The sequence below is a fragment of the Dermacentor andersoni genome, chromosome 4 (genome assembly GCF_023375885.2).
Source record: "Dermacentor andersoni chromosome 4, qqDerAnde1_hic_scaffold, whole genome shotgun sequence".
Taxonomy (NCBI): Eukaryota; Metazoa; Arthropoda; class Arachnida; order Ixodida; family Ixodidae; genus Dermacentor; species Dermacentor andersoni.
The window spans coordinates 60,094,903-60,159,012 of NC_092817.1; the positions used below are offsets into that span (position 1 = coordinate 60,094,903).

Here is a 64,110-nt window from a genome sequence, read left to right on the forward strand (position 1 = left end):
TGTGAATATGGTCTATTGTTGAGTAGCCTTTACGGAATCCTGCCTGGTCCTTTGGTTGACAGAAGTCTAAGGTGTTCCTGATTCTATTTGCGATTACCTTAGTAAATACTTTGTAGGCAACGGACAGTAAGCTGATCGGTCTATAATTTTTCAAGTCTTTGGCGTCCCCTTTCTTATGGATTAGGATTATGTTAGCGTTCTTCCAAGATTCCGGTACGCTCGAGGTTATGAGGCATTGCGTATACAGGGTGGCCAGTTTCTCTAGCACAATCTGACCACCATCCTTCAACAAATCTGCTGTTACCTGATCCTCCCCAGCTGCCTTCCCCCTTTGCATAGCTCCTAAGGCTTTCTTTACTTCTTCTGGCGTTACCTGTGGGATTTCGAATTCCTCTAGGCTATTCTCTCTTCCACTATCGTCGTGGGTGCCACTGGTACTGTATAAATCTCTATAGAACTCCTCAGCCACTTGAACTATCTCGTCCATATTAGTAACGATATTGCCGGCTTTGTCTCTTAACGCACACATCTGATTCTTGCCTATTCCTAGTTTCTTCTTCACTGTTTTTAGGCTTCCTCCTTTCCTGAGAGCCTGTTCAATTCTATCCATATTATAGTTCCTGATGTCCGCTGTCTTACGCTTGTTGATTAACTTAGAAAGTTCTGCCAGTTCTATTCTAGCTGTAGGATTAGAGGCTTTCATACATTGGCGTTTCTTGATCAGATCTTTCGTCTCCTGCGATAGCTTACTGGTTTCCTGTCTAACGGCGTTACCACCGACTTCTATTGCGCACTCCTTGATGATGCCCATGAGATTGTCGTTCATTGCTTCAACACTAAGGTCCTCTTCCTGAGTTAAAGCCGAATACCTGTTCTGTAGTTCGATCCGGAATTCCTCTAGTTTCCCTCTTACCGCTAACTCATTGATTGGCTTCTTGTGTACCAGTTTCTTTCGTTCCCTCCTCAAGTCTAGGCTAATTCGAGTTCTTACCATCCTGTGGTCACTGCAGCGTACCTTGCCGAGCACGTCTACATCTTGAATGATGCCAGGGTTCGCGCAGAGTATGAAGTCGATTTCATTTCTAGTCTCACCATTCGGGCTCCTCCACGTCCACTTTCGGCTAACCCGCTTGCGGAAAAAGGTATTCATTATACGCATATTGTTCTGTTCTGCAAACTCTACTAATAATTCTCCTCTGCTATTCCTAGAGCCTATGCCATATTCCCCCACTGACTTGTCTCCAGCCTGCTTCTTGCCTACCCTGGCATTGAAGTCGCCCATCAGTATAGTGTATTTTGTTTTGACTTTACCCATCGCCGATTCTACGTCTTCATAAAAGCTTTCGACTTCCTGGTCATCATGACTAGATGTAGGAGCGTAGACCTGTACAACCTTCATTTTGCACCTCTTATTAAGTTTCACAACAAGACATGCCACCCTCTCGTTAATGCTATAGAATTCCTGTATGTTACCAGCTATTTCCTTATTAATCAGGAATCCGACTCCTAGTTCTCGTCTCTCCGCTAAGCCCCGGTAACACAGTACATGCCCGCTTTTTAGCACTGTATATGCTTCTTTTGTCCTCCTAACCTCACTGAGTCCTATTATATCCCATTTACTACCCTCTAATTCCTCCAATAACACTGCTAGACTCGCCTCACTAGATAGCGTTCTAACGTTAAACGTTGCCAGGTTCAGATTCCAATGGCGGCCTGTCCGGAGCCAGGTATTCTTAGCACCCTCTGCAGCGTCACAGATCTGACCGCCGCCGTGGTCAGTTGCTTCGCGGCTGCTGGGGACTGAGGGCCGGGGTTCGATTGTTGTATTCATATAGGAGGTTGTGGCCAAGTACTGCACCAGGGTGGCCAATCCTGCTCTGGTGAGAGAGTGCGTTACCGGTTCTGGTCACCGGGATCAGGCCGCACTCCAGGCCTGTTTGTGCAATTTTCTCAACACACGGTTTTTTTTTTTTTGTATTTTCCGGTGGAGAATAGCGCGGCACCGGGATTTGAATCACGGTCCTCTTGCACTGGAGACGGATACTCTACCGTCCCCGTAGGAGTTAAATTAAAAATTAATTTATGGGGTTTTACGTGACAAAACCACTTTCTGATTATGCACGCCGTAGTGGAGGACTCCGAAAATTTCGACCACCTGGGGTTCTTTAACGTGCACTTAATTCTAAGTACACGGGTGTTTTCGCATTTCGCCCCCATCGAAATGCGGCCGCCGTGGTCGGGGTCCGATCCCGCGACCTCGTGCTCAGCAGTCTAACACCATAACCACTGAGCAACCACGGTGGGTCCCGCAGGAGTTGTACGCCTCATTTAACCTACAGTGGTGCCCTACTTGGTCAGTCAAGGTGGACCAATCTGAGCTCGGTTATACCGCATGGATGGCACTCGGCTAGAGAACCTCGTATTTATGACCTGCACATGTGAGGCCTTACATATTTGAAGATATATATCTATTTTTTTTTTTAGGAGGGTTCCCGTACAGTGATAAAATAAAGGAAAAGACATTAAAAGAAAGAAAAAAAAAAAAGAAAAAGGGGCGGAAAAAAAAAAAAAAAACGGAACATAACAGGTGATTTGAACTCGTGACCCTTCGATGTTGCCCGGAAAGATAGCTCAGTCGGTTGGTTCGTCAGGCCCCAGGCTACTTTCAAGCGCCACAGCTCCTCCTCCGAGCCTCACACTTACGTGGAAAGAGACTCATGTTGTCCGCGATAGTCGGTTTTTCGACTATCGACTAGTCGATAGTCGATAGTTGAGAGAGCCAGTTTAAGGGCGGAGAAGAAGAAAGAAAAGAAAAGCAAAAACTGCAGCGCCGTGGTTTTAAAGCGCAGCCGTGGTAGAGAAACGGAATGCGATATAAGCGTGCGTAGCCACGATACGCACACGACAAACTGCCTTAAAATATTTAGACTTGAGGGAAAGCTTCATTAGCAAACGATAGCACGGCAATCAGCACTCGAATATAATTTTAACCCTAATACTAATTGTAAATATTCATCTCATCGATGGGATCTAATGCGCGCGCTGTTGCTTTGTCTCTGCGTGTAGTAGTTGAGAGAGCCAGTTTAAGGGCAGAGTAGTTGGAAGGCATACTTTCTAGGAAAAATGGCCGCTCAAGGAGAAGAGCGAACTCGAGCGGCTTTAGAGGCTAGGAAAACTGCCTTAAAATATTTAGACTTGAGGGAAAGCTTCGTTAACAAACTATAACACGGCAATCAGCACTCGAATACGACGAGAGAAATTACTGAGACGTGGAAAATTCCCTTGAAAAAAATCTGGTTTGCTAGAATTGTACCATCATCTCTCCTCGAGTGTTTCTAGAATCCACGCCGTAGTTGCCAGTTGCTTGTTCACCAGCCTGCTTTTTCCCCACTTTTGCACTGAAGTCGCCTGTGACTACAGTATACAGAGTTTGCACTTTTCGCGCCGCTAAATCAACATCTTCATAAAACTGTTCTATTTCTTCATCGTTGTGACTAGAGGTTGGAACGTAGGTTTGTACTACCTTTAATCTATACCACTTATTAAGCTTGATTACGTCTACGGCTACCCCCTCATTAATGCTGTAGAATTCGTCAATGTTGCCCGCTAAGTCGTTATGGATTAGGAATCCTACCCCGTATTGCTTTTATCTAGGAGACCTCTATAGCAGAGAACATGTCCGTTATTCAGCAATGTATAAGCCTCATCAGTTCTTCTAATCTCTGATGATATCAAAAACAATGTCTGATAATTCCTCAAAGAGTCGTGCTAAGCTAGCCTCACTCGAGAGGGTTCGGGTGTTAAAAGTTTCAAGGGTCAGTTTCCATTGGCGGCCTGTCCGGACCCAGAGATTCTTAGCACCCTCTGCTGCGTTACAGGTCTGGCCGCCGCCTTGGTCAGGTGCTCCGCAGCTTCTGGGGACTTCGGGCCATTGGGTAATTGAGTGATTAATTTGGGAAGAAGTGGTCGAATACTGCACCAGGGAGGCCAATTCCTGTTCTCGTGAGGGAGTGTCTTGTTGAAGCTTAGTGGGCCTTCCTAATTTGGTTGTAGCTGTATTAGTATAGCCCCATTCGCTCTCGGCATCTTCTGCCGGTGAAAGGCGTCACTGAGCTTAGAATGGCGTAATGATCTCGGAAGTATGGATATGCAACACTTACATGTCTTCTGATGCTTTTCCAAAGTTTCGTGCCATTCACGCAATCACTGTCGGCGACAAACGCAGAAACAGCAGATTGCTGAGCCGCCCCGGGGCCGTGTGCTACCGTTGGAAACAGAGGCAGCAAAGGCAGCAGAGGCCAACTGAGGCGAGTAATGGACGCACCATCACGTGATCCAACATGGCAGCGCCCACGGGCGTGCTGTGATAAGGGTCTATACAGACTCTTCCGGTTTTCCGTGCGCTCCTACGCACAGAAACTCGCCCGCAATGCTGCAGCCACAGCTGCTCAGGGCTCTTGATTTTGTAATCTTTCATAATGTAATGGCGCGTAGCGCTTACCTGTGGTTTAACGGCTTTCAGTGCTTTCTGAAACGACCATTTTTGTAGGAATCGATATGGTTTACAAGGTTTAGCAGACATGGGGAAAAACTGAACCCAAACCTAATGTTAGATAGCAGTGTCAGAAACACTAATTACGTAATTTATGTGCACTTGGTGCCTTTAATTATTGGTCCCGCTAGAAAATTCGCACGTCCCCACACGTTACAGCGCAGTGAGATTAAGCCTCTGTACGGCATCTTGTGAGCTCTTCTCCTGTAGCAGCATGCAACATTTATTCTTCGAATAATTGTGGGCCATTTGTAGCGCAATTTTGATCAAGAGTTACCGTGTCATGAGCTCATTGCAGTCTATGAAATTTGGGGCAGAAGGCTTCGACATGCCAAGGAAAGTTTCCGCTATAATCTTTTTCCCCTCCCTACTTTTTCCTGTCTTAACCGGACAATTTCCTGGTTAACCTGCCTTACTATTTCCTACGTTTTCGATCTTGTTTAGACACAGAAAACACGCTTTTATTAGCCGTACAAAGCTCGGACCAGAGAAGTTTGATAATGTGTAGTCATATATATTTGCTCACAAACAGGAATTATGCAAGAGCATGTGGTCCGCGTTGATAAAAGCAGTTAAACGTGTTTCCGTATAGAACAATAAAGGAATGCTATAGCGCAACGTTTCTTAGAACGAAAGTATGTCGTGCGCTTTATTCTATTCACAACGCCTGAAGAAAGAAGCAGCGCAGATGCGTGCAATATATTATGCGTTTAGCAAATAATGTACCGCTCGGAATCGCTCGTAAAATCCTGCGAAATAGGATGTATAAAAAGTCAAGATAAACGGCAATAATAGGCACACATTACGCCATTATGGGTCAAAACCAACAAAAAGACTGGCGCTGAATCCAGGGCCGCACACTGACCGTCCTTTGCAAGATAACAAATTATGGCCGCAGAAAGATAAGTTACGTCACCTGATGAACGTTATCTCCACTGCTCACCCTTGGACGGTCCTCGCTCCGGTGCGCATGGCACAGTGCTCACTACAGCGCTGGGTTTACAGATTGCTCATACGTCAGCTCTGGACCGATTACGCTTAGATGGCTCAGCTAAATTCAGTCCCCGGATGAGCATGCCGTGCACGGTGGAAGTGAAAAAACACTAGGAGGCACGATGACATGAGGCAGCTACCCTCAGCAAAGCAGCCTCTTCTGACCTCGCCCTTCTTTTACTTTGGGGCGTGTTGACGTTGGGAACTAGGTCCTACGTGGTCTTTAAAGACATTGCCTGGTTTGTGGTAGCTCTCAGGGTGCCCTATCATGATCGGCCCTCAACACGCGCCCTCGCTTGTACTTTCCCCGTAATCACCTCGCGCTCGGCGGCTATAGAACATGTGTACCGCTTGGCTATCACGTAGCCAAGCCTATTTCCCATGAGCCTTTCCTGAATGTCTTGTGCAACTAAAGACTTCGCCGCTCGGACGTGTTTTTCCGTAGCTCCGGATTTTCGCCCCGTTTGCTGGTTTCTTTTCCCCGCTACTGGGACTCTGTTGTTTATGGACCGCTTTGGCGGTTCGTAATTACTACTGGCGCCTATCTACAAGGTACGTCGTCATCTACACCCTCCTGCTGCGCCGTCGAGCTCGAGTTCTTGTGCGGCTTCGCGAGTGCGAGTGCCCCCGCGGCACTCGCCGCGCCGGCGCGGAGCATCCAAGCTGCTGTCCGCTGCGTCGAGGGAGCGGAACATTACCGATGCAACTGCCATCCAAGCCAGGAACGTCTCCTCCGTGGGGACAAGTGCAACGGGTGAAGGCGGTACCCTGAGCATGGATACCACCAACATGGACCAGAACAGCCCTGCTGTCGTGGCGCACACCTCAGCCAAGAGGACGAAGGAAGCTACTGGCCTTCCATCGGATGAAAATGTAGCTCCAGCAGCCCCGAAAAGACCTCGCTCATCACAAGGCCTGCCTGCACGACCGACACGCACGTCTCCGGAGTCGCCAACGACATCGTGGTACAAAGTGGTTATCAAGCCTCGTGCTAGATATGACATGTCCACTCTGCCCAACCGTATCATTCAAGCGGCCCTGGATGCCTGCCTCGAGACTTCCCGATTTCAAGGTTTTGCTCTACACAAACCAACTAATACGGTCTCAGTATGGGTGTCTGCTATGGCACTAGTTTATAAACTCGAAGAACTGCAACAAATACAAGTCTCGGAAGAGTGTGTCCTTCCAGTCCAGGCATACCTCGCCAGTGGTACAGATTTAAGACGCTACGTGGTTAATGGCGTTGACCTTGACGAAGAACCCGAGAGGCTCCTGCAGGAACTATCGTGTCCCACACACAAGGTCGTGGCTGCTCGCTACCTAGGCAGCGGTCGTACGTGCCTAATCACGCTTCAAGGTCCTAATTCCCCACCTGAACGTATCCTGTATTACGGCTGCGTACTGCGCCCGCGTCCGTTCAAGCCTTCCGTTGTGTACTGCTACTCTTGCTTTAGACAGGGACACATGAAATCATCCTGCCCCTACCCACCTAAAGACGACACCATGGAGCCTGAACCGTCAGCATCGTTTAGATGCGGCCTATGCCAAACAAACGATCATGACATCACTTCCACGACCTGTCCTACGAAGTTGAAGGCCACTAAGAAGGTTCGACAACGCCATTATCGACAGCCAGCACGGACCCCTCGAGATTCATCAATGAAACAAGTCCCTGTGTACAACCGTTACGCAGTACTGGCCTCGCTGGAAGAGGACGCTAGCCAGGTGACAAAAGCAAGTACAGAGACAAGTGATGCTGCCACTCGTACCTATAGCGCGGCTGTTAGGTCGTCCACTTCACGACCGCAACGGGCATCACAATCGATAGAAGACACGCCGCTTCCTTTGGCAGACGAAGAGTTCGAGATCGACGCTCGCCTCTCCAACCTTGAAAGGGAGATCCAACGTCTCAAGGAACGCCGTACAGTGCTCCGGCGTCGTCATGACGGAGCGCGGCCGTCGCATTCACCGTCGTCGTCTAGTCCTGCTCATATGGCTAACCCGGCATCTGTGTCGAAGCCTCTTTCACCCCAAGAACTCCTGCGCTTCGTTGCGCAACAGCTCCAGCATCTCACCTCGGTCCTACTGGCCAATCTTAATCTATGATGGCTGCTACGTCTTCAAGTGTGCCAGAAGGCATCTTACAGTGGAACTGTCGCGGCATCGCGGGGAAGGTCGGAGAGCTGCGTCAGCGTCTCAGATATGGGAAGCTGCATGCTTGGGCTCTACTGCTTCAAGAATCCAACGGCCTGCCACCCATTCCAGGATTTGTGGCATACTCATCGCCTTCAATGTTGGATCGTAGGAGTGCTACGCCCGATGTCCCTCCAGGAAAGGTTGCAGCGTATGTAAGATGCACTCTTCATCAGACTCGTGTTGATCTTTCACGGTGGTGTACTCTATGGCAAGAAGTCGTGGCCGTATTGGTTCGTCTCCAACGCACGGACGTTATCATCGTTTCATACTATGCCCGCCCTTACAGCGGTCGTGCGGCTCGGTTGTGTCTCGGCTGGCTTGCGCACCTACGACAGAAACATCCTGGTTGCCCCATTATGGTCGCAGGAGATTTTAACGCGCCCCACACCACATGGGGATACGCTATTTCCAGTGCGCGTGGTACATGTGTGCTGGACACATTTATGGACGCCCAATTCACTCTGCTTAATAATGTGTCTGCCTACTCGTCGGCGAGACCACCCTTGCGCGCCGCCACACTCACCGGACTTATCTTGGTGGCTAGGAAGGACGACCGTCTCGTGGTCATGTGAACCCGACTGCTGGGGTAGCGACCATCATCCGATTCACCTTGGCTTATCTTCGGGCGGAACAGGCCGCCTCCGCCGACTATGTCGAGTGGTGGACTGGGATCGATACAGGGCGGTATCAGAAAGCAATGTATCCAACTTCATGGTGGACCCGTCCCATTGTCTTAAGGCGGCATTAGTTGAGGCGACACGTACGTCGTGGGTTGATGAATCGCGAACCGCTCCTGATTTGCAACTTCTGCGTCTCTGGGCGTCGCGCCGCCAAGCAGAACTTGCATCAGAACGTGACCCTGCATCAAATACCCTTCGCTTAGAGGCCCAACGCCTTACTGCAGTAGCTCGGCGCCATGAACACCGCTTAGAACGTGGCCGCTGGATGGACTGGTGCTCTTCTCTCGGACCTTCGTCGTCCAATGCCTCCATTTGGCGCACCTTCCGAGTAATGGAACGTGGTCGGCGCCCTCCAGAGCCCGCAGCCTGCGCCCTGTTAGCATCGGGCCAGACACCAGCAGTATTCGCAGAAACTGTCGCCCACACCTTTTTTCCGGCTTTGGACACAGCACCGCCTCCCTTCGTTGTTCAAAACTGCCTTCCCGCGGACGCAGGCACGCCGCCTACGCTCTCTGACATCGAGGGTATACAAGCTGCCTTCACTATGGCGGAATTTTTAGCGGCAATCGACCTGTCGAAGCCATGCAAGGCACCAGGACCGGATGGCATACCGTATGAACTTTATAAAAACACGGAAGGCAAGGTTCTCGAAGTGCTGTTGGGGGCCATAAACGAAGCTTGGGCTACAGGAGTCATTCCCGATTCTTGGCGGCATGCAGAAATGGTCCCTATTCCCAAACCCGGAAAACCCCAAGATAATATCGCTCATATGCGCCCAATAGCACTAACCTCAACGTTAGGCAAGCTGATGGAGCGTATGCTCGCGACACGTATTACATGGTGGCTCGAGCGGTACTCATGGTATCATCCTGGCCAAATCGGGTTCCGTGCTCATCTAGGCGCAGAGGATGGCCTTGCGTACCTATCTTCTATGGTTCTCATCGGAGGCCACTCCCGAAGAATTCGCACGATTCTGGCAATGGATATTCGTAAAGCATACGACCATGTGAGTCACGAAGCAATTGTCGGAATTCTCCATTGGCTTCAATTCCCTAGCCGTGTCTGCACATTCGTCGAAGCCTTCCTGTGCGCTCGCACCTTCTCCATTCGCCTGGCTGGCCAAGCAGTAGGTCAGTTCGTCGCACATCGGGGTGTCCCACAAGGATCTGTGCTCGCACCAGTCCTTTTCAATATTGCTCTCCTTCCACTAGCCTGGAAGCTAGCCACGATACATAACGCACAGTACATAATGTACGCAGACGACATCACTGTCTGGTCAGTTCATCCTGAAATCTGCCACCAAGAACAAGCGCTCCAAGAGGCCCTAAACATGACGCACAACTGGTGTGCTCAGATAGGCCTTGATATTTCCAAGGACAAGACGACGTACATGTCAGTAGCGAACAAGTATGGGCGCCGTCTACTGGCACTCCGGCCTCTTCAGTTAACTCTGGATCAGCAACCATTACATGAGGCTTCAACTGTCCGTGTACTCGGCCTTGAAATGGATTCCTCCGGATCTGCGGGACCATGGGTCAAGAATGCGAAGCAACAGACCGCAGAAACGATACAGTTGATACGTCGGATTGCGAAGAAATCTGGCGGAGCGAGCACCAACATGGCTCGCCTTCTGGTCCGTTCTGTATTGCAACCACGACTCGTCTACAGAGCCCAGTTTCATCATCTCACGAAGGCACAATGGGCTCGCCTTGAGGCCATTAATAATGAAGCTATGCGGGCCATAACGGGACTACCACGTCTCACTCCGTTGCCAACCCTACAGGCTGAGTCCCAACTCAACACTATTGACGAACTCGTACACCAACGTCGATGCACGCGCGCCCTAAAGCCATCATATTTCGGCTCGGCTGCTTCACTGGCCTGGTACATGGGACACGAAATAGACAATCCAGCATCTACGAGACCCGATGTAGCTCCGTGGAAAAGGGTACAATTAAGTGACAATAAGCCTCTTGGTCGTCTGTATAGCCCGGTTCCTCGTCAGGCGAATGCCCATGTTTCCCGCCTTCATCGTGCCGATGACAATCAAGACGATACGACTCTTGTAGCATACACTGATGCCAGTGTTAATGGCACCATGATTCACACAGCTCTCGTGTGTCCATTGATACCAGAGGCAGGCCAAACGTGCTCGTATGTTGCCGATCCTGCACCACCGGCCTACCTTGCCGAGCTTGCTGCCATACGAGACGGCTTGGCCGCGTTGCTACCTACTGTTCAAGATGCTCGCTACTCTCAACTCATCATTCGCACAGACTCGACTCAAGCCATCCACGACATACGTAGGGTGTCTCGGTCCACTCTATTCTCAGATAGCATTCACCGTCTTGCTGCCACTGCGAATATCCTCATACGCGTCCAGTGGGTGCCTCGAGCAGCCCTGCCGGGTCTCCTTGAAGCAGATATGGCAACCCACCCACAGATTACAACATACCCACTTCCACATTTTCCTGAAGACGCCTGTGGACGACTGATCCGGGAAAAGGAAAACCTCCGACGTACCACACGAGCTCTCATACCTCCGTGTGGGTCAGACCTCCCTGGCGGGTTAACCCGCCGAGAGGAGGTTACGTTAAGGAGGCTACGTGTCGGGGTCGCACTCACCCCGTCTGTGACCGCTCTCTGGCCACAACAATACCATGGTCCTTACGGCTCATCGTGCCCATTTTGCAACACAGGAATCCAAAATGTGACAGTGACACACCTATTATGGACGTGCCCAGGGCTTCATCTAAGCCGTCTCCGCCATCTCCGGGCAACAGGCCTTCGGCCTGGCCGCCCACCCGACCTTGAACGTTGGATTCATGGACCCCATCATCGTTCACTCCTAGATTTCGTGCACGAGTCGAATCTGTTCGTGTATTTCTAACATCTTTTGTATTATGCCTAAGGGCATGCTTTCGAATTAAAAAAAAAAAAAACAAGACTTCAAAATGGTCGCGTGGCTCTCCCTTCTAGTTTTTTTTTCCTTGCTACATAATGACGTCGCTAAGCATTCCACACTTTAAGAAAAGTTTACACCCTTTGAGTCGTATCTTGCCACACAACGATAAACGTCATCTGTCTTGTCCGCATTTCCTTTCTTGAACTCTGCGACCCCGGTACTTCCCTGTAACGAACGGCATGCGCGTTATCAGCATGACACCGACAGCATTACCGACAGGAAAGTAGAGGGCGCGGCGTTTTTGAAGAAAGGAAACGCAAGCAAGGCAGATGACGATTATTGTTGTGTGGCAGATATACACCCCAAAAAGGGGGGGGGGGTGGGGGGGGCTGTAAACTTTCTTTAGAGCGTAGAACGTCCCTCCACTCAATACTCCACCTGGGCTCAAAGGATGTATGGATGGATGGACCGACTCTGTGGACGTCCCCTTTGAAACGGGTGGTGGCTTGCGCCACCAAGCCCTATAAGAAAGTGCAGGCCAGTGCCGCCCCTTGGCTGAAGTGGCCACTGTACTTCACTGACACTCCGCCGCAATTCTTGAGAATAATAGCGTCTTCTTCAGTCGAGGGGCGACGCTATGCTCAGCATAAAGAGACACAATCCAGCTAAGAGAGATATTAGAGGTAAACACTAGATCACTTAAGGACGTCTATAGATTACACTGTGAATGTCTTCTTAGCACAAAAATAAAAAAAAAAGTTTTGGCTACTACAGCGGGAAAGCTGAAGGTCGAAATTCCATTTTTTGAGTTTTGCGCTCGAATCACGGCGCTGATTACGTCTTTCTGACGTCACCAATATCACGCTACTTTCGAGTATATACACGCTTTTTCCTCTATGGAAGAACTGGGAGAAGTTGCGAAGTTGAATCATCACTTCCTTTCCAATTCAGTGAATAATGCTTCCTTTATTCGTCAATAATTAACTAGCGCCGAGCAGGCAATGCCGAATCTGTGATGCCATGGAGACCTGGTGCGAGAAGTACAAGGTAACTGTGACGCCTGTCCTATATACTTAAGCTAATTATTAAAGGGAAAATGAGACATCCACCCGAACGTAGCTAAGTGCTACAAAGGAAATCCAAACGGTTTCCTCGAAGAAAAGCTTCGCAGTTGAAGAAAAATTCGTCCTGGTCCGGGACTCGAACCCGGGACCTTCTGCTAGCCACCTGGTTAGCTCAGATGGTAGAGCGGCTGCACCGAAAGGCGTTGGTCCCGGGTTCGAGTCCCGGACCAGGACGAATTTTTCTGCAACTGCGAAGCTTTTCTTCGAGGAACCCGTATGGGTTTCCCCTTGTAGCACTTAGCTACGTTCGGGTGGATGTCTCATTTTCCATTTATTAATTACTTCTCTCCACCTCGCGAGTTTCCGCAGAACTATTACGTCATACTTAAGCTAAATTCGCATGACGGTCTGCAGCGAGCATCAGCTGGCTTAGCAGCAACGAATGGCGTCGCTAACAGCTCATCTGGCTCATCTCCTTGCGGGCAGTGTGATTCGCGGCACTGAGTCGCGCGTCATATTCGTCCACAGAATTCGTTTCGTCGTGTGAATCCAAGTTCACCGATAGTCCTGCCACGCTAAGATCAACCGATTCGCGATTCCGGAAGCAACATTCGCCGATCTAGATTAACTTAATGTTTCTCTTTAGGGATTCTTTAAAGCTCTAGTTAGTTAATTATATAGTTTGTTTTTGTTTGCTTGTTACAGGGCGACCTATTTTCACGATAGGCTGTGAACGTGACTAAGTGCCCCCACCACACCTGTGTGCACCGCCGGCGATTACTTCGCTCGTCTCCTCAACTTTTCTATGCTATTTATAATCTAACTCCAAAAAGGGGTTACTAGCCAGCAATCTTCTCCCATTAACCTCGTTTTCTTACTTCATTCCTCTGTCTCTATTTTTCTCTTTAGGCCTTTTGAGTGACTTTAGTAAAAGTCTTCGGCACGTAGGGGCTCATGTTGGATAAGCATAGTTGCGGGCGCGTCATCTAAAGCGCTGCGATCTCTAGCTTTCAGATGTATGGTCGTTTCCTTTACAGTAGATGGCCTAAATACAAGATGTTAGAGAGGTCATGGTTTTTTGGGAGAGAACGAAGAGATGATAAAGTTTGTCCCTTTGGTATACTGCAAGCGTTTCTTTTTCTCTCTCTTATTAGATATGTTGAAGAAAATGATGGCGTCTTTAAGAAGTGTCAATTGACATAAAAAAAAAGAAGAAGAAGGAAAAGTAAAACAAAACGCGATACAGCTGTAAATGTGGCGCTCCATATTTTCGTACGGTGCATCTGCAGAGTAACAATCGAGAATCACTGCGCAAAAGACAAGGAGCAACTGAAATGTCATCCCTGGATCGCTCGGTGGAATTTTCATTTGGTATGCGCTACTTTGTTCACTTGTCACCTTCTACAGGCGCAAGTGCTCCGAAATGTGATCTTGATTATGTATTGCAGCGCCAAAGGTTGATTGATACAGCAGTCGCAAAGGTGGCTACTGAAATGCGCTTGCCTAATTGGTCAGTGTGCCGTGTGCCCTTGCGCAGTGTTTCCGGTACGTACGTCGCTGAAACACTCCCTCCATACGCTAAAAATTTCGAGTCTTTCGCTGCAGCTCAGCTCGTTTCTTTCCTTCTTCAAGACTATACGCAAAACTCGCGGACAAAGCACGCGGACTTAAGATACACAGTACACGTGTCTTTCCTCCTGTTATCACCCTCGCGCAGCAGAGTGAGTGTTGTCTGTTTAGTGCGCGAAGAAAAAAAAAGCAATAATGTGTCCCTTGTAGAATCCACGTTCAATTCGGCAACTTCTGAGAATTCGTGATGGCAACAACAGGCACGAATACGACATGCTATGGCAGCACTCTGATTTTGTACAAGCTTTATTCTTTCTGTCGGTTTCGACAGCACTTTTCTCGCACGGTAACGTACGTCCAGCGCATTGCGGAGAGCGCGCTGCATGTACCGGTCAGAAGGAACAGGCCCGAGTAGCTTCCCAGCTTGTCCCTGAAGTAACCTGCATGTTGAAACTAAAGTTTAGCGACAGTACGCAAGGGGTAGAAAGAGAAAGAGGGAAACAGAATTTGGGAGGAAGACCGAGAGGTTAACTACAAGAGAACGTGTCTCTTCAAATCGTACACAGGGGTAGCAGAGCAAGTGAACCTAAAAGATGGAAAATGGAGAGCCCAAGAAGACACGTGAGCGCGGAAAGGATGCGTACTGGAGCGTAAGGGTCGTGAGCACAAGTGCATTGACCACCTTCTGTTGCGATGACCACCTTCTTCTACGATGGAGGGACCAGAACTTCCAGATCATCTGCTTCAAAAATGTTAGTCCTCTACTCCTAGTCAGTATAGCTGAGAATTGCCAGCTTTGAGCACAAAATGAAGCAACTTGAGGACGCTACGAAAAAGGACTGAAATTTATATTCTGGAGAACTGGCAATCAGTAAATGGGGTAGCAGCCTAGACAACTTCATAAAGCGAACGCATTTAGAAGGTAATCAGCAGCTTTCCCCCAATACGGGCCAACGCACTGCTGACTATACAATTTATGCAAATTAGGCAAAACGTGACGACTAAACTAATTTGCCTATCATCATGCCCAGGAATTTGGACATTGCCCCTTCGGCAATTTGTTGAGCTGCACCGCAATACAACAGCATAACTCATAATGGCTTAGTTTCATCAAGTTGCTAACCGTTAAGTTATGCTGGTGTATTGTGGCGAAGTTCAACAGATTGAGGGGTAATGTCAAAAATTCCTGGTCATGTAAGACAACAAGGTGCGTTGTCAAAAGGTACAAATAGGGTACAGGTACAAATATACTTCATTTACCTGCACTTGCCTGTTAGAGATGGTCTTGGTAGTCCCGTTAGTCCCACTAAGAATGAACTTAGTCCATAGGCAACACTGAAGCGACCAATGTCCACCACCTCCATGTACAACACCGGCACCAACGGCAGCGTCGAACCATTGCACCAGCCCGCCACGCCAGACACAATCACGAGCACAACGTACGAGTCACCAAATGCGAAGCAAAAGTTAGCAGCCGTCCAGACTGACATGCAGAACGCCATCAACGCTTTCCTGGACAAAAAGTTTCGGTCTGTGATCCACCCGGAAGCGAGTCTGGCCGTGAGGTCCATGCCTGTGTACGCCGAGATCAAAGTGAGCGCCCTCCATCTGTTTATGCCGTGGTCCATGGCGAGGTCGATGATAACTGTAGAAAACGTCATTGCATTTGTGACGATAACAACTTTGGACAGGACCACTACGTAGTACTTGGCAAGCGCGAGGAAACTGAACAGTTCTTTGGCCGCCAGCAGCGCTGACTTGACACCTCCGGAAGTCCTCTGCGCCGCTTCTGTAGGGTGCACTTCCGCAGCACATATCGAGAGCTTGCTGGAAGACTGCTCTGCACTAAGCGTTAGCTTCGCTTTATGCACAGGAAGCGGAAACGGCGCACCCTTTCGGCACGTGTCCGCTTTATGCGTGACGTAGTCTTCACGAAGAATATTTCGGATGGGAGCTTCTGCATCCACTGACAAGTTAGCTCTCCTTTCTGTTTTGGGGGAATCCCGCCCGCAAGTGATGTTTTCTTTCACGCTCAGACAGCATGTGCTGCATTCAACCACGTGCACGTTTTCCGTCGGGGTGCTTCCGTCGGCAGGTTCGCTTGGCTCAAAACCCGCATTTTTCACGCCGCTCTTCAAGTTGTGCTTCGTGATGGCTGACTCCTCATTTTGACAGTGCAACGTACTGGTGGATTCTGATAGCACGCGCGCTCCCTCCGTAGTGTCCGAGTCTTGAATGTTCTGTTTAGTGACTTCCGCAGACTCCTGTGCAGGCTGAGGAGCCTGTTTTGGTGCTGGTATGCGCTGCAGTAGCGTGCCAGCAGTTCCGTTTAGTATGGTTCCACCTGCGAGCAAGAATGCACCCCGGAAGCCGAACTCGTCGAAGAAGAACTGGATTGTGGGCGGAAAGATGAGACCGCCCACGGAGAAGCCGGCCATGTTGAGCCCAGAAGCAACAGCTCGATACTTGGTGAAGTGCTGGTTGATCACCGTGCTTGACAGGGAGAGCTGACCGACGCTTAGCCCTGGACAGTTTAACGGTAAAAAAATAACGCTGAGACCTCCTCGGAACCATAGCGTTTCCGTTTGCACATTTGCACGTACGTACCTATATCGTAATAGATCAACAAACTTTCAACCTTATACCGTTATTACGCCGCTGGTGGTCGTTTCGAAATCGAAAAAACATTTCCATGCTCTATGAAGCCATGCGCTTCGCGTTGCAGTTCATATAACGGCCTTAAATAGCAATTGTTTGAGGTAACCCACACATACGATCAAAGCGGTGAACCCGGAAAGGACAATGCAGGATTTCGCTAGAAGTATTCCTACAGAAGGGTGGCGTGTTGGGCGAGTTGGTAACGCATCTTTGACCTAGGCAGCGCGAATTAATATAGCCGGAGGGAAAGAAAGAACAGATATATGGATGGATGGATGGATGGATGGATGGACGGACGGACGGACGGACGGACGGACGGACGGACGGACGGACGGATGGATGGATGGATGGATGGATGGATGGATGGATGGATGGATGGATGGATGGATGGATGGATACAACTTTATTGAACGTCAGGCAAGGTTTAACGCGACCCGGGCTTGGGTCTCCCACGGGGGAACGCCAAGGCCCTGCCTTAGCGCCGCCTCACGGGCTTGCTGGACTGGCCAAGTCTATATGCCAAGGTCTGATCGAGCTACGCACAGCAGCAACCCACCTCAACGACAGGGTCTGCGGAGTAACTGCCATTATCCCTATAATTTCATTGCACTCCCACAACATGTATTTCAGTGTTGCTGGCCCTTTCTGGCACAATTTGCACGTGTCGTCCTGATGATTATCTAGGAAGATACGTTTCAAATGGAATGGGTTAGGGAAGGTGTTCGTCTGGAGCTGTCTCCAGGCGATGGCCTGGAGACAGCTCAGCACAGGTGGTCCTAAAAAAAGTTAGACAAAACCTTTGTAGAAGGACTTATTGCTGGGTGAGTAGGTGCATGGCCAAGTTAGGAAGAGTTGCGCGCATGAAAGTACGAACACAGCAAAAAAGCGAGGTAGATGGAATTGCGCCCTTTCCGTCTACCTCATTTTTTTCCTGCGTTCGTCCTTTTAGGCGCGCAACTCTTCCAAAACCTTTTTAGTTGCTACGTAACTTAAGGGTGGGCGTCTAGGTAATCTAAGCGTCATGGAGCATAAGGGTTGTCCTCGTGACACACGTTTCACACGATTTGCTTATAAAAAAATTTTGCTTCTATTTATCGTGCCACCTTGTCTTTGATTCTAGAGAGTACCCTTATCTCAGCAACCATAGGTGCACCACCGCAACAATGAGCTTGGCAAGCTTTGCGCGGCAGTGGACAACAAGATAAAAGGCAAAAGCCATGGCATTTGTGAGTGCACGATCAAGCACCGCGAAAATTTGGTCGAGCACGGCAAATATGCTGTGTATAGCGTTCCGTTATCTTGAGGGAATTGTTATTTCGGACAAACGGGTCGTTGTCTCAATAAGAGAGTAATGGACCACAGAGCTTCTTTGAGGGGACAGCCGTGTTCAAAGTTATCATTACACTGCAAGTAATACGGGTGCGCACCTATGTTTGTCGAGGCAACTGTACTCTCGAGAATCAGACACAAAGTGGCACAAGAAATAGAAGAAGCATTTTTTATAAGCAAGTCGGCTGAAGCACGTGTCGTGAGGCCATCCATTACGCTGCATGACGCTGCGTTAGATTACCTGGACGCCTACCACTAAGTGACGTAGGAACTAACAAGGTTTTGTCTATTTCTTGGGACCACGTGTGTTCTTCAGCGCGTCTATTTATACGTCTGTCTGTTTTTTTTTCATTAAATCCTCACTTGATAGTCGGCGCTGTGCGTGTGTTCTTTGTTCCCTCTGTCTATGTTATTTCGCGCTGCCTAAGTCAAGGTAGTATTCCTAACTGACGTTGTAGAAAATTACCTATAAAAATAATCAAATGAGCAAAAGCAAACGTGTCAGAAGTTGGATTCGAAACCATGCCCGGTAGTCCGGACTGCGACCTGAACGCAGCGCCTTAGACCACTCGGCCATCCTGACAACTATAACAGCATTTCGCACCATCTGCTACTAAATGAATACGAAGGTGCGCCAAGCCTTGTTATTCGCGAGAGCGCAGGATTTAGTTGGAAGTTTTCTTCCTGGTGTAAATCCACACTTCTGTTACGTGAGTGGAAAACCACACAAAACCAGTAAAAAGATAAACTCGCAAAGGTGAGTAATGTAACTCAACACGGTGTCCTCCTGTCACCTACAGGTTATTCAAGTCCTAACAGACAGGAGTGGAGCTCCGCACCTATACCCTCATTCGTATTTCCCATCTAATCAGCAGCGGGCATACTGCGTTTGACAAGACAACGATGCGTGCGGGTGTACCATCACGAACGCTAGTTAAATAACACCATTACCGTAAACGACTCCGTATACGAGGGCCAGGTAGGTGACGCCGGTGGCGAAGAAGCACAAGGACACCGCGATAGCAGCAACAAAGCACGCGGTAAAGGTGATCTTCCACACGACCACGTGTCTCGCAAGTATACCTGCTATCAGGGCTGGAAAGAAACAAAGGACTCCGAGTTAGAAACTCCTTCAAGTGAAGCAAGGAATCTATATCAAAGGTACAACCGATGAACAAATGCCAACCACGTATATCGGAGTCTCGAAATAGAGCTGAATGCTGTCGCGATAGCGTCGACATCGCAAGCTCTCCAAAACTGCGCCATGTCATTAGTGATACCACGTGAGACCGTGAAACTGCGCTCGACAGCATGTCCTCAGCAGGGCGAGGACACAGCTCAATTGTGTGTCATCGGCGTTTACTTTTTTTTTTTCTCATGGGTGAAGATATAGTGAACAAGCTTCACACTAGAACTGCATAGCTGTGCAGTTGATCATAGCATGTCGGAAATACCTTGTGGCTTTTCTGGGAGCCTGTGAGCTGCAATGCTCAAGACCTTGCCTGTAAAAACGGTAACAGTTTGTACTTGTCTGTAAACTGTATGTAAACAGTTTTCACTAGTGGCTAACCTTGAGCTCAAGACAGCGAGCAACGAATTCGGCCAGTATCAAACATCCATACGCATAGCCAGGCAGGTACGTAATATTGTCGACCAAGAAGTTTCAAGTCCAGAATGCTTAAAGAAATAACGCAAGCATGCATGTTTTACCACTGACGCACCGACATATTAACCGAAAATAGTTGCGGCTTTAGCCTCAAGTGAGCAAACCTCACCTGATGCCCATGTATCCGCGGCACATAATACCAATAACAATGCGGTTATGCACATGACATTTGGCATATGCCGCTTGTATTCTCGCTTTATAACGGCCTCTACATTTGCGACGTGGGCGTACAGTACTTGCGGATATATATATATATATATATATATATATATATATATATATATATATATACATAAAATTGACGCACCGGCTCATCGTTGCGCATGCGACGATGAGCCATGCGACATGCGATGAGCATGCGACACACACACACACACACACACACGCACACACACACACACACACACACACACACACGGCTAAGATATGCGGCACTCGCAGAACCAACGGATGGCCGTCCGGAACTTAAGCGGTAACGGTAAAGTGGCACAGGCCCTACCCTAATACATTCTAATGTGGTTGAAACAGGTGCCACGGCATTTCGTCTTCACTCGGGCGTACACCTACAAAGAACAAACTTCGGCCAGCATTACAGCCCTCTCAACGCTCAGGCCAATACGCACGCGGCTTGCGTCGAAAACAAATCTCTTGTGGTCGCTGCTTAAGACACTCGCCGAACCTACAGAGCTCCGCATATGCACGTACTACGTTCATCCCGCGTATACGTGATAATAGTATTAGAGACACAGCAGTGTCACCTGCAGAAAAGTAGCATGTGGCTGCCAGGGTCACCGGCCAGGCGGCTTCTTCTCGTGTCGTCTGGAACGTCTCGATGATGCTCACGTACACGACGGCTGCGGAGCGGATCATGCAGAACGAGAAGACGTTGACCCAGCAGCAGCCGACTGCCACAAGTCAGCTCCTCGGAGAGTCCATGGCGCGATTGCTACGCGGTGGGCGCCGATCGCTGTTGCAGTGCGGGCCCGGTCGCTTTATGGCGTGTACCGCTTATCGCCATCCTTGACAGCAACACAAAGGCTGACTGGGCGTATGGTTGTCTGCTCGGTCACGGGTGCGCGTACACGGGAAGAACGTCGGCTGCCAGCGAAATTGCTAGAAGAATGCTTCACTCGGGAACTATTTCGCGCAGGCACATTCTCTTGTTCTTGCGAAATAATTAGCAGCATGGCGTTTAAACAACAACACTGTGCGGTTAATAAATATTTTGCATGCGTTACTGTGAAGCGGAATACACTTACGGATGTGTTCCCGTTCTATACTTCGGAGTTTGAACTTAGAAAAGGTCCCGGAACAATGACAAAAAAGAAGAAAAGCTTTCGCACATCTGTTCAGCTCTCGGGAGGCATACACCAAGATCAATATCAGCTGAGAGCAAACAGTTCAAAGCCCGCGTGGATTCCAAAATAAATTCTTTAGGTGACGCTGTATACCATTCACAGAGATGACTCAAGTCTGTACAAGTTTACTTGAAAACTATTGTAAGCTTTAACGAGGCTCTGATCGGCTGGCCACCCATTTTACCAAGATTCATAGAAGTGTTAGTAATATATTGCGATGCGGTCTGAGCTCAAAATTCAAAAAGGTAAACTGCGGCCTCCATTATCTGCCCTTGCAATCAGCCCTTTCCCGCCAAATAAAGGCCCAGGGAAGTTTCGGAGTATACTTTGCTTGCCTAAATAGATCTAAGGTTGGTCTTTATAGTGTCCGTTTGACTTACACTGACGTATAAGTGCACTAAGTTCTAACATTACGGGAGGCACATTGTCTTACAGCCCCTCAGTCCTTCAAGGAAGAGGACAAGGTCTACTGGACAACCGTGGAAGTTTGGGGCAGGCGCTTCGAGTTGCTCAAGATTTAGTGAGGAGAATGGGAGCAATCGAGGGGCTCGATTTTTGTTTTTTTGTCACAATGATAAGGAGTGGCAGATAACGAAGCCTGAGAAACCGTAGAGGAAGTAGATTGCCGTGTGTAATTGAGACATCTAGAAATAATAAGGCAAAGAAAAATGAAAGTGCACGAAAATACAGCTTGCCGCAGGTGAGTACCGTAACCACATCCCCTCAAACGCTTGCGGTGCTTTACATATTAAAGCGTACATGTGTACAAGTACTTGCATGTGTACTAGACTAGCACCACGGGTCTGCTGGCGAGCGCCGCTCATGGCCAAGGCGGCGTACGTGGAACGTCCTTTTCACCGCAAGTGTCACGTAACACGTGATCTCAGGAGCAAGCAGCTGGCCAATAAACTGTTGCATGCTATACCTCACGGCGTCAAGGGCGCCAAATTCTACGCTTTCGCTTTGCGATGAGAGAGCAAAGTAAGAGCATTCGAAAGGCTCTCGCTTTCTTATGTCACAATTATAAGAAGTGACAGATAATGAAGGCAGAACACACGTATCTCATCGTAATGCGGAGATGTGGGCTCGGTCACCCCCTGCCGCAGCTTATTGTTTCGTCCACTTTCATTTACCTGTACCTGATTATTTCTACATTTCACTTAATCGTATCAACAACGTCCCCTATGCTCTCTACCCACCGTGGCGGCTTAGCGGCAACGGTGTTGCGCTGCTAAGCACGAAGTCGCGGGATCGAATCCCGGCAGCGGGGGCCGCATCGCGATGGGGCAGAAATGCAAGAACACCCGTGTCCCGTGCATTGGGGACATGTTAAGTATCCTCTGGTGGTAAAAATTTATCCGGAGTTGCCCATTACGGCGTGCCTCATTACAAATCGTAGTTTTGGCGCGTAAAACCCCAGAAAGCAATTCAATTCCGCTCTGCTCTCTCTGGCTTCATTATGCTTCACTTATGATTGTAACCAATGATTATAATGCTTAGAGAGATCATGTTGGGGTTAACCAGCTCCACGTGGTGAATGAAAGACGCGCTGCTATACATACAGTAAATAATAATAAAAACATACACACACACACGCGCACAGAGAGCACCGACGCTGTAAGACCCTGTGCTCTGTGTGGCAGTCTATTGTGCATTTAAAGCGAGTATTTCGTGGATAGCTAATGTAGGTAGTGATTCTTTGTTTTCTTTCGACCAGCTATCAAAGAGGAACGCCCGCTGATACAGGCACTTTAGCTTTTTGCTTTCGGTCGGCTCCATGTCCGTCAGAGAGCGGTTGGCGCAGTGCAAGTGCAACACCGCGGCTCAGACGGAGCGAATGCCGCAAGATTCGCGTGAGGCTTGGAACTGGCCCCATCTCTGTCGTCAACATCACAAGGGTCCAGTCAGCGTAGCAGCACAACCTCCTCGCCGCGCGCGTGCCCGAGACAATTATCGTGTCATTGCCCCTTTCGCACCTCGCCAGATGTTGACACGACAGTCGCAAAGTTACAGACGGTGACAGAAAGGGGCGCTGGTTCGCAGCGTGTCGGTCCGAGGCAGCGCCTTCTCAATGGCGGCTCAACGGAGGCACAGTCAGCTGCCAGACAGTGCGCTACCGTTATCAACACACGGCTTTGATTAAGGGCCCCGGCTCGCAATTGCAGCCATCGAAGTAATCAGTGCACACTCCGAATGTCGAAGCCTTTCTTTCCATTTGCAAGGCCAAAGTCTGACAGCTGCGGCATCGAGGGAGTCACCGAAATAAACAAAGATTAGGTCTGTTTTCTTTGTTATCCGAAGAAGAAAATAATGTGGATAGTACGGAAAAAAAAACGAAACAAAGAAAGGTAGATATTAGAAGGGAGGTGTGAATAATACCTTTATCGCGGTTCTCCATGGTATGTTTTCTTTTGTGAATGAACTACATAAACTTATAGCAAATGCCCCTGACCGGTTTCATGCGTAGCAATGAATGTAACAGTGGTCTTTACCCGAGAAAAAGATGGGGAATGCGAATAAGGTCAGAAAAGTTCAGATAAGTTGTAATTTGTTTATTTTATTTACTTCCTTAACCCCAGGGCCCGAGGGCATTAGAGAGGGGAGTTGGTACATTCGATAAAGTGGAAAACAAGAAGACCGCAATAAATTTGTATAAGACTAAAAAGAAAAAGAAAGGGTTACATCAATACAATATAGGAAATTAACAATAAATAGCGCACAGTACAAGGAGGAAGAAAAAGAAACCGCTGAGCATACAAAGCATAGAGAGATCTTAGTAACAAAGAACGAAAACAACAGAAATGACGCCCAAAACTGTAATATATGCCTACAAAACAAAGAACACCGGTTTTATTAATATTGGTGCCATCAAGTAATAATTAATACACATTTAGTTGAATCCTTATACCATAACACAATACAGAAATCCTTAATTTACACGGATAATGGAGGGTCTTTCCTTTATTTCTTTCTTATTGAAATGAAAATAAAGGAAAGAGATGCCACCCTATAACGGTGACGGATATTCCTTTTCGCACAGTACATATGTAGTAGCAGAGTCTTCGTGTTCTTTGTGCATATACCAGCAGTAGCTGCATAGGCGGTATTCACGAATAGTTACCAGAGTTACTCACTCCGGCTAGCTATAGACTGCTCACCTTTCCGTGGCGGCATCTGTGCGTCCGTCTTATGCCGAAGGACCCTGTTTACTGATGGCTGAAAGGCATGTTGCACGCATGCGGTATATGAGAAACTGTCACGTTGTATTAGGGTCGCGACACAAGCCCGGGAATCGAGCATGCATCGCGCTGCACAAAGGACATTTACACCCCAAATATGTTTCATGCTTAGAATTACGACTTCACGAGAAGACTATATATTCGCCAGCCAAGGAAGAAAGGCCGCGAAAGTGCCACCACCGCGTCATCCTATAGGTCGTTTTAATTGCCCAACGTTAAATTTTGGCTCTTCTGATTCATTCTATAGCGTCGCTGTTTTTATCGATCCCGCTGCCTTTTAATCTCTGCTACAGATACACGATCAAAGTAAGAGGAGTTATTTCTATAAACTTGACACTGCAGCGCCTTACGCAGGAGGCACGTGGCATCTTCGCCGACTTCGTCGGTCCGCCAACACGGCGTGTCCCAACTCGGGCATGTGCGACGCGCACTTCGACGGCTTCAGCGCCCTCCCCCTTTCCCCATTTTCGTCACGAGTCAGAAAGGACATTCCATGCCCTCGGTGACTCCGACTTCGCGAGTGGAAACGATCAGGATTACTGGCAGCTGGCTAGTGGGTCAGACGTATGCAGTGCAGGCTGTACCTCTACATTCCTTTCCATACATAGCAGTCAACGCTGTGGAGGCTAAAGAGACTTCTTGCAGTGGCTTCGTTCGCACTTGGATGTAGTACGATCTTTTTTTTTTTTTTTTTGACCGCAATTGTGCGCAACCATTCTTTTATAGGCTCTGTACTGAATGAAACAAGTTTCAATCCTTAGAGACAAAGGCACTGTGGTATACGGCTGCTAATGCGCTGTTCTGGATCATTTTTATTTTTGTTGTTCTTTCCGACTTTTTTTTTTTCTTTGCACTCCGTCGCGAGGAGCCTCACGTGCATGCTCGCGCGAGCGAACGCTGTTGGCGCGCAGCGAATCATGCACGGAACGCGCGGAGTGATAACTTTTGTTGACCGATCTCCTTGCGTAGCTTCCACACCGTTCACTGCCGTTTATGGAACGGAGTATCGTTCAGAATGAAGACGGGAGCTGCGTCTTCGGGTATGTTCGGTACTACACGGCGGGCGACATCCAGGGGTAGCAGGTGGTTCAAGACCAAATCGATGTGAGCATGCGCGTCCGCCTTTACGAGATGCCTTCTTTCATCTCGCCTTAGAGCAAGCATATCTCTCGCCCTGTTGGCCGCCGCCTGCTTGGGCAGGCGGCGACCAGCCCACGATATGAATGTAACAGCTATATCGCGGGTTGAAGGCCTACTGCAGTACGTGTAAGATTAATGTAATGACTGGCAGAAAGTATCGCCTTTAGCATCGCCTAGCATCGTCTTGAGAGCGGCCTGTATAATACTTTCTTCGGCTAGTCCAAATGTACAGCAAGCAAACGGGTGCGTGAGAAGAAAATCCGGCAAATCCGTGGTGGCTTATTTCTTCCGTCCGCCCCGACAGCATCTTTCTTGCACGGCAGCGTAAATCCAACGCATCGTACAAAGTGCCGTGAACGCCGCTATTGTGAGGAACAGGCCAGAGTAGTTTCCCAGCGTGTCTCGGAAGTAACCTGCGGGCAAAACGGACGTGACACGAGTGTGAAAAACAGTAGGTCCTAGCGATGAAGCGCTTACTCTCTGCGGCGTTTAACCTCCCTCTCTCTCTCTCTCTCTCTCTCTCTCTGCAGTGTAGTTAATTGGACGAGGCACCGATAGTCATGGCGGTTGCCGGCCGCGTTTCCGCGGTTACAGAATGCTGGGACTACAATTAATCGCAGAGTTGTACATGGAAGCTGAACGAGTCGACTATATACGACTTTTCATCTTCGTTTTTTTTTTTCATTTTTGTCTCTTTTCCCAGAATGACTGACTGATATTACAGACGATATAGGACCGACGGCTGCTAATCATATATTTTCGTGGCTTATTACAAAAGCTAGAGCAATGAAACAATTGCACATCTGTTCGCTATATAAATGCGCTCAGGCAGAAAATGACGCGAAGACCTTTCACATACCCATATACTGGCCGACGACCTTCTTACGATGTCATTTTTTTTTTCAATATTAACCAATGCTTTAATTAGGGAAATTTTCAAAAAAGAAAATTTACAAGATATTTGGAAATGTGGTCTGTTATATACGAAGGCGAAATTACAAGCCGTTATGTTGAATCCTGAAAGCAACATGGCTTATGAGGGCAAATCTGGTTGTCCGTAAAGAAGCATCAATACAGCTCCATTCATACCAATCAATTCTAGTTGTTGTCTTTACAGGCACTGCGTTTGCCATTCGCTCGAGAACTTCGAATGTATATTTTATCTGTGTATGTTAGAACCGTACCAAAGGAAGCGTACCTCTAGGCTTACACGACAACCGGCCTCTAGGCCTATCACAACGCGGAACAAGCGAGAGAGACTAGTTTATTGATATGAAAGGCAGTGAGGTTGGCCTGAAGTAAATTTCCCTAGCCATGGAACTATACTGAACAGAAGAAAAGGGAAGAGGGAAAGAAAGAGGATTATAACGGTTAGCGATGTTGACAGAAAGAATATGCAAAGCACGTAACAGACAAGTATACTCAAAGCCTATTCCGGACCCGTACTTTTGAAAAAGTCAAGTAATGCCGCCTGAAAACTAGACCTGCGGCCACACCAATGGCCCATATTGCTTCCTTCGACAACGGTTGGCTGTCGAGGCTGACAAAGTCACCGGTCAACATCTGTCACTCTTCCACGTACTGAGGGCAGTCACACAGTGCCTGATTTATGCACGTGGTACAGCACACAATCAGGAGACTATAGGTGCGTCGCATTAAGTTCACGTTCGGGGAACTGCATAAGCCAATAAAAAGAACAAGAACAATGTACCTTTCGGATAGCTTGATCGATTGATCAATCGATTCCTTCCGGATTGAAAATGTTGGCTTCTCCACAACGGTAAATTATTAAATTAATGAAGTTTAGCGAGTATACAGGGTGTTGATGTGTTAAATATTCCTTCTTTACCTGCACTTCTGAACATGCTGCTCAGTTACGCTTCTGTCTACCCGCCGTAGTTGCTTAGTGGCTATGATGTTGGGCTGCTGAGCACGAGGTCGCGGGATCGAATCCCGGCAACGGCGCACGCATTTCAATGGGTGCGCCGTGTACCTGCAGACGCCCGTGTACATAGATTTAGATGAACGTTAAGGAACCCCAGGTGGTCCGGAGTCTCCCACGATGGCGTGCCTCATAATCAGAGCGTGGTTCTGGCACGTAAAACCCCATAATTTAATTAACCTTTTACGCTTCCGCCTCCGAAAGATATCAACAGACGTCCATTTATAATTTATCTTACAATCCCTGACATAAACAAGAAGTCTGATATGCCTGTTTCCGCAATATTATAAGTGGCTCAGTCACACAAGATCGAAAGATATCCAGATTATCTTCAAGTATATACACACAAATGCATCTGTACACAGCGACCGTAAAGTGTTTTTTTTTTTCTGTTCTTCGATTCATGTAGGGTGTGTATTTAATATACCCCATCCAGCCTCGTCAACAACTGCATAGATATCGCAGCGATTACTGCTGCACTGAAATACGTGCAAGAAAAATTAACCTCATCGACGATTGCGATCTTAATAAGGACTTCCGCGCCACCCTTAGCACATTAAAACGCAGTTACATCGATTGTCCAGTTGTGCGCAGCATTACTGACTTCGCCAACAAAATTGCATACCGTGAGGTATTACTCTTTGCCCAGTGGGTACCTTCACAGGTAGGGATCGCCGCAGAGGAAGAGGGTGATCGGCTGGCTTCAACTTGCGCTCATAACGACTGTGTCTGGCCTGAAATTCTGTGCAAACTTGATGACGCTCGTCTGTTGATTCGTTGCCACCTGCGCAAGCAGCATGGAGACCAGCGCGTCGCAAATGGAACGTTGCCGGCCCGTGTTCGCGGTCGAGGCTTGGCTCGTCGCTCTAGAGCACTGCTCAAGCTAAGGGTTGGCTGCGTGAACGTGTGCAAACGTTTTCACCGATGAGGGCAGGTGGCCAGTACATCGTGCGCGTCTTGCGGTTGCTGAAAGGCACTTCAGCACCTGACATTGGAGTGTACCGCTTCCATTGCGCAGCGCATGTCGCCAGTGAGGGTCTATCGCCTCCTTGGCCTGCGGTGCACGACCCTCGAAGAATGTTTCTACCGTAGTGGTTGTGCGTCTCGACTCCTTAAGGCTCGTGGCGCTCTCCTTACTTTTCTAGAAGTAACGAACTTAGGTTCACGTTTGTAGCTTATTTCTACTTTCAAATGACAAGACCTCAGACACTATTTCTTCTATTTTAACATTCTTTCGTAACGTGACCTGCAGTGACCGGCCCTAGAGTGCGTTACCTTTGCCATCTTGCTCTTTCTTTCCCCTTTCCTCCCCTTGTTCCTATCTTCCATTTCTATGTTTCTATTTCCTCCTTCCTGAAGAGTAGGCAGCCGTTGTGCCCTTTCCGGTGGCAGTTGCCAACCTGCTCCTCGCTTTTCCTTTTCCTGTGAAATTTGTATGTTTTTCAGCGTAATAATAATAATAATAATAATAATAATAATAATAATAATAATAATAATAATAATAATAATAATAATAGTAATAACACCTGCACTTGCCTGCTAGGGAGGGCCTCGCAAATGCTGTAAGTCCCACTAAGAAGGAGCTGAGCCCATAGGCCAGGCTGAAGCGGCTGATGTCCACCACTTCCATGTACAACACGGGCACCAGTGGCTGCACCGAACCGTTGCACCAGCCGGCGACGCCGGACAAAATGACGAGCACGGCGTACGAGTGAACAAACGCGAAGCAAATGTCGACGGCTGTCCAGATCGCCATGCAAAGTGCCACAAATGTGCTCCTCGAGAAGATTTTTCGGTCCGTGATCCACCCAGACGTAAGCCTGGCCATCAGGTCCGTGGCAGTGAACGCCGAGATCAAAGTGAGCGCCTTCCACCTGTCTATGCCGTGGTCCAGGGCAAAGTCGATGATGACGGTTGAAAATATACTTGAATTTGTCACCATCACAATCTTGGAAAGAACTACAGCATAGAACTTGGTGAGCGCGAGGAAACTCAATAGTTCCTTGGCGGCCAGTAGTTTAGCCTTTACGCCTCCAGGGAGCTTTCGCGCCTCTTTCGTATCCGCCATTTCAACGCGAGTCGCCGAAAGTTCGCTAGGCGAATGCTCCGCGCCATAGTTATGCTCTGTATTTTGTACTGTAGGCTGAAAGTGCGTGGCACGATCCCGAATTTCATTGCAAGCACCGTATTCCGCCGGGCGGACACCTTGGTTTGGGACTCCTAAAGTTGCCATCGCCGACGTTGTTCGTTTTCTCGCGCTTTCGGCTTCCCGTGCGCCGCTACTAAATTTTTCCTTCAAGCTCGAAGAACGCCCCGTGCACGGAATCACATGAATGTTTTCTTTCGATACCTGTCTACTTGTGGTTTCACAAGGCTCGAAGCCATCATTTTCCTCGCCACATTTCCAACTGTGTCTTCCGCGAGGCGCTCCATAGACTCCAATCACCTCTTCTTTGTCGTCACCGTCCGCTACCCTGATAGAACGAACGCTTTCTGCTTGAAAGGCCTTGTCTGGATCGAAGGCCGGTTTGCAGTTGACTTCTGGAACGACAGGCGCTGAAGAGATGGTACCTGACCCAGGTACGCTCCTATCACTGACCTCGAAAGGTTTGGCAGGTTTGTCTATCGCTTGACCAGGCTGTTCTGGCGCGGGTATGCGCTGTAGGAGCGTGCCGACGGTCGCATTAAGTATGGTCCCCCCGGCGAGTAAAAATGCACCCCGAAAGCCGAACTGGTCAATGAAATACTGGATTGTCGGCGGGAAGATGAGGCCACCCACGGAGAAGCCAGCCAGGTTGAGACCAGAGGCCACGGCGCGGTACTTGACGAAGTGCTGGTTGATCACCGTGCTTGACAGGGTTACGTGGCCGACACTCCACCCTGCATTGTAGAGGATACAGTGGAAGAAGTGCGGTAATTAATGTACACTGCATGGCGCTCTGTGCAGAGGACTTGCATGATAGTGCGCCGGAACGGTTGCGTAAGCTAGAGAAACGTGTTTAACAACTATACGGGCTTTTGGTTGCTATGAGTAAACTTACCACCTGCTTTTTACGCCAGAGAACATGCAGTGCTTATACTTATGCGAATAGATCAGTTTATCAGCAGCCACTAAGGCAGAGAATACGCTGTGCATTGAACGAGGAGCAATGGGGTTAAACTATTGCATTCCACATTCTGCATGTGAAATGTTTATGCCATAACTATTAATTCACTACATAGGTCGCTTTACAACTGAGCCATATCGAGCAACCTAGGCGCCAACAATTCGAGTTTTATTTTGTAATCTTCAATTTTCTTCTTTCGAATGTGACCTCGACCCTGAGAGCACCCATACTAAGAAACATGCACTCAGAATACAACAAAGAGTGAAGACAAGTGAGAGCCATTACGCTACAAAAAATACTAAACAAGGAAAGCAACAAGCCAGAAATAAGACACACGGAGGCCGCCAGATACAAAGCAGGGACGTATGTTATCTGCGTATAGCAGAACGAAGAGATAGCTGCTGCCTCAGTGGTTGCTAGGGGCATTGAGGTAGCTGAACAAGTGGCCGTAGGAATGGCCGTGCGGACCTGCTGATAGGACGTGCCGGTCATCGTCGTCACAGACTCACAGGCAGCCTGTCGCCATTTCGGGCAGGAAGAATTAGCAACACTGCACTCAACATAATCGACAACCAAGACACCCCTGAAACGTACATTGTCTGGACCCCGGGACACGAATCCATGGTGGGAAAACAAGCGGCTCACCCCGCCGCCCAAAAACATGTACACCGGGCAGCCCCACCAGGACATCGTCTACCGTCAGACCAAGACGAAATGGCACAAAGAAAATACTACAACATTCTAGAACATTTACAAGAAGGATATCCGCCACCATACATCAAGCTTAACAGGAAAGAAGCCGTCATTCTACGCCGACTTTAGATGGGCAATTACTCCCACGCCACTCCACTACGCGCGATGTGCCCCTCAACATTTACAAGAGACTGCCAATTCTGCAACACACCAAATACCCTTTACCACATGGTCTGGGAATGCAAAAAGATTCCTCGGGCAACGCCTATTCACGCACCAGCAGGAGACCAGTGGGAGGCACAGCTGATAATTCCAATACCTGAGGACCAACTACGGCCGGTGGACAGGGTCAGGCTATCAGCACAGGGCCACGGCTACTTGAAACAGGGTGGCCGCCCACCTTCGGGCATCAACAGCTCGTTCTCCGAAATAAAGTTTATTCACTAACTCAGATGTACCCCATATTACTTTTACCACATCTTCTAAGCACTTCAGTCTTTTTAGCTTTCTGAATTGGTTTGCTTACTCGTGCTTGTCCTGCTTCGTCTTTTTGCTAACGTTCTTCAGATTTTGCTCGTTGTTCACTCAACGTTCCAGATGTTTCTGCGGTTAGGCGTGGCCGGCGTTTCACAAGACGCGTGAGGTTCGCACTATAGGGAAGCTGTGGTCTTTATTTTCTTTCCAGGACCGCACGAAAAGTAAATGTCGACAAAGTTGCTGCAGTCGACAACGCGTTACAAAACATACAAGGAGCCCATTGTTGAGCTGGATGATTATTCATATCAGGGGCTACCGTTGTGCTGGAGGTGGGCATATATAACGATGTCCAATATAACAGTATCAAAGGTGCTAAAGCATGTCGACGCGGTTGTCTATTCTGCCCTCTCTGTGCAAATATATTGGCGCCGACGTGATACCTGTTTGTCTAGGCAAACGGCCAAGGGCACTCACTCTATAGATATACACGAAGCCTTACCATGAACGACTCCGTACAGAAGGGCAAGGTAGGTGACGCCGTTGGCAAAGAAGCATAACGACACAGAGGTGGCAGCGACAATGCACGCAGTGAAGGTAATCTTCCACACTGCCACGTGCCTCGCAAGTACACCCGCGACCAGGGCTGGAAAGAAACGTTTGGTTTCGTGTTAGAAACTCCCCGCCTCCGCAGGATACTGATAATTTATGTCTATGATGAAACGCTGTTACAACACGTGAGTGCCGAACACGGGCGTATTTCCCCCTCCGAAAAGTTTACAAGTGCCCGGTTTCGCAGCGGGTAATGTGTGGTTGGTGGCTCTGGCAATTTTCTGCGCCCCCGCGCAATGCATCGATATAACTTGTCTCGGCCGGCACTTGCAGTTGCAGAGCGCCAGCAAAGTGAGAGCCACGCACTGGAGTGCTCCCTTTGACGAAGTTGACCGCAGCGTTCGAAACATTTATCTATAATCAGCTTCTGTGGCCGATGTGAAGGTTGTGTGCTACATAGTGGCACCGCCACCGGCGGATTTACTTGCGCGTCTTGTCGTACACGTGGTCCTGCCGTCGTCCGACCCCGCTTACGACGCACTGCATGCCTTCAACAGCGGACATTTCGCAATGGCAAGTTGCGCTGCTGAGCACGAGGTCGCGGGTACGATCCCGGCTGCGGCGGCTGCATTCCGAATGGGTCGCATTGTTAAAAAAATAATAAAAAATTAAAAAAAGCGCTCGTGTATACCGTGCGTCGTGTGAACGTTAAATAAGCCCAGGAGCTCAATATGAATCCGGATCCCTCCATTACGTACGGCGTCCCCCATTAACCACTGTGCCGTTTCGGTAACGTTGAACCTCGAAATTTATTTATTCGAATTAAAAGGATACTTAGCGTGCGCAAACGCATCAAATGATGCGTCTGGCTAGCATTCCTGCCGACCCCGGCGAAGTTGTTGAGTAGCAGTCTATAGTTTAAGGGCGCTCTGCGCGGACGCGAGCCACAACTGAACGCGCACTTTATGCTTATAACTCACACGCTGTTGGTTGCTACCTACGATTCACCAGCACTACTTGCGTAACTCATGAGTCACTGACTAGCTAAAATATAACGCACATCGCCATCTGTTACGAACTCTCTGCGAACACATCAACGTTGGTGGAAGTTCACAAAACTGCACGTTTATGTGCTTAGCGCCACTACCAGCGCAAGCCACAATTACGTTTCATGTCATATCTGGCTTCGGAATCATTCCACAGTAAAGGCTTAGTGCGTCGAAAACGCGGCCAAGTTTTCGGTCTTTCAATACGAAACTTGAAGTAAACGATGCACCAACAGGCCGCCGGCGAGAATAGACAAACCCAGCGCTGACTAAACGCAGTGCTTTATTACGCGTGTCGACGATCCACCATCGCGGTTATCATCATTATTTTTATCTCCACTGCAGGACGAAGGCCTCTCCCTGCAGCGATCTCCAATTACCCCTTTCTTGAGCTAGCTTGTTCCAACTTGCACCGGTAAATTTCCTAATTTCATAAAGCTATCTAATTTTCTCCTTTCCTCGACTGCGCTTCCCTTCCCTGGGCACCCATTCTGCAACTCTAATGGTCAACCGGTTATTTTCCCTACGCACTACATGCACTTCGCAGCTCCATTTTCTTCTTCTAATGTCAATCAGAATATTGGCTATCCCCGTTTACTATATGATCCACACCGCTCTCTCCATGTCTCTTATTGTTAGGCCTGACATTTTTAGTTCCATCGTTCTTTGCGCGGTCCATAACTTGTTCTCGAGCTTCTTCGTTAACCTCGAAGTTTCGACCCCATATGGTAGCACCGGTAGAATGCAATGATTTGGACATTTTTTCTTCTCAACGACAGTGGTAAACTTCCAGTCCGGATTAGGTAATGCCGGCCGTATATGCTCTCCAAAAAATTTTATATTTCTGTAAATTTTCGTCTCATGATCAGTGTCCGATGTAAGTAAATAACCTGAATAAACGTACTCCTGCACATACTTTATAGGCTGACTAGCCCTCATGAGTTCTTGTTCCGTTGTCAGGTTACTGAACATTACTTTTCTCTTTTGCATATTGCTCCACCCTACCCTTACACTTTCTCGGTTGGGTCCTGAATCACTAGTTGCAATTCGTCCCCAGTGTTGCTGAACAGCACGATGTCATCTGCAAATCAAAGGTTGTTCAGATAGTCGCTTTTGCTGCTCACGCCTAAGCGCTGCCAGTCTAACAGTTTGAATACTTCTAAACATGCAGTGCATAGCATTCGAGAGATTGTGTCTCCTTGCCTGGTCCCTTTCGTGATAGGTAACTTTCTACTTTTCTTGTGGGGAATTAAGGTAGCTGTGGAAGGCTTGTCAATATTTCCCAATATATTCACGTATGCCTTTTGTTCTCCTTGATTACACAATGCCTTCATGAATGCTGGTATCTCTATTGAATCAAATGCGTTTCCGTAATGTATGAAAACCATGTAGAGATGTTGATTTTACTCTGCAGATTTCTCAGTTACCGGATTGATGACATGGACGTTATCCATTGCAGAATATTCCTTCATAAAGTCAGCCTGTTCTCTTGGTTTACTGAAGTCAAGTGTTGCCCTGATTCTATTGGAAGGTAACTTGGTGAATGCAAGCAAGCTAATGAAAGTATAATTCAATTCTTTAACATTTCCCTCCTTATGGATTAGTATAATGTTAGCATTTCTCCAGCACTCTGGTAGACTTGAAGCCATGAAGCGTTGCATATAAAAGGCTCCAAACTTTTCAAGCATAATATCTCTTCCGTTTTTGATTAAATCGTCGGTTATTCCATCTACTTCTGCTGATTTTTCTCGGGACATGTATTCGGATTGACAATCAGTCGACTCAAAAAACGATGTACACACATCGGGACGTATCTTTGTCCCACAACAATCATTATCTTTATTGCGCGGCTTTCCTTAACTCCGCGCCACTGGTAGTTCCAGTTCACAGTCCACGGAAGAAGGAGAAAAAGAAGAGGAGGGAGCATACTGCAACGCGATTGAAGCCGAAATCTACTGGGCAAGTGGTGGCCCAACACGTGATCGCACGTCAAAGTGCGCGGTTGGTTTAACGTTCCCGCTCTGCAGGCAGAGCCACGGTAGGGCAGCTGAACAAGCTCGCACCGGATAAAAACTACTATAGTATAGCTCCTGGGAACCAAACGACTCAGCAAAATCTCGTTTCTTGCTCCGTGATCTCAACGCACGAGGCCACGTGTTGGGCCACCACTGTGGCTTGACGAAGCGTTCGCTTGCCAAGGCTGGCTGCGTGACGTAGAGCTCCTTCCTATATTTTTCCTTCCTCCATGTCACACTCAGCATGCACGCTGACATAGCATTCTTGACAGGAAAGTAGCGAGCGCAGAGTTCTCAAGAGAGGAAAATGTGCAAGACAGAGAGGGTATAAACTGTTTTCAAGAATGTACACACTCTTAAAAAAGTTTGCATCCTTTGGGGCTTATCTTGGCCCACAACAATATTCGTCATCTATGTTGGCCGCACTTCCTTAACGCAGCGCGCCCGCTACTTCCAAGTCACGAACCGCATGCACGTTATCATCGTGACATACTATTCTCGATAGGAAAGTAGCGAGCGCAGAGCTTTCGAAAAAGGATACACTCCTGTAACACGTGAAGGCGAAAGCCTTCTGCATACTTGGTAACACGCCCCCTCGCATCGTCGCGTTGCTGCTTTCGCAGTTCGGCATCAAGCTGCGGCTTCGCGCGCTCGTAAAGCGAGGTCAGACTTGCACTAACGACGTTTCTCATCGACTTTACATTGCCTCCTCTCAGCAGGGGATTGAAACATATGCTGTTCTGTATATTGTATCGGGGATTTTAATGAATGTATGTGCTGATTTTAATGAATGTATGTGCTGTTCGCTTCACTCCATTGAGCGCTTATAGACTCAGTCTTACGGGGGTATGAGCCATTACATTTTTTTTTTGCTTGCTTATGGAGGTATGAACCATTGAGACGGTCACGTGCATTTCTTTGTACCACTCGACTAGACGCCGCGTGCCTGTACATTGTGTGCATGATTCCAATGAATGCATGCTCTGTACGCTTCACTTTGTTGAGTGCTTCTATGGCCTCTGCATTACGAGAGGGATGAGCCACTGCATGTTTTGCTTGTTTAGAGTGTATGAGCCATTGCTGATGATAGATTTTGTACCATAGGACCGGACAACGCGTTTTTTTTTCTAGGCCAAGGGGGGTATAAGCTACTTGCTTGCATTTCCTTTCTTGGAAACTTGGCGTTCGCTAGTTTCCCGTAAACACTGCTTTGTCACGCTGATAAAGCACACTTCACTCGTGATCTGTAAATACCAGTAGTGCAGTGTTAAAGAAAGAAAATCCAGGCACGATAGATGAAGATTATTGTTGGGAGACAAGATAAACCCGAAAGAGCGCAAGCTAGTTTCAGAGTGAAGGACATACGATATAACACCGCTAAAGGTGCGGCGTCATGTGCCCGACAAGTGACGTAGTGTGACGTAGTGACGTAGTGACGGTGATAGTGACGTAGTGATAGCGAAGGCACGCTGACGCAAGTTTTACCACTTTGATGGAAGGCAAAGGTTTCAACAATCTCACGTTCGCGTTGCTCATGGTATTTGCATAAAATGGCGTGCTCAGCATGGCACTAGCTCATTCGCGCTCAGATATCTCGCACGGTGGACGCAGCCTAAATGAGGTTTGAGTATATAATTTACCTATTTCGTACAGAACTTATAAGAAGTGCACGCGTCGCCTACGGCGATTCCAAACAAGGTGCACGATTTGCTGAAACTGAATCGCGGTCACCATATGTCACTCTTTCACCCATAGCACGGCCGGCCGCGCGCGTACTTCACAGCTAGAGTACAGTGCTAAAGCGTGCTAGAAATTAGAACTCCACAGTGGATGTGCCTATAACCTATGGTTTCGCCTTAACAGTGACAGATGGCGCCACCCTTTCGTCACTGCAAAGTCTACCCTTTTTGTCCGGCATCCCCGCGCGCGTCGCCGGTCTTAAATTATTCTGAACAAAACAGGCAAGTAATGCACCCGAAAGTGGTATCGAAATTCATGCACAACGAAAAGCTTTGGTGTTAAACATAAGCACGAACGATCCGGAAGAGTCACCTGGCGCTCCTACTTATGCAACATTCTGTGGAACACGCGCTAGGACAGAACGTAAGTACATGCATCAATAAAACTAATTTCTTAGCTCTGCAGTCTTATAGACGTATTACTTACGCACCATGTCATATTCCTCATGTATTGTTTTTTTTTTTCACCATGGGGTATGAGTGCGTGCCTTAAGCTTAGCTCACACAGTTGAACTGACTCGCCCAACGTGTTACGGTTCTTCCAGTGCAAATCGAATTAGCCGATACGCATATTCGTGCCAGACAAGCGACAGCACAGAGAGTGGCATCACCTGCAGTGAAATAGCATGTGGCCGATGCGGTGCCCGGCCAGGTGGCTTCTTCTCGCGTCACCTGGAAGGTCTCTATGATGCCGACGTAGACGATGGCTCCGGATCGGATCATGACGACGCAGAAGATGTTGACCCAGCAGCAGCCGGCTGCCACGAGCCAGCTCCTGGAGGAGTCCATGGCGCGATTGTAGCGGCGTGGTCGCTGGTGTCAATCGTCGGTGCAGTGAGCAGTTACGGGTTTTATGGCTCTTTGTCGCTTATCGTCATCGCGAACAGAAACGCAATGGCCTACCGACTGCAATTTTCCGCTCGCGAGTGTTAAAAAGGTGCCCGTGTGTTCATGGCGGAAGGCTAATACTGGCCTCAAAAGACCTCGAGCAGACTATCTTTGCCATGGATGCAATACGTCAGGCTATCTTGGCCACAAACGCCATGTACCGACGGCTAAAGAGATAAGCCGAGTCAGAATGCCCATTTTTTTTTTACTTGTAGATATTTCTTTCTGGGCGCGCTCGTAACAAATGTGTGGACTTGACGGGACAGCGAATCGTTTAGGCACGCCGCCGTGTTCCCCCGTCGTTTGAAATGAAGCGATGCTGAAGGACGTCATGCATGATAAGAAATCATAATGCACTTGAAGATTTCGCAAGCTACATGCAATGGCGTCTTAGAAGATTACTCAAGAGCAATACTAAATTAGCTTTGACTTGTAAAGAATTGTGTCAAAATTCCATTTTCATTCATCTGCCGAAAAGGATTGATTATTACTGAAAAAAGAAAACGAAGGGTGAACTTTGGTTTTTACTGTGTAACAGTTCATCAGCGAAAAGCTCCCAAATGAGTTTGCGTCCGTCCGTCCACGCTGTTACGCTGACGCCGAATGTTGTCGCTATCGATGTTAATGTGTCATCAGTCCCCCTAGTCATTATGTATCGCCATCGCGATAGCGCGAAGAAAAAGAAAGCTTCGTCCGCTGCAGACAATCTAAGCTGACAGTGCGTGCAAGGTAATTGCTGTACTTCCTGAATTACTTTGCACAGTGAAATAATTTGATCGCCCCTAATCGGTGTCCAGTACAGTGGCATATGACAAATTTAGTTATTGTCGATGCGAAAGCATCAAATGGCCCATTGAGCGAAAAAGCGGGCGTCTGTAGCACAGGAATGGCGCCTAAATTCCTATTGGCTGTGTCGCCACGTCACGTGAGTGCCTCGACGGTGCAGAGCGGACGACCTGCTGCCGCGCTGAGAGGCGCCAGGTGTCGCGTTAGGGGAGAGGACATCGCCGCGACTCCACGTCACCCTCGCTATCGCTCTCGGAAGCCCGTGTTATCAGCGCGTTCCTTGTCCGCGCAGCTCTCGCCTGCGTTCTAACCGCGCCTCCTTAATCGCTATGAAGAAATTAACGTATAAAAAAACACAATAAATTCGAAAGGAAAAACGTTGGCAGTAGTGAGTTTCGAGCCTACTAACACAGGCTCGGAAGCCGAGTGTCTTACCCACTGGGCTGGCGCCAAGCATCTCAACGCGCATCGCTTGTCCGCGAGGAGTCCATGACTCGAAAGACCGCTCGGCGGCGTTCAATTTCGCGTTCACATCTCGCAGGAAGTGCTTATACTCCGTTTCGTACATCAGGTGCAACGCTGTGGAAGTTAGAGATACTTTTTGCAGCGGCTGCGTTCGCACTTAGAAATAGCTCGGTGTTTCCTGGCCCGATTTTCGTGAAAATTTTCTTTATATAAGCTGTTTTGAACGAACAAAAGAAGGAATTTACTCTTAGAAACAAACAAACCATGTACGCATACGGCTGATAACACGTTGTTTTAAATCAATTTGCGTTTCGGTGTTTCTTTTCGTTAGCCGTCGCGGCAGCCTCACGTGCATGCTCGCGCGAGCAAACGCCTCCTGGCGCACAGCGACGCACAGATGAGAACGCGCGGAGTGATAAATTTTGCTGACCGGACTTCTTGCGCAGCTTACACAGCGTCGCACCTGATGTATCAACGGAGTATAGGTGTTCTCGGATGTTTTCTTTATTTTAGTATGTCAGAAGTGCGCTGCAACTATTTTTGCCTTTCAGAACCGACTTTCGCGACCTTGTACTGCTTTGCACTAAGAAATTATTGTGTTTAGGTGTTCTTTGCTAGCAGCTCAACAATTTCCTTGGTGCTCTGAATCCTGCCCTTTTTTGCGTTTTACCCCTTTACGAGGGCTTCGTTCACTCGCACGCGAAATGGCACAACCAGCGTATAAACGTGCTGAAGTATTTCACAGTACACGCGTCCGAGGCGACTATGGCTGCACCGGTCTTCTGAATGTTCTTGCTGTCGGCATGACTGCCGTAAAGAGTAACGACGACATTCCGCAGCACTCGTTCGCTGTGTTTGGCTTCGAGCAAATGATAGCCCTCCCCTGACAACGCGGAAGCTAGGTCGTTTTACACGCTGTTTAACCAGTCAGTATTGTGCTATGGCGTTGGTGTCAAAAGTAATGGCGCTTTTGAGGCACTGACCTTTATGTGGTACCACCAGAGTGGAATTCGACCGTTTTTTTTCGGCGGTTCTGCCACTAAGCTGCCTGATGGAGACGGCTTGCGAAGAACAACGAAATTGTGCGTGGAGTTTCTTTCATAAAAACTATATACAAATGTCGAAGCACAAACCATCTGCATTAAAACTGTTCCGAGGGAGAGATAGCGAGAGAGGAAAGGCAGGGAGGTTAAGCAGAGCGAGTTTCCGGTTTGCTACCCTGCACTTGGGGGGATATAGGGCTTGGAGGGAGGGTGAAGAGAAAAAGAGAGAGAGAAAAGAAAGAAAGAGGAACAGGAACAGGTAACAGAAAACGCGTTCCAATCGCAGACGTTCACACAGGCCAGTCGATCTCAAAAAGCGCAGTAGCGCTTGCACCACCTTCTGATGCAATGTTAAGCACGTCGACGTAGCGACTTTCTTCTGACAGAGATTAGTCATCCAACTGGTATAGGATTTGGAGGTCGTTCCCACCGCTGTCAACCAGCTGTAGGATTTGGAGTCGGGCTTGTAGGACGATCGGAGGAACTTGGGGCGACAGGACTAAGCGAGCAGGATTTATTTACATTATTTACATTTGAACATGGGATACATTTACACTGTCTAGCGTGGCTCCCAAATGGAGCACTCAAGACGACGCATACAGCAAACGAGCACACAGCTCAAGAGGCTCCCTCTGCCGCAGAGAGACCATGACGACCCGGCAAATTAGCCAACAATGCGCGGGGCGCCAAACGTGGCCAGCCCTGCTGTCGTCACCGACCCTCCAAACGAGGCGCATGGTCGGTTAGCACTGTCCTCGCTGGTCCTCTTCGGGGAAGATCGCAACGCTTGCAGCTGCAGCTGGCTGAGAAAACCTGCAGGTCCGCAACTCGGCAGGTCATTCCTAACACTGGTTCAGCACGACGGAAAGCAATTGTCTCTGCACACTGTACTGCGGGCATTCGCAAAGAATTGTTCGATTACGTGGCTTGCTAATACAGCAGCTTCCTGTGAGAAAATCATATCGAAACTCAACACGCACGTCGGAAGAAAAAACAATTATGATTGCGAGAGGGATGAAACATGACAGAGAGAGGGGAAATGAGCGGAGTTTAACCAAGTACAGCGCACGGAGATAAAGGGGTGTGTTGATTGAAAAAAGAAATGGGTAAGGCGTTTTAGAGAGTTTGTAAACCGTGGGCTTGGAATGCTTATGACCTTCGTATAATTATTTGCAGATGTCAGCCGGCGTGTACAAGTTTCAGCATGTGTCACTGCAGATAGGTAGCCGGCACATCCTACAGAGTCCATCATCTTTCATAATTGTTTCATTTAAGAACTAACCTTAGCAAATTAATTGGTTTGGTAACGGAGACATTCATTATCTATTACTAGCCCACCGGTCATTTGTCTTGATGTCTGTTGGCCAGTTGCTTCTATTTTATTTCATTGCAGTGTCGATCACTGACGCAGAGTGACAGATGCCGAATACATGTCGTCGGAACAGTTCGTTTGTCCCTCTTCCCTCATTTTAGATAAACTCTTTATTATTCAACGTCTTTAAGGAAAGGCCCCTTACGGTTTAATAAAAGTGCCAAACACTGAAGAGGGCTGATATCATCTTAATTTGCTTCATAATAACTTCCTACATAATAATTATGTCTGTTGTGGAAAAAATGTTCACTCACTCCATCATCTTTTATGTCCACTGCAGGACGAAGGCCTCCTCCAGCGATCTACAATTACACGTGTCTTGCGCTAGCTGACTCCATTCTATGCCTGTAGTCAGTTGACGCAGTACAGTAGTAATTGTCGATCGCTCGGAGAGGCAGCCGTCCTGCAGTGGACATAAAAGAAACTACATTATAAGATGCTATTGACTAATTTATGTGCTGTTCATCTTTTCTGTCATATTTGAGTCAAGCGCAAATGTCTGAGTACTACCATCAGATGGTGACATAATTTGTGGGCAAACTGTACAAATCATATGAAGCAAACTGTTTAATAGGAGCCGTTCCGGTAAAACAAAAGCCGTAATTTGGAGCCAATACAACCCTTCAATAAAAGCGTGATTGGCTGTGTCGTGTGCACTAGTTTGCTTGTTTGCTTTCGCCCATACTCTCCGGCGCTGTCGGTGGCCCGTACATACGTACAAACTCCGTTTCTCATCAGCCTGAATTTATGTACTTTACGGAAATGAAAAGATCTGGCACGTTTTCTCTCACTCTGGCCAGTTCTCCTGCCTTCTATCAGACGAGCAGTTGTCTATTTCATATGCCCGTTGCGTTCATCAACGAACTTTGTTTAGGGGTGTGCGAATATTCGAAACTTTGGAATAACGAAACGAATAGTGTCCCATTCGACTCCATCTTCGAATCGAATAGTCGCTATTGGTCATTTTTCCGATAATTCAAAACTTCAACTGCACCCAATTAACCATCAAATTGGAGCTAACGTACGGTAAGCTTTCACCCCCGCGCGCATAATATAAACTTAAAACCCGTGAACTTCCGTAGCTGAGTCGGCTACGTCGCTTGGGTAGCCATACTTTACAGGCTACGCAGCGTTCATTCGCACTCTCTGAAGAGTCCTGTGCATGCGAAGAAACTACTTGTCTGCTTCTAATGCTTCATTTGTGCTTTTTTTTTTTACTAAACAACGCTTCATAACGTACCATCTGATGACAGAAATTTGCTAACTTTAGGAATAATAGGATGTGAAGATCGTTTTCTAGTAATTGTGATAGAGGCTGTAGTTTATTTGAAAACTATTCGAAATGTATTTGATATTCGTTTTGATTCGATTGGCTTCTGGAACTATGAATTCAATTCGTATTCAACTCGATCAAAAAGATCACTACTCGCACACCCCTAATATTGTTTCCTATCAGTTCCCCCTCTCAACCATTAGGCTGCGTTTGCCCGTTTCATTGTCACAGGAAAGGTTGACTGCGGTGCTCTGTCATTTGTGCTTAGCGGCTTAGTGCATACGCAGTTTTCACCCATGATTCCTTCTTACCGTCGTTTGCTTTGTATCAGAAATAAGCAGTGCAATTCGAATGTTTTCTGTTGCTGTTCGTGCCTTCGTCTCCAAGCACTTGCACGGTTGTCATCGACACACGGAAGCCATTTTGGGTGCATTTGTTGTCTATTACGGAATCATGACTGCATGCTCACTCGTACTGGCATCACTACACGCAGCTAGAAGGCGAACTGAGTGAAAGACGGCCGAAGGTCACAAGACGTGCTCTAGTCACGTCCTGAGCCATCATTGCAACATCAAAAGAAAAGGTAAGAAAAAAAGGGAAACGCCCACAGACCGCTGTAGGTTCAATAAACTTAAACAGGACGTATAGATTCGTTCGTTTCAAAATAATTCGGAAATGGAGCGGAAGCAGTACTCGTCGTGCTCCGGCGCTTGAGACTACGCTGGAGACTGTGAGCGACGCCAAGCAGACATGTTTCCACGCAGACGGCCACGCGGCGTAAAGTACACGTTTCTCTCATTCTTTTTCTTTTATTTACTGCATGGCCACACTCTCGAGTGACGCCGGCTTTAATCCCGACTCCGGTCTTTCTGAAAGCCAAAAAATGGCGCGCGTCATGTTAGACGCCGGACTGCGGCAGCGCGTGCTTTATGAATTGAAAATAATTGAAGGTCGAGGAACGTTCGGTTAGTTGTTTATTTTTTTTCTTATGATAACATTAAATGAATTATTTGCGCCTTTATTGGCGCCGGCTACTCCTCAGCAATGGGCAAGCAAAACTAAAAGCACGAAAAACATTGAAAGGTAACAGCTGGGGACCCTCAAATTTCACAAACGTTTGTAAAGTCACACGCACGGGTAAAGGAAGGCACCGAGAAGATAAAAGGATGACACTAAAAGATACACATAGTTCCATAAACATGTGAAAGTACACACAGGGGTCTGAAAAAGTGCGCCCGAAAGTTGAGTTTCACAGACTAGATGGCTGGCGTATCTGCACACTATCTGCATAACAAAAAAACATAATAACATATAAGAATATCAGACGTGATATCAGAAGAAGCCAACAAACACTGACACCAAGGGCAACATAGGAGAAATTACTTGTGCTTTAATAAAAAGCACAAGTAATTTCCCCTATGTTGTCCTTGGTGTCAGTGTTTGTTGGCTTCTTCTGATATGACTAATAAAAATCGGACCCCTCGGTTAACCCCCTTTCTTCTCGTTAATATCAGACGTGAGTTACACATATACGACCTGTGTTATTTAAATAAATTTATTAGTGTGATCAACCACAATAAGTTTAGTATGAGCCTAATAATCTTTCACAAAGAAGATATTAAAATGCACAAGTGACCTTTTCTGTAGCCCTATTGTTGATCATTGACCAATAGAGAGAGAGAGAATAAATCTTTATTCTAAGCAAGCGTGTTCTGCGCCCCAGGTGGGCGACCTCCTTATTCCAGGTAGTAGCAGGCCATGGTCATCTCCCGTAACCGTTCGAGTAGGGTACCCTGTCTCATAGCTTGGCCTCCCACTGCTCTTAATTTAGTGCTTCGGTGTCTGTGGTACCATGTATACCTCTGCATCCCCATACCATATGGCATAGGGTGTCTGGGACATCACAGTACGTGCAGAAATATGAATGCTGAGTGAGTGAGATTCGGTACAATAGGATACCGTGGACGTAGCTCTTGGTTTCCGATTTCCCTAAGGGTTACCGCCTCTTCGCTAGTTAGGCTGAAGTGAGGTGGCGAGTAAGTTTTTTTTTTCTAGCCTGTAGTGTTGCAAAACATCGGCGTACTTTTTGGGGACTTCATCCGTCCTCGTTGGTGCGTCCTGTGAGAGAGCCCGGTGAATGTGAGCTCGGGCGGAGGCGTCGTCTGCCTCATTCCCCAGCAGGGGTTAATGCCCCGGAGTCCGAACAATGTGTATATCTGGTATAGGTGCTTCTTTGGCGTTTCTGTAAGTATTCGTAGGACTTGCCCAGAGATTCTTGCTTTCCGGAAATTCCGGCAAGCTTCTAGTGAATCAGAGAGTATTATTGCTCCCTCCCCACAGGCTCAGACGACCAGGGCTGTTGCTATTTCTTCTGCCGTACCTATTTCTCCTGTTAAGATGCTAGCTGCCATTCTCTCTTTATCCTTTCCATCGACGATGCTGATCGCACGGGCCGGAGTTCCTGAATATTTCGCTGCATCGGTGTGTCGCGTGTCCGGATTTAGGCAGTCGGTTACAACATCCCCTTTTCGAGTGTCCACGACACGATACGGTGAAGCGATGACACGCGGCTGATTTAATGTTATTAGTCCGTGGACCGTTCGCTCTGAAAAAAAAAATATATATATATGCTTGGCCCTCGACCGCATAATCATGGGCCAAGTACTTTTTTTTTTCTTTCAGTGTGAACAGTGTACGGTCTAACAACATTAAATCAGCCTTTAATCTTCGCTTCACCGCTTGGTGTCGTGGGAGCTCGAGAAGGAGGTGTACATCTTCTTCATCGTGACCATAAGGGCACTGCAAACTAGCAACGCATTGGATTCTGTGCAGAAAGTGATGCGTAAATGTTGTGCCAAGCCTCAGACAGCTCAATAAAGTTACGAAATTTCTGTTGTTGCTCAACTTCCGCGGAATGGACAATTTAATGTTAGGGTCTATAAAGGATAACATTGAGAACTTTGGTTTCTGATAAACTAAGGTGTTTGGGTTAAGTCGAGAGGATATATCTGTCTCAGTAACGAGGGGACTTCAGTAAGGGTAAAAGGGAGATTTACTGTATTTTTCATTTCCATGCGTCCAAGTCGCAGCAGCTTCAGTTGCACAGTTTTTCCAGGAATATTGCGGTGTCCTGGAATCCATTGATTTTTTTTTTACATTTGTGTGTTCTTTGAGGGTTTCATATACCAAATGGGCATTCAACGCATTTAGGTAAAATAAAATAAATTACGGGGTTTTACGTGCCAAAACCACGATCTGATTGTGAGGCACGCCGCAGTGAAGGACTCCGGATTAATTTTGGCCACCTGGGGTTCTTTAACGTGCACCTAAATCTAAGTGCACAGGTGTTCTTGCATTTTGCCCCCATCGAAATGCGGCCGCAGTGGCCGGGATTGGATCCCGCGACGTCGTGCTGCAGCGCAACACCAAAGCCACTAAGTAACCACGGCGGGTTAACGTATTTAGGTCCGTGCTCTTTAGTGACGTAAGGGCGGCTTGAGGACGCTATGAAACGCAAGACAAAGAGAGAGAGAGAGAGAGATGCAAATGAGAGAAAGGCAGAGAGGTTAACCAGAGTTAGAACCTCCGGTTTGCTACCCTGCACTAGGGGAAGGGAAAGGGAAAGTAAAGACGGAAAGAAGAGCGTGACAAAAATAAAAGCGTGAGAAAAAAATATGAAAAGAGAGGGAGAAGATCGCAAATAGTTGGGTGACGATAGATATCACTCGGGATAATCTAAACGTTTGTTCTTGCTTCAGGCCCGGTATGGCGAGTTCGGATGCAGACAAACTATTTTGGCACGATCCGTCCGTAAGTACACATGGATATGCTGTGGATAAAAGGAGTAAATTTAGTATAGTGCAAGTTGTTTTATCATGAACACACCTTTCTTACGTATAATACCTGCGACTGACAAGTCTATCTTGAGTGTTGTCAGCACCCAAGGAGGGTGGCTGAGATCCATTCTGCATGTTTGAGAACTCGGTGAAAAAGAAAGTAAATTCTGGGTTGTTTACGTGTCATAACCACGATATATGAGGCACGCCGAAGTAGGAAACTCCGGATTAATTTTGACCACCCGGAGCTCTTTAACGTGCACTCAATGCATGGACCCCGAGCGCTTTTGCATTTCGCCCCCATTGAAAGGTGGCCTCCGCGGCTGGGAATCGAGCCCGCAACCTCAGGCTTAGTAGCGCAGTGCAACGCCATATCCACTAAGCCACCCCGGTGAGTCCAAAATTCGGTAATAACGTAATATGATCCTGAGTAACCTTATGGGTTTTCACTTTTGTTTCTTTCCTGAAGGCAGTTGTTTAGTGGGTGGTCGTCGTGTTGCGTTAGAATGCAGTACGCGTGTCTAGAAGTCCTCGAACCCGACCGCGGCGGCCGCATTTCGATGGGCACGAAATGCAAAAAACGCCCTTGTCCCGTGTATTGGGGACACGTTAAAGATCCGTTGGCGGTCAAAATTAATCCGGAGTCCCTCACTATGGCGTGCCTCATAATCAAATTTTGGTTTTAGCACGTAAAGCACGAAAACCCAGAAGTTCTCTAAACATCATCATCCAATTCAAGACGTCTCACATTACATCACCGGCGGCCACAGAACTCACAGCTATCCGTGCTGCTCTGGAGTTTATTGGTCACAAATCATCACATTCACAGTCCATATCTTTCGTGACTCGAAGGCAGCTCGCCAGCGCCATGCGGTCCCCATGCATTCTATCACGGACCGAACGAGCAGCTATAGTCGCAGACATCCGACTATATACTTCACCACCATGCAGTCGACAACGGGCACATCATCATCCATCAGTGGATGCCGGGTCACTGCGGAATTTATGGTAACTACAGTCCAGATGTTGCTGCCCGATCGGTCTACGACGGTGGCAACTGTATACCAATAATACCACTGTAGAGAAAAGACGCAGCAATAAGGCTTCGCTCGCTCCCGCGCGATCTCGAGCTTACACTTATACAGCGGAACTCAAGTAAATAATCCACGCACACATCTCTACAGAATGGATCCACGTCTGCAAACTCAGTCTTTCACCAGGGATACCATGAGCCGAAGAAACACTTCTGTGCCGCCTGTCGCTCGGCGTATAGCATTCACGAACGCCTATTCCTTCCGCATTGGAATGGCCGACAGCACTGCTTGAGACAACTGCGGCTGCGAGGACACGACTGCAAGTACCTGCTCTGCAAGTACCTGCTCTACAGATTGGACGATCATTCCTTGACGGAGAAGAAAGTCCTAGCACACTAATCCGCACTGGCTCCAGGACTTATAGCCTTAATTGCGTTACTTAGATACTGAAGAACTTGGGGATTGTGCGACCGACTTGGAAATTTGTAGCGCCTTGCATCGCGTTATTGTGTGAATTGTTTTTCTCTTAATTTATTAGTTCTTTATTAACGTTATGGCCAACCTGAACGAGATCGCCCATGCCCGAGCGCGCGAACTAACTCATCGCGCTGGGCAGCCTGGGGGATCTTCGGACTTCAATCTATAGCGGTCTTTAGAAACGTTCTCCTCACTTTTAATGAGATCGTCAAACATTATCTGTTGGGCAGGAGGGTCTTCCCGCTTCCTCATGAGATGCTCTCTGGAGCACAGGCATCTACCCTCCGTATGTTTCATAACAGATCATACCCTCGTCTTCATTCCCACAGCTAGTTCATCGAAGGCCTTTATCCAACATGCCCAGATTGTGGCGCCGCTTGTACTTTAGATCACATGCTCTGGCAGTGCCCCTCATTACGGGGTCCTCAACGCACGACCGAAAAGGAATGGAGCTCCATGCTCAGGAGCTCGGACCTTCTACATCAACTCAGGGCCGTCCAGAGGGCCGAAGAAGCGGCGATGATGCTCGGCCTACCCGTCCCGACGTGGGAGCGGCCCGCTGCTCTACCCCCTTGAACGGTAGCGTACCTCAGGACCTAATTAAAGTTCTCTGCCTGTCTGTTCTTGAACATTTTATTCCATTTAGTCCTTTCAAGAGCATAGGGCATAGCCAGCTGGTACTTACATGAGCTAACCTCCCGCTCTTTTCTTCTCTTTTTTCTTCTCCTTCAGCAGTTCATTTACTGGAAAAGGCCGATTACGAGGCTCAGTGATAACAAGAAGACTCGACGTTGCTCGGAAGACGCCAAGACGCGCCCTAAGCCTTCTTTAATAAACGTGGGAATCTCTCCTCCGTAGTACTGGACAAAACATTGAGAATGGACGCCGAATAATCTATTTCTTTGCTTTATCAATGCATTGCGAACTTGCAGTATATAGCGATGCGATTGATATTCCTCCGGTTGGTTCTTGTCTAATTTCACGTGCTGGCGCAGTCCAGAACCATCGCTTCGTTGAAGTTTATTCCCGTATGCCACGCCGTCGTGAATATAGGCATCATCTCACAAGCACATAATGCCCAAAGTAGTACTTCTTCGTTTGGACCGATACTTTTCTCACGATGTTGAGACGCGGTCCCTTGGTTTTGGGCGGGTTCTCGACGAGTGGCCATCTTTTCTCGTTGACGAGCCCCGTTCTCTGACACGATAATACAACCACAGCAGAGACACGCACATCGTCATTCCCCCGATGAGGCTGAATAAGCCAGCGTAGTCCCCGTGAGTATCTCTGAAGAATCCTGCGAATAGAGAGCGGAAGCGAAAAATAACACTCGTAAGTCGGCGATTGCGACTAGGATTGCCAACAGGCCTCAATTTAGCGCGACAGTACCGACTTTCGAGGTAATGTCCCGTGCCCCGACTTGGCCCAGCCGGAACGGCCGGCCGAATGTTCCAACTTTTGCTTTTTCCCCCCTCCTACAAGATAACAATAAACACATCAGATCTCCTTTTTATAATACGCGACAGCTCCTTGGCACATTCTTTGTGTTTTTTGCATTGTCATAAGCATAAAGGCGGTTTCCTTTTTGTTCTTGTTCAAGTTCTGTTATGGGTCCTGACCATGCACGTACCTCTATCCGTATTGGTAGCCGTGTTTGTCAGGTAACTATATTGTATCTCTCCTGTTGTAAATCGCGACAGTGTAGGACTAATTTTTTTCCCGACTTTGTTGCACGTACGGATTGCAGACCCCTTGCACTGACAGGGTCGGTCACTCCCCCCACCCCTCCTAATACGTCCCGACTTCATCCACTTGAGAACTGGCAACCGCAATTACGAAGGGCGAGCACAAGGACAGGGTGAAGGCGCGAGAATGTATACACGATTATTACTGTTGGGAGGGGAGGACTGCTATCTTCACCCTTTAGTGCACACGTGTGCGTTGCCAAATAAGGGCGAATGGCTCGGAAGATCGATGCAGATTCACACAAAGTACCCAAGATCGTTTCCAAGACGCCTACGGCCCAGTTATTACTCACGCAGCGTCGACATACGTAAAGTTTTAAGCAGTATATGCGAGCCATTTATGTAGTACAACACCCCTCCCCCCCCCATACACACACACACACTCTTGTTCAACTCTCGCGCGAGCCAAATTCTTGCTTATGTTCTTTCTCTACGTCAAGACTGGCCGGGATACAGTATCGCGACAAGGCAAAACCGTTTTTTTTTTTTTGTCGAGAGAATTCAAAACAATGTCGAACATACACAGATTGTCGATGTTATGGTGAATGTTACATGTGCATGTGTGACATTTTGTCCGCGTTCTTGTGCTATTTCTCCCAAAACATGGAACCTCATCTAGCGTATATGATCAAGCGGGTATACTCAGTCATAAAAGAGATTGGTTTCGCTCACCTATTAGCAACGGCCTTGCGAGTCCCACAAGTCCAGCGAGTGCATTAGCACTTCCGAAGCAGACGCCGACCTTGTCGATGCCCACCAGCTCCATGAAGAGCACCACTATAAGTATTATCGTTGAGCCATTGCACCAGCCAAACAAGACTGACAGAGCCACCTGGCTTGGATACGAGCTGCACATGGGCATCAGGCACAGCAATGCGCCCCACAGCGCCAGGTGAGACCCCATCATCGTGCTCTTTCGCAAGTACTTTCTGTCCGTGATCAAACCAGAGCCGAGTCGAGCCAGCAGGTCGGCCATCGCGTAGGCTGACATCAGGTAAACCGCGTTCCACGCAGACAGCCCACGGTCCACTCCGAAGTCGACTACGACAGTATTATACGTAGTCATGTTAAAGTGTATGGTGGAAAAGGAAAGGGTGATGAGATAATATTCAGGTAATAAGAGAAAAGAGAGAAAATAATCTCTTTTGGCACTTTTAGGCCCTCCGTTCAAAGGTTTTTGAATTCCGTTATTTGCAACTAGCTCTGGTACAGAGTGCTTCTCCGCCAGAAAGTAAACGTCCTTTTTCGAGTGGTTGAAGTCGCTTGAAACAGTGCTACCAAGCTTTGTTTCTTCCCTTTGAGGTTGATCGCCATCGACGTCGCACCCTTCAGCTGTCAAAAGATTGAACTTTTGGCAACATTGATCGGGAGTACGGTTGCATCCACAAAGGTCTGCGTCATCGAGTTGGTGTGGATAATCGGAACACCGAAGGGGTCTCACGAGTTCGTCGCCATTTTCGAGGATACCATCTCTTCCATCCGAATCGTGGATTGAGGCTCCAGTTTTGTCCCGTTCCGGTTGAGTCACCGGCGGCGTGCGTTGCAGCAAAGCACCTGCCACCGAGTTGAGCATGGCGGCTCCGAAAATCAAGAATGTGCCGTGGATTCCGTATTTCTCTTCCAGCGCCTTCATGACCGGCGGGAATACAAGTCCTCCGACTGTGAAGCCCGCGTTGGCGATGCCGGAGGCCGCTGCACGGTACTTGAGAAAGTGCTCGTTTACCACGACGCTGAAGAGGCTCAGCAAACCGATACTGGTGCCTGCATTAGGATGAAGAAATTAGTCAAAGCAAAGTTCGTAGCATTTGTAAAGATGTACAGTCGAGAGCAAAAGTATGGGGACCAGAGGTGCCACTAAATTTCTTTTTCTTCGCAGTCTTCTAGGCATAAAGGCTGTAATCAAGTAGTACTGCTTACGCTCGCGTGTTTAACCAGCGTCGTGCATTGAAACGATTTGCCATTGCACGGCTGTGCTAGAAGAAATTACTTTTTTCCCTGATGCCATGGTCTCTAGACTTTTGCTCTCGACTGTACGTATACTACTGGAGGCAAAAGTTTGCGATGCGAAGCCACCGGGCGCTATTCGTGCATGCGGCCAGCAAAACACGGCATACGCATCACTGTTTGGGTCACATGCACAAGCGCAGGGTGCTGCAAATCTAGGCTCACATTCGCAAATCTTGTCTCGGATCAGTGCCTTCTGCAGTTGCCCATCTCCGCCGGGATAGTGGCGTTATCACGCAGATCGCTATCATGAATGTAGGTCTGCCGAACGCCGCCCAACGAAGAAACGCTTTACGTATGGAGTTGCGGATGCAAACATCGAATTTCAGAATGTGCGCCTCTGCTGCCGTACCATTCAGCTCTTTCGCAGACTCTAAGATTGTTAAAAAATTGACACAGGTACTACGCGCATTGCATTCTTGTCTTTCTTATTCGCTGTCGTCATCGTCGTCACCATCATCATCATCATTATTATTATTATTATTATTATTATTATTATTATTATTATTATTATTATTATTATTATTATTCATGTAAGCATACATAAACAGGGCAAAGAGAAAAATAAAAGCGTTCTAGCAATCGTCTCCTAAAAGGGGCATCACGCCCATATCAACGCTAACCCCTCAGTATGCCTTTTCTGTCGTCATTGCCTTCCCCTCCCCCCCCCCCCCTTTTTTTCCTTAAATGGTTTTGTTAGATGGAAACAGTCGACAGATGGTTCCTCTAAAGTGCAGCTGGTTTCCTCGAGCTTGGGCATTACAGCTATGTCACGGATGACCAAGGACACGCGGCATCACCTGTGTGACGAGTGCGCTGAATCAACAGTACACCCACCGTGGACGACACCAAGGAAGATGTCCAGGAAAAGCATGGAGGGCGCGAAGAAGCAGACGCATATGGCGAGAGAACCGCCGAGGCAACCGACCACGGACAGCTTCCATATCGGTATGTACCTGGCCAGGACTCCGGCAATGGGACCTGCGGTATATTGTCTGTGGAAGAGAGCGCGGTGCAAACCTGCCCACAGCAGAAAAAAAAAAAAAAAAAAAATCCCCGAAGTTGCATTGACGTCACAGTCAATGCAACTAAAGCCGTAAAGTAATAAGTTTAAAACTTTTGTCCCCGAAATTTTGTTAATTAGTCGATTATGCATTTCGACTTCTCGCGCAAGTTCTGTACGCCTTTTCGAGTAATATCCAGCTCGATGACTAGAACTGTGCTGTCTTCGACAGACGATTTTTTTTAGAATTCTGCATAATCTAGAAAAAAAAAATAGCCCAGTAACCATTTGGCCTGAAATGTGAAATGTATTTATACCACAGGTCAGCTCGTTCACGTGTGTCTGTTTTGCTGTTTCTCGCTTGTAGAGTGGGTAATAGGCATGGTTGCTTCTTTTTAGTTTTATGTTGTCTCTATCTTTACGTCACTCCGCATTTTCCGCATGTGCCACCAGCAAGGTACGTACAGTGCGTTTCTTTTAAAAAAATTCATTTGATAGAGCCTGCTATATCTTCCTATATTTATTCATTCAAGGTCCTCACAGGCTCCGAAGCGGAGCCTGGGGGGGGGGGGGGCTTACAATAAGGTTAAACAATGAACAGGAGCAAGGAAAGTGGCACATAAATTCCCCATTATGGAAATGGAAGTTATACAATAGTTAGCGATAAACGTCGTATCCAGTTTAGACAATTCAGGCTGGAGTAAGAAATTTGTAAGTGTAGAGGTAATTCTATTTAAAGCACGTTCACATGACATATTCGCAAAATCAATTCAAAATCAGCATTTAAAACGTGCACTTAACTCCAGTATAAAAGTCACGGGATTAACGACATTAGCTTTTGTGTCAGAAAGATCATTACATTCCTTTCTTTCTTACCTCCGTCGTTTCGTGTCGCGCTTTGGTAGCAAAGTGAAAGACCATACGAAATCATCCAACTTACAATTCTATTATACGAGAGGCGTAAGAGGATCCGAGGGGATCAATTTTTTTTTTTTTTTTTTTTTTGTTGCAGCCGTATGAAGGAACAACCGTCTGAAGGAAACAGACCGCGGGATCAGAGAAAGCATGTGGGAAATTATTCGTTATGTTTCATTGAAATGTATAAATAATGAAGAAAGGAACGAGAATAGTGGCCAAAAAGGACGACTCGCCGTAGGTGAGAGCCGGAGCTAGCCCACATCCTCAGCATTATATTTGCGGAGATTTACCACATTAAGCCACCACCATGGCTGCCGTCTACCCGTCATCTTTCTTTGATGTTGATGTTTGTGTGCAAGATTAGCCCTGGGAGTAGGAAGCCTCCAAACGTCCGCCTACGCGCTTGAGCGCGTGCTGTTGTTGAAGAATGTTTATCGAAATACTTCTCCACTCTTGTCGAAGAACATAGCATCCACGTGGAAAAAAATAAAAAATAGAGGATCGTGTGTGTGCGTGTATGAAGACTCCTTACTTGAGAGTGTTAACCAGCGCCGCTGACGGGCATGGCGGCGGCTGTGGAGGAGCGTCCTTTCAACCGCACACGTCACGTGCGCTATACGGGAACGTATGAGCCGACAAACTGGCCAATAAAACTTTTTATGCTATCTCAGGCCCTCACTGTGCGATGAACGAGAAAAGGAATCGAGCCCTTCGTACCTCCTTACGTGTTATTATTTATTTATTTATTTATTTATTTATTTATTTATTTATTTATTTATTTATTTATTTATAGTACCCTCAAGGCCCGAAGGCATTACAGAGGGGAGTGGGATAAAGGGAAGCATAACAATGAAATACGAAAAATAAGCAATGTAGCATATTAGTAATTCATATACAATTATACAATACTACGTAATGTCTTGCCTAATAGCTTGCAAGAACGGCAAATAAATGAAATAACATGTTGATGATTCCTAACTATACAATTTTAGCTAATGCCTTACGAAAGAGTTTGTTGTCGACAATACAGACAATTTCACAGGGATGGCGGTTCCACTGCCGTGATAATCTGGGAAAAAAGGATTCACTGAAAGTGTTAGTGTTGCTTGTTTGAAGTCCGACTTTATGGCGATGATCGATGCGGCTCGACAGGTAATGAGGCTGAAAAATGAAGTTACTGTGAAGGGAGGAATGGCAATAAAATTTGTGAAACAGTGTCAAACGTGCTATTGTTCTACGAGATGCAAGTGATGGAAGAAACAGATTGACCTTCATTGATGTTACGCTAGCGGTACGGTTATAATTTGAAAATGTGAATCGGACTGAATTATTTTGAACAAGCTCGAGTGAAGAAATAAGGTTTTCATAGTACGGGTCCCACACAGCTGCAGCGTATTCTAACTTTGGACGCGCTAGTGACTGGTAAAGTAATAATTTTTAGAATGATGGTGCTTTGGAAAAGTGATGCTGTAAGTAACCAAGCGTGCTATTAGCTTTGCTTGTTATATACTCAGTGTGAAGTTTCCAGGTTACATTTGCTGTTATATGAACTCCTAATTATTTGTACGAGCTAACGGGTTCTAGAGGAATTTCATTTAAATAGTAAGTAGGATGAGTACTGGTGTTCCTCTGCACGCGCATAACCTTACATTTATTAATATTAGGTTGCATTAGCCAAGTGTTACATCAATCAATCACATAGTCCAAGTCAGACCGAAGAACATTAGTGTCGTCGTTAGTACTTATTTCACAATATATCACGCAATCGTCACCAAACAAGTGAATGTGAGACGTCAATGAAGGAGGTAGGTCATTAACATAAATAAGACATTCTTCTTCTAATTAACATAAATTAAGCATTCTTCTGATACTTTTATCTTCTATATGGCTCACCACAAAGAAGAAATGTAAGAATCAAATGCAAATAGCGTTAGATTATTTGCAACGACCTGAGGACCCCCGAAAACTGCAGTCAGAAAGTTATAAAGTTGAATGCCCACAAACTTGGTTCTCCGTCCCTGAAATCACTGTTCTCGGGTCGCGCGTTAATACCTTTCCTACTTGGTCGGACATTCTGGGAAACATGGCGCCTTGACGTTCCATTTCCAGGAATATCGGCCACTTCGAACAGTACCGGTTGCTGCTGGCATGTAATCCTCTTTTCGAGCGCCTAGCGCCGACTTTCAGTCAATGTCAGACGGTGCAAAAAAAAAAAAAGAGAACGCCGTCTAACTTAAGCCATTCAACGCACCAAACGTGGAGCCCGTTCACGGCAGGAACTGTTGGGAGCGTGAGAAAGGGAGACGGTTAGGTCTAAGAAAAAGTTTCTTGCGTATATGGTTGCTTCACGTGGCGAACGGTAATCATAGCAAGCAAGCGAGCGTGTGTGTGTGTGCTGTAGTGGCCTCTAGGAGCAAAACATTGCATATGCAAATAATAAAGTCGGCGTACGTTTTACTGAATCCTTCAATTTTATCAAGAAACTCTGAGCTTTAAAATAAAGAACAATAAGTTCTCATTGAAGGAACCTGCTCTTGCTTTTGAGTTCTCTTCTTCAACCTGTTTGAATACTCGCTTTAACTACATTTTCTGTCCTGTCCTCCTCGTATTTTTGCGGAACTGTTTGCGGAAGGCAACGTGACTAGCATATCACTAAAATATTATTACAAAGCCTAGAAGGTCTACGTGCAGTTCGTTTGTTTAATCACCACGCTTCAGCTTAAAGCGTGCTGTGTGCTCTAGGCGTGCGGTACAAAGCCTGTTAAACTGAACCCCAAACCTGAAAGGTTGAGCCAGAGTAACCTCACTTTTCTTAGTCAGACGTGGTTTAACATCCCCCTCTTCTGCGCAGTGCTGTTGAAGACAGAGGCAAAGCTACAGACAGGACCTCCATACCGTTTGACTAATGGCGGTGTGAGAAGGCACTGGAGAGGAAGAGAGAGTGATTTATTAGAGGAAACACAGTGAGGTCGGCCTGAGGTAAACGCCTGTCAAGGCACTCACACATACACAAGCACAATGAAAGCTGGCCGCTTTGCTTCACGCAGGTTTGGGTGCGCGTGCGTTCATGCTGTATTCGTCTCCTCAACCGCTGCGCTGTGTACCCTAAGCAGCAAGCGAAAAACTTGTGGCTCGCCTACTGCCACTGACCACTAAAGATAGTAGCCATTAAAAACACCATCCGCGTCTTGCTCTCTCTTTCTCTCCCTAAAAGAAAGAGGAAGCGTGCGACACGCGTAGGAACAATGGGGAACAAAGCGTCTGTGCTGTCTGATTCTTTCGCCCTCTGCTCCCTCGACGCTGTTCGTCTTCGACCACGTTAAACTGCCAATTCACCCAGCTCGCAGTTTTGAGACACAGGCTTGTCATAAAACACAAATAGTCAGAGCACTGAGCAAACAGCAGAATACACAATGGAACACCTCTACTGTAAAAGACGATTGAAACATCAATCTCCTGTTTGAAGCACTTCCTCGGTCATAGCACCTAGGTAACACCTGTGAAAAATAGTTGTGTATCCATTCCAACTCAATAAGTTGCGCAGAATATTTAAAAAAATAAGAAATGAAAACGTCCAATTCCAGGCTAATCAGTTTCGCTTGCAATCGGTGGAAATGGGCTTGTTCTCGCTATGTTGCTTGTAAAATTATGTAACCCTTTGTCTCTCCTCAAAAGGAGCGTGTTGGCTGTCGTGTTTATTTGTTCTAAAAGATGGCAGTATTACATTTAGCCTCGATGGCGTCAGCTATAGCCTCGTATGCAATATTTAGACGTAATTCACTGCCGCATTCATTTGCATATGAAACCCTCGTCAGAAAAAAAAAAGGAGCAACCTGAAAGCAGTCACGAGCATTGCTTAACAATAGAGAAGTGTCGTGATAAGTGATTGCGATTTGCCTTCCTGAACAATTATTGCAAACGCTACCAACTCTAAAATACGTGTCATTCCTACCATCACTATCCTATTCAAGTATATCTGTCATGTGAATTCCTCTCCCAGTAATCACCAATAACTCAAGCCCTTTGTCCACGAACTCCATCCTATCGATGCCAATTTCCTAATCTGATCAATCCTCTGCCAGCCTCAGCCATGCTCTTCTTTTCTTGAGGCGTTTTTGGTTACTCTGCACAGTAGACCACGTTATACCTGTCCAACGAATTACACAGACCTGTTCAATTGCACTCAACCCTCCTAATATTCCCAGGCTACACAATACAAAAAATTCTCATACGACGTACAAAACGTGTATAGGGACGTAATCTAGAATACATTTCGAACTCAAGCCAGGCGGACGTAGGAAACGATTCCTTTAGATGAAACGTGCTTCTCGTGTAGGGCTATTTATATACAAGCCTCGCCACTTTATTCTTGTTTGCTTGGAGACAGCTGCTTGCAACAGTGCGGATCGCTGTTTTTCGCCCCTCTAGCTATTGTCAAAGGTGTCTGTGGCAGCTTTCCATCATCGACTAAAGTTTACGATACAATGCAGGTTGTCTAGGCGGCCTTGGATGTCCCTATACACGCCCTTTGATTTCAAGCAGCACACGGAGTTCATTGGTTGATAACGCTGTCGAGTGCGTTGCAATCTAGACATGCAAATGCTCAGTGCTGCTGTTTCTTCGTTTTGGGACCCTTGTTCAGAGCTCAGGAGTGAGAATCGCGTGAAAGGCGCATTATTGAAAAGAAAAAAAAAAACATAGAGTCCGTCGAATAAGCAGCAAGTTCAGTGGTAATCCGCGAGGTGGAAAGAAGGTCTTCGTGAAAGGGAATATCGTCAACCACTCGAAAGCAAGTACGAAGCTGTAAAGGTGAACCACACGTTCAGCGAAGATACTGCGTCAAGTGTTTCTGAATGTTCTCTAAAAAATGTCAAGCAACGTTTGCGTGGAATATTAAATAAATTTGCACAAAAGACTTCGGGCAAGGAAAGCTTCGCCTTAAAATAGCAATTTGCGCGAGACGAAAACACAGACCAAACGAGACATACCACGTTCCTCTAAAGACTGGGGACCCGGTTGGACGCCGACAGCGAAGCTTCGCACTAAGAGTCCTTAAGAAATAAAGATTATCTCTCTCTATCTCTGTAAAGCTTCTACGAAATTGCGTGAAACACCCAGTGTGCAGGAATAGTCTCGGCCCATAGGAGGTAGCAATTTTCACACTCGTAATGCGTGTGTTACAGTTGTAGATAGCTACGCTAAGAGCACTCAGCTCTGACGTTCGAGTTCGCGCATTAAAAGGTAAATGAAGCCTACGCAAGAGACGCCGCGGTGACTCAGTGGCTATGACCTTGTGCTGCTGGGCACGAGGTCGTGGGCTCGATTCCCAGGCGCGGCAGCCGCATTCCGATGGAGGCGGGATGCAAAAAACGCTCGTGTACCCTGCATTGGACGCCTAAGGAAAAGCGATTGTGGGCAGCCTGCAAAAACAGTGCTCTTACGCACAGGACCTTTGAAGACGTCGTTTTCCCCTGAGGGCCCGCAGCAATCGGGAAGAGAGTGCAACGACTGTTGAAAAAGGTTTGTCGCAAAAGATAGGTCGGAAATTCAATCAAGAAGCTTACATCATTGAAAAGGAAAAAAAAATAATATGAGGAAGCCTTCTGCGAGTGTGGCTACACACCTGTAAGGAAGTAGCAGACGACAGTAATGTTGACGGGCCACGACGCCCGTTCCCTGGTCACCGGGAAGGCATGCAGCAGCGCCACGTACGTCACGGCGGCCGAGCGGATCAGGGAGAAAGTGAAAACATTTATCCAGCAGCAAGCCGCTGCGACCACCCAACTGCGAGGCGAATCCATGCTTATACGCCGCAACGTGTATGCCATGGGACTGCAAGACATACGCAGCGCGCATGAAATGGTCTGCCAAGCGGCAAGATACGAGAGAAGGCTTATCGTGAGCCCCTCACTTAGCTCCTGATTTCACTCGACAGCCAGGTTAAAGAAGCCCGTATAGACACGATCAACGCAGTAGGATTCTCATGGCATGCCGTAAAAAACAACGTAAGATATTTTTATTGTACCTCTCCGGTAAACAAAAAGAAATTACAAGTAAAAAAGTGAGGGGAAGAGCCTGTTCATGCGGCAATTCTATTTAATACTGGCTTGAAGTTAATTGATGAAAAAATATCTGACAAAAAAAAAAAAACTGACAGGAGGTGCTCGCCCAGGGTAGAAAACAATTGGATTTGTCGAAGCAGTTCATTGAACCACAGTCATATATTAAGGCAGAGGCCAACGCCATGGGAAAAGCAAAGGGCAGAAAGACCGAAGAATGTGTAATTTTTGATGCTCTCCAAAGAGTGCCACAATGATACGACTGCGGCGCGTGTTGTACGGCATTTAATATTAATAGTTGCTGGGCTAGTTATATTCATATTGGCTCATATTGTGCTGAGAAAGATTAATGAGCCCGAAATGAAGACGCTGACCTAGGCAGGAACAAGAAAACGGGACAAGTGATTTTCTCCTGTTTACTTGGTTCTATTTCGGTCCTCGTCATTCAGCGTTAATTATTCCTTAACAGTACAACGCTTACACAAGACAGGACTACGAGTATAGAGCAACCCTGCTTTTTTCTAGTTGAACCGCTACATGCGCCTGCAGTATACGTCGCTGCGTTTTCAGCTCTGCGAATGTCGCGGGACTGTACTGCCCCTGTGCTTAAAGCAAGTCACGGCTTCCAATTTGAACCCGCCGTGGTTGCTCAGTGGCTATGGTGTTAGGCTGCTGAGCACGAGGTCGCGGGACTGAATCCTGGCCTCGGCGGCCGCATTTCGATGGGGGCGACATGCGAAAACACCCGTGTACTTAGATTTAGGTGCACGTTAAAGAACCCCAGGTGGTCGAAATTTCCGGAGTCCTCCACTACGGCGTGCCTCATAATCAGAAAGTGGTTTTGGCACGTAAAACCCCATAATTCTTTTTCCAATTTGATTCTCTAATAACACCCTCTTGTCCTGACATCGTGCTGGTTAAGTTAGTTAAAACACGTTGACGGGCTAATTGTTTGAATCCTTGATAGAATGTGTAAGCGTGACTGAACGAGGACGGAGAAGCAGACACACAGAGACAGCGATGTCACTGTGTGTCTGTTTCTTTCTACATCCTCGTTCAGTCACGCTTACACATTACATCACTGTTAATTTAGTTAGTAAGCGAACTTTTACAAGTTTATAGGGCCGATAAAGCTACTATCCTTACTAAGTATAGCTATCTACTAATTTGCTATCGCAATCAGTGCTTCGCGTCCCGTGCGAAACTGCGATTTTTTTGTTTTTGTTTTTTAATTGGAAAGCTCTCTTTTCGAGAAATCCGCGTGGGTAGTAATTGTAACGTCTTGCTGTACTCTTGCATGGATGATAGTATTTCTCTTTCATAAAACTTAATCGACATTGTGGATTTCCACAGTCTGACTTGCTACACTCTAAAAAAAGTTTACTCCCTTTGGGCTGTATATCTGCCACACAACGATAATCGTCATCTGCCTTGCTTGCGTTTCCTTCCTTGAAAACGCCGCACCGCTACTTTCCTGTCGGGAATGCTACGTCATGCTGATAACGCGCATGCCGTTCGTTACTGGAAAGTACCGGGCTCGCAGGAAGGAAATGCGGACAACACAGATGACGATTATTGTTGTGTGGCAAGATACGACTCAAAGGGTGTAAACTTTTCTTAGAGCGTATATTCGTCGTATAACTTTCCGGAACTGTGGCCTTTTGATGCCCTACACCCTTAAACAAAATTAACCCTTTGGGTCGTATCTTGCCACACTACGATAAACGTTATCTGTCTTGCTCGCATTTTCTTTCTTTAACGCTGCGAGCCCGGTACTTCCAAGTCACGAACGATATGCACGGTATCAGCCCGACAGAACATTCTCGATGGGAAAGTAGCGGGCGCAGCGTTTTCAAGAAAGGAAAGACAAGCAAGACAGATGACGATTATCGTTGTGTGGAAAGATATGACCCAAAGGGTCTACATTTGTTTAAGAGTGTAGTGCAGAGGACTAGGAGGCACGTTCCAGCCTGTGACCCGCCGGGGCGTGTCATGTACCAAGTAGAATTTGACTATTTAGGCGAAACAAAACTATTACCGTGTTCATTTCTGCATTCTTTAGTTTTTAAGTGCAAAGCATTTCTTGGCGAACATTTGCCACTTTCATAGGCGGAAAGTCTCATATTTCCGGGGGAAGGGGGGGAGGAGGCTTGCCTGGGACCCGAACAGCTTTCCGAACACACACACACACACACACACACACACACACACACACACACACACACACACACACACACACACACACACACACACACACACACACACACACACACACACACACACACACACACACACACACACACACACACACACGCACGCACGCACGCACGCACGCACGTGTATATTTCTCGCACTTGAAAAAACTTCCGGGGACCTCGAAGAATTGTTCACTGAAGTGACGGCCTTATATGAGAATTTGCAAGACCTCATAGTAGGAGACAGTTCAATTTCACATCCCGAGTCCTCTCCCACCGCCAAGACTCTGGCGTCTCTCAGTGGCATAATTTTCGTTCATGTAATCGTCTTGTACTTCGCTATCACTAATACTACTTCGTTTTTCCGGCGAAAACGTACCAAAACCACTTTCTGATTATGAGACACGCCGTAGTGGAGGACTCCGGAAATTTGGACCACCTGGGGTTCTTTAACGTGCACCTTAATCTAAGTACACGGGTGTTTTCGCATTTCGCCCCCATCGAGATGCGACCGCCGTGGCCGGGATTCGATCCCGCGACCTCGTGCTAAGCAGCCTAACGCCATAGCAGGTGAGCAACCACGGCGGGTGGCCAATTTACAGGTCGGTGCCTTCAAATCTATTGCGCATGAAAAGTCGCATCCAGCCAATTTCGTCCTCGGCTACAGCTGTGTGCTGGTGCTCCATCTTGTTGATACCACTGAAATGGAAGAGTGAGTGAGTGAGTGTCAACTTTATTGGAAGACATTACAGCGGGACTTCGCTGAGAAGCTCATCCACCACTCCTTTAAGGATTTCGTCCACGTAACGCTGTCGAGTCAGTGTGTGATCGAAGATGGGACTGATAATAGCACCGGCGCTAATTCCGCACCCCACATTGAACGACCACTGGTACTATCTTCCCCTAGGTCCCTATCTTCCAAGCATTGGTGCTGGTTAAGGTGGTACGGGTGAAAGGCCGTCGTTTAGAACCGTCCAAACTGATGACTTCGAAATTGATATCTGGGCGGCCACGTCCCGCACGCTTGCATGAGGGTATGAGTCCGTAAATGCTGGAACATCCATGCGTAGGCTAGGACTCAAAGATGGAGTCCTACGCTGCTGTTTCTTGAAGCGGCCTCTTTGTCTCAGGTTTTCATCATTTCTGATGATAGTCGACGCGTTTGTTCTACCGCCCACTTCCATGACTGATATATATATATATATATATATATATATATATATATATATATATATATATATATATATATATATATATATATATATATATATATATATATATATATTTGCGGCCTTGCTCTTGTCATTTGCAGCTCCCACGTCAAGGATCATTTTTACATTCTGTTTATTAGAGAAAGACATGGCGACTGGGACGAAACAAAACGAACCTTTAAACATCATGCACTGACGTTGTCAATTCGCTTTTGTTGTTACAGGTTCTCTGGCAAAATAAGAACCATCCGTGCACTTTATATACGCTAAGACAACACTATCACAGCTTGTTTTCAACTAACGCCAAACGGGACGTGTTACTTCGGCCGGGGCGCGGCAGATAAAGCACTAGCTCGATCACGATGCTTTACAGCGAAGCTGTATATGGCTAGCCGATTCCTCCGTCCACCTGTCCGTCCGTCCGTCGCCTATAAACTCATCCGGTGCACCCACATGCGAATGCTCGAAAAAAAAAAAAACAAGAGAGAGAGAGAGAGAGAGAAAGAAAGAGAGAGAGAGAGAGATAGATAGATAGATAGATAGATAGATAGATAGATAGATAGATAGATAGATAGATAGATAGATAGATAGATAGATAGAGAGAGAGAGAGAGAGAGAGAGAGACGATTGGCTGCGCCAGTAGCGACGTCGCTTCTCTCCGTCGCAGACTAGTGGGCGCACAGCAGTTTCTCTCAGGCTCCGAAATGGGTAGGCCACGCGTCATACGTACTCCTGAGGAGCAGGCAGCTTTCAACAAGCAACGCCGCGAGCATAACCGGGAACGAGCTCGTCTACGCCGCGCCGATGCTGCAGCACGGGCACAAGAACAGGCTCGTGCTGCCGAGCGCAAGCAGAAACTGTGTACCGAGGATCCGGCTGCCTAC

The 64,110-nt window shown here is 47.4% G+C and overlaps 3 protein-coding genes across 5 annotated transcripts; all 3 read right to left on the reverse strand.

The window, feature by feature from the left end:
• Positions 1-14,249: 14,249 nt before the first annotated feature.
• Positions 14,250-21,882, reverse strand: LOC126536694 (uncharacterized). Its single transcript, XM_055074204.1, has 4 exons — positions 20,371-21,882; positions 18,898-19,041; positions 15,230-16,483; positions 14,250-14,399 (listed from the first exon to the last, which is right to left on the reverse strand). Exons 1-4 carry the CDS (start codon positions 20,480-20,482, stop codon positions 14,266-14,268), a joined length of 1,644 nt encoding a protein of 547 aa, XP_054930179.1. The 5' UTR covers positions 20,483-21,882; the 3' UTR covers positions 14,250-14,265.
• A 1,625-nt stretch (positions 21,883-23,507) lies between these two features.
• On the reverse strand, positions 23,508-37,924 carry LOC126536164 (uncharacterized). Its single transcript, XM_050183039.2, has 4 exons — positions 37,529-37,924; positions 32,068-32,211; positions 28,828-30,171; positions 23,508-25,762 (listed from the first exon to the last, which is right to left on the reverse strand). The coding sequence occupies exons 1-4, from the start codon at positions 37,704-37,706 to the stop codon at positions 25,629-25,631; spliced, it is 1,800 nt and encodes a 599-aa protein (XP_050038996.1). The 5' UTR covers positions 37,707-37,924; the 3' UTR covers positions 23,508-25,628.
• A 9,410-nt stretch (positions 37,925-47,334) lies between these two features.
• On the reverse strand, positions 47,335-60,091 carry LOC126536165 (monocarboxylate transporter 5-like). 3 transcript variants are annotated; one of them, XM_050183040.3, is made up of 4 exons: positions 59,385-60,091; positions 52,678-52,835; positions 50,509-51,597; positions 47,335-49,388 (listed from the first exon to the last, which is right to left on the reverse strand). In XM_050183040.3, the coding sequence occupies exons 1-4, from the start codon at positions 59,615-59,617 to the stop codon at positions 49,207-49,209; spliced, it is 1,662 nt and encodes a 553-aa protein (XP_050038997.1). In that variant the 5' UTR covers positions 59,618-60,091; the 3' UTR covers positions 47,335-49,206. The 3 variants fall into 3 exon arrangements, with proteins under 3 accessions (XP_050038997.1, XP_050038999.1, XP_054929812.1); XM_050183042.3 differs by having other exon boundaries at positions 52,678-52,821; positions 59,385-59,562; XM_055073837.2 differs by lacking the exon at positions 59,385-60,091 and having other exon boundaries at positions 52,678-53,386.
• Between the last annotated feature and the right edge of the window lie 4,019 nt (positions 60,092-64,110).

What these genes read in the sequence shown, in the direction of transcription:
- LOC126536694 (XM_055074204.1), bottom strand. Translation starts at nt 20,482, where the DNA reads ATGATCCGCTCCGCAGCCGTCGTGTACGTGAGCATCATCGAGACGTTC. An exon ending in CACATGCTACTTTTCTGCAG is followed by an intron (nt 19,042 to 20,370) that starts GTGACACTGCTG and finishes GTTTCTTTCCAG; the next exon opens with CCCTGATAGCAGGTATACTT. An exon ending in ACCAAGACCATCTCTAACAG is followed by an intron (nt 14,400 to 15,229) that starts GCAAGTGCAGGT and finishes TTCAACATGCAG; the next exon opens with GTTACTTCAGGGACAAGCTG.
- LOC126536164 (XM_050183039.2), bottom strand. Translation starts at nt 37,706, where the DNA reads ATGGACTCCTCCAGGAGCTGGCTCGTGGCAGCCGGCTGCTGCTGGGTC. An exon ending in CACATGCTATTTCACTGCAG is followed by an intron (nt 32,212 to 37,528) that starts GTGATGCCACTC and finishes GTTTCTTTCCAG; the next exon opens with CCCTGGTCGCGGGTGTACTT. An exon ending in TGCGAGGCCCTCCCTAGCAG is followed by an intron (nt 25,763 to 28,827) that starts GCAAGTGCAGGT and finishes TTTTGCCCGCAG; the next exon opens with GTTACTTCCGAGACACGCTG.
- LOC126536165 (XM_055073837.2), bottom strand. Translation starts at nt 53,131, where the DNA reads ATGGTTACTGGGCTATTTTTTTTTTCTAGATTATGCAGAATTCTAAAA. An exon ending in CTTCCTTGGTGTCGTCCACG is followed by an intron (nt 51,598 to 52,677) that starts GTGGGTGTACTG and finishes ATCCTAATGCAG; the next exon opens with GCACCAGTATCGGTTTGCTG. An exon ending in CGCAAGGCCGTTGCTAATAG is followed by an intron (nt 49,389 to 50,508) that starts GTGAGCGAAACC and finishes CTCTATTCGCAG; the next exon opens with GATTCTTCAGAGATACTCAC.